The sequence below is a fragment of the Staurois parvus genome, unplaced genomic scaffold (assembly GCF_062004578.1).
Source record: "Staurois parvus isolate SC_StPar_1 unplaced genomic scaffold, SC_StPar_1.0 ptg000548l, whole genome shotgun sequence".
NCBI lineage: Eukaryota > Metazoa > Chordata > Amphibia > Anura > Ranidae > Staurois > Staurois parvus.
In genome coordinates this window covers 5,889,280-5,961,368 of record NW_028318344.1, presented here as the reverse complement: position 1 = coordinate 5,961,368, position 72,089 = coordinate 5,889,280, and the positions used below count along the sequence as shown (strand labels likewise).

The window sequence follows — 72,089 nt, the reverse complement described above, 5'->3', positions numbered from 1 at the left end:
GTCAGGCGGAGACTCTTGGACACATTCAACATGTACAGGCTTAGTGTGCCCGCCAATATTCACTACAATTCCCTGTGGTTGATGGGAAATGTAGTTTCCTTTTACTGCAAAGAAAGTGGAGAGGATATGCTGTTAATCCCTGCTGTTACACCTCCTCCATGGCAGAGCAGATGCTGGTATCTTTTAAATTACAGAGATGAGGTTATGAAAATTCAATTAGACTTTTCTCCTAAATGGTAAAGATTTTCAAAAATGTATTAACTGGAAAGTGTTTTGTGTATTAATGGATGTTTTTTTTGTGCCTATCTTGAAATGCTTCCTTTAAGGGCAACATTAGAATTGCAACATTCCTTTAAATAACCTGTGGGCATGTGTAGAGCATCACATCTGCATGATTTATTCAACCTTCTACAGCAGAACAGAAATTTACAAAGAAAAAAATAGCCATTTAAATTGCTGATAAATGATCACTCTAGGCTGCCTTTAGCATACGGTTCCCCCTTAAAATGTATACCAGACCCTTGATGATCGTCTGGTATAAATGTCAGGGTGGACCCCACACAAGAAAAAACTTTATCTAAGCATGCAACCTCCCCCATCCTGTGAACAATACCAGGCCACCTGTCCTCAACATGGGGAGGGTACCTTGCCCCTTTGGTGGTGACCCGGGCCTCTTCCCCACAATTCTGCTGTTTGTGGGGGTCTAAATGGGTGGGGAGCTTATGGTAATATGGAAGCCCCCTATTGATCTGCTTTACAACTCTGTTCTATGTATTATTATTTATTGATCTATTTAATTGGGTTTCTTGAGTGAGACTGCTAACTCCTTTGAAACATCAGTGGTCACCTCTTATATTATTAATACCCTCCCTCCACATTGTCAGAAGAGTCTCCCACTGATGACATCATCCTATCCTGCCTTGTTGCTAGGACGTTGCTAAGACACTCCTAGCCAATAGTGAACTATCAAACCCCCGCACATGTGTGGTCCACTATTTCCTCTGTCACCGCATTGCTGAGCTCAGAGTTACTGTGACTGGGGATAGAGAATGTGTGCATGGTGGGGGTTTTAAATTACTGGGAGTGACCTAATGTTTTACCAACAAGGAAGAATGGGGGATGCCATCTCTGGGGGTTTTCAGCCAAGCTCCGGGAGGTACATAAATGGCCTACACCTTTAGCATTATAAGGCTGCACAGTGTTTTTTATCTATAGGTGCCCCTTATCTGCATAGGCAGGTTTTTAGTAAAGGTGAACTGACCCTTTAAAATAAAGAAACTGAATGTCTCAGTCCAGTCAAATCCCAGTCCTCCATTCAACTGAGAATCTATGGTATGACTTGAAATGTGCCATATACCAGCAACCCCAATTCAAACAGAACTAGGCAACATGTACCTAATTCCAGATTCTAACAAAAAAGAAAAACAGATGACTACTTATGCAAGTGACTGTATAAAATGCAAGCAATTTTAAACTCTGCTTAATATATCACCATTATTGCAGGATTCGCAACATACCAAGTAACGTGAGAAAAAGGCTGCACAAAACTTAAATATATTGCAGCACTACCCCCATAGGAGTCGCTGAGTTATTTTCAGACTCCCTGTCATTCTGGATTCCTCTCTGAAAGCCTCACCCCTGCTGACACCACAGGATTCCTTTGACCAGAGTAATATACCACCAGAAAGTAGACTCACTTCCTGTCCAGTCTCTTACCTTCTGTATATATCTGCCCCCACCCACACACCAGCTCTTCTGGGAAAAGTAGTCCTCTGATACACCACTCCCCAGCAAAGTCCTGCAGCTCAGCATAGAAGGTCCATGGGGCTGCTCTGCAGAGTGCGAGTGCCACTGAATTTCCAGGACACTGCCATCTCGTGTTGGTTTTAACATCCTGCAGCTGACATAACAGCAGGGTGTTACAATATCATAAGCTGATGCAGTCCCAAAAGACAACCTATGAAATATCTACTGTAATGGTAGCCATGGATTGTATATAGGATAAACTGTGGACTGATTGTGGCATAGTGGTAACTTTTTTGTGCAAAGGCATCAGCAAGTCTTGTTTAGTGGTCTAGCGTTACTCATTTAATTACCGGTAATTGTTGCTGCATGGAAGATCCACAGATTTTTATTGGTTTCAGGGCAAACCTGTTGTGCATTAGGCCAGTATACAGAAAAAGAGGATGGTATTTACTATATAAACAATGACTGTACTGTTACATCATGTTATTTCCTAAATTGTTGACCCTGTGTGAGATTATACAGTAGCGACCTCTGACTGTCTGCCTGATAATAAAAGTTTGGTAGACATAATCAACTAAACACAATTGCAACACTTCTGACAATCAAGCCATGCTGGTCTTAAAATATGTCTATACCCGTCTTTATCCTCCTCCGTCTTTTAATAACGATCTGATTGATTTTTATTTGGGTGTGGAGTAAAATCAATGTTTATGTTGGTAACACTGGAGCAGTTGTGCACCAATTTGTTTTTCCCTTTATTTTGTCTGCCTTTTTTCCTTTATTTTCACCTGGTAGTCCTGCCAGTAACACTTTCTGTTCTCACTGTCAGGGCTGTGGATAAGGGGGTACCACCAGTCCTCCTATACGGGGCCCAGGCCAGCAAGGGGGTCCAGGCAGCTGGGTGAATCGCATATGGGCAGGGAAGGTGATTGGCACAGCGGGGAGGGTTCAATTACTGGAACTGATCCCCTGTATGGCTCTTTCTGCAGCAGCTGAAAGCTGGTTTCTTCCCTCCCTCCCGCTGGCTTTCCGCTGTTGTAGAGAGATCAATATAGGGGGTGAGTTGCAGTAATTGACCCCCTGTCGCACTCATCACCCTCCCTGTGCACCATATGTTTCCTCCTACTGCTCAGGCCCTCCTGCGTGCCCCACACCCGAAGTGCTGCTAGCTTCCCTCTTCTCCTTCCCACTGGCAGCTGAAAGCACTCAATAGGATCCTTAAGGGGAAGGGTCCAGTAAATATGTCACATTTACTAGCCCCTTTCTTTCCTGATTGAATACAAAGAGTGATTGTGATTGGTACAGCTCACTCACTGTGTTCATTCATAACTAAAGCATAGTAAGCTATGTTTTTTTGGGGGGGGGGTGCTGTCATGTTCGTTGTAGGGGGCCCTGTGGTTTCTAACAGCAGCCCTGCTCACTGTACTGTATCATTGGCATAGTAGCAGTGAAGTCACTCACTCACTGAAGTGTATTGGGACTACAGAACACCTTCCCTTCTTCTTATCCCTATACCATAGGAGGTAGTGTTCTGTAGTTCACACAGATTATTTGAGAGGGCTATGAACAATGCTTGAGGTAACACTGGAGCCATGGCTGGATTTAGGTCCCTTTCACATTGCTCTGGTGCAGTTTCCCCGCAGCTCAGATACAGCGCAATGTACCCGCGGTTTTCATTTGGAATATCCACATTTCCCTTAGGCTTCTATAGATTGGCGATATCAGTGCATTAGTGCAGAAGTCCTGCATGCAGGGATTTTGGTGCACTTTCAGAAAACGCACCAACACTGCCTGATCTAATAGAAGTCTAACACAGTGAGACCTCTTGCTGCGATAAGCCATGCTAGTGGACACAGGAGATTATTGAGGTTGAAAACTAGGATTTCTACTGGGTGTTGCCTTTTATAATTATTGAACTTCCTAGACCACTAAATTCTTTCACTTGGATGGTCGTACACTGTAGGAAGATCTCCCTATATATTTATACATCAATATGGGACCTGTTTATGTAGAGAGATTCAACTCCTATAGCATCTTATTCGCATATATCCAGCTTTAACATCCACATGCATCATGTGACCTCAGTGATTCATGAGTGGCCTTGTTTGCGGCTTGGTGATGCCATGATTTTATGACTTTAAGTGCTAGCTGTTTATTTGTTGTTTCTTGCAGCATATTATTGATCCTACAATATATGCATCCCTGAGGAAGAAAAAAACACTACTTTGAAACTGCTTCTGTATCAACAAATCACAAGACAAAACAGAATTTTCAGTTATGTAATATTGGCAGGAGGGGGTAGGAGCTCCTTTATAGCTCATGCTAATAGTTCTTTATATGGGGTATATATACAATCAAAATCAATCTATAAACCGTATATTCACCTCGCAAATGAGATGTAAAAATATATGAAACAAGAAAAAAACATCTAACACCTGAAAAATATGCATAATAAACCAATCACCTAAATCAATAAGGGAGTGCATAGAATGTGTGGGCATGCAGCTGTCCTAATAGTGAATAATGCAATAATCAATTCATGGACCAATGATGAATAAAAGCAGCACAAAAACAGTTTTATATATATATATATATATATATATATATATATAACACTAGCAGAGTGAAAATATGACACAAAATATAACACTGTAAATATACACAAATATTTAAATCATTTCGCATAAGTCCACCAACTGAAAAATGAAGATTGTGATGAAGTGCAAAGTACTCATCAATCCACCGAAATCACCATGTGAGCAACATAATGATAATTGATTGAGTAAAGTGCACTCAGATATCACCATGTGCTCCAGAGGAAAACCTCCCCCAATTCAGTGGCACTCACCAGATATCGTGGTCCATCCAAACCTGATAGGCAATAGCGTTTATGGTGAGTGCCAGCGTAGTACAGATCATCAATCTCTAAGCCCTTCATCAATCAGAGACTGATATGATGGCGGGACATCCTCCAAACTACTTCATTCCGTAATCATGGAAAGTTGTAAAAGGAAACTAATAGCGTGAATTCTTTAAAAATCATTTATTGCAGGGCTTGAAAAAGCTGCTCGCCAAATGCGAGGAGAAATTCCTCTGTGGCGAGCGACGAGTGGCTGCAAGTGGTGAGCACAGATGAAGCATGGAGCGACTGCACCTGCGCTCCAAGCCTCATTGTGAAGCCGAGTTCCGGTTTACAACTTCTGGTTTCCGGATTCTGCGGCACCGCCGCCGATGGGACAGTTGCAGGAGAGGTCCGCTCTCCTCCGCTGAGAGGAGACACCCTCTCCACCGCCGCGGGGGACTCGGGGGGACAGTAAGTACTGTATACAACATGTCATATCACTATAATGGAGTACAGGGGAGCTGGGATATACATTACTGTGTACAGTTTTATATTTTGGAGTATTTATTCTAAAGAAAAATGTAATTTCATAAGCTTTAAGGGGGCGTGGTTGGGGCGGGGGTGGGGTTGGGGGCGGACCTGGGCAAGGTTGGGTGGGGCTAGTAGGTCTGGACTCAAAATTTTAACCCCTGATTTATTGGATAGAAAGTATTACACTCACATGAAATAAATCAAAGCATGCCAAAATATCCACAATAACCGTTAAGGGTATCTGTATATCACATGAAGCAAACGTCTCACCAGATCCTCCTTGCTGCACACGAGCAATACATCACTTTCAGCAATGGATGTAAGGTGGATGCCTCATTACAGAATACGTTGTGCGGCCCGACCCTGATACATGTTTCATCACCTGACTTTATCAGAGCGTTGAACCCTGACACTCACCATAAGCGCTATTGACTATCAGGTTTGGATGGGCCACGATATCTGGTGAGTGCTACTGAATTGGGAGAGGTTTTCCTCTGGAGCACGTGGTGATATCTGAGTGCAGGTTACCCAATCAATTATCGTTATGTTGCTCACATGGTGATTTTCGGTGGATCAATAAGGACTTTGCACTTCATCACAATTTTCATTTTTCAGTTGATGTACTTATGTTAAATGATTGAAATATTTGTGTATATTTACAGTGTTTAGTGTCATATTTTCACTCTGCTAGTTTTATATACAGTATATATATAATTGCTTTGCACTGCTTTTATTCATCATTGGTATATATACAATAACAGCCTATATTCAATGCTTTTTAATATATATATATATATATATAAATATATATATATATGTAACATATATATAGTAACATAGTTACTGGTCCTTCTGACCATCAGCTCTTTCGGGCACACAGCTTAGAGCCGCACACGACTCCTCTGGCCAAGTCCTCAGGCCATTAACAGTCTCTTGCAGACTTTCATACTCCGGCTGCCACCTGTAGCCTCTCTGACTCCTGTAGGAGACCTTCTGTCTCTTGGGTGGAGCCCTGAGGTATTCCCAAACCTCTATTATAAGGGCTGTGTGCACCTGGGCACAAAACCCCGACACTGAGTTGGAGATTCCATCCCGCCCAAGGCACTATGGAATCTCCAAACTAGGGAACCCCATCCAGGATTACCAAAACCTGGAGAAAGCTGCAAATGCAGTTTTCTCCATTCAGAACATATGCTCCCTAGTCCTGCATTCAGAGTCTCGTCCTGTCACTATATATATATATATATATATATATATATATATATATAGATATACAGTGAGGAACAGAAGTATTTGAACACCCTGCGATTTTGCAAGTTCTCCCACATAGAAATCATGGAGGGGTCTGAAATTCACATTGTAGGTGCATTCCCACTCTGAGAGACAGACTTTAAGAAAAAATTCAGGAAATCACATTGTATGATTTTTAAAGAATTTATTTGTCTTGCACTGATGAACATAAGTATTTGAACACCTATGAAACAGCAAGAATTCTGGCTCTCAAAGACCTGTTACTGTGCCTTTAAAAAGTCCACCTCCTACTCCACTCATTAATCTAACTTAGTAGCACCTGTCTGAGCTCTTTAAAGACACCTGTCCACCCTACAGTCAGTCAGACGCCAACTACTACCATGGGCAAGACCAAAGAGCTGTCAAAAGACACCAGAGACAAAATTGTGGACATCCACAAGGCTGGAAAGGGCTACGGGGCAATTGCCAAGCAGCTTGGTGAAAAAAGATCAACTGTTGGAGCAATTGTTAGACAATGGAAGAGGCTAAAGACGACTGTCAGTCTTTCTCGGACTGGGACTCCATGCAAGATCTCACCTCGTGGAGTATCACTGATGATAAGAAAGGTGAGGAATCAGCCCAGAACTACAAGGGAGGAGCTGGTCAATGACATGAAGAGAGCTGGGACCACAGTTTCAAAGGTCAGTCGGTAGAACACTACGCCGTCATGGTTTCAAATTATTCATTGCACAGAAGGTTCCCCTGCTGAAGTCATCACATGCCCAGGCCCGTCTGAATTTTGCCAATGACCATCTGGATGATCCAGAGGAGGCATGGGAGAAAGTCATGTGGTCAGATGAGACCAAAGTAGAACTTTTTGAGGAAAAAGAAGGATGAGTTACATCCCAAGAACACCATCCCTACTGTAAAGTATGGGGGTGGTAACATCATGCTTTGGGGGTGCTTTTCTGCGAAGGGAACAGGACGACTGCACTGTATTAGGGGAGGATGAATGGGGCCATTTAATGTGAGATTTTGAGCAACAACCTCCTTCCCTCAGTCAGAGCATTGAAGATGGGTCGTGGCTGGGCCTTCCAACATGACAACGACCCAAAGCACACAGCCAGGATAACCAAGGAGTGGCTCCATAAGAAGAATATCAAGGTTCTGGAGTGGCCTAGCCAGTCTCCAGACCTAAATCCAACAGAACATCTTTGGAGGGAACTGAAATTCTGTGTTGCTCAGCGACAGCCCCAAACCTGACAGATCTAGAGGAGATCTGTGTGGAAGAGTGGGCCAAAATCCCTGTTGCAGTGTGTGCAAACCTGGTCAAGAACTACAGGAAATGTTTGGCCTCTGTAATTGCAAACAAAGGCTTCTGTACCAAATATTAACACTGATTTTCTCAGGTGTTAAAATACTTATGTTCAGCAGTGCAAGACAAATAAATTCTTTAAAAATCATACAATGTGATTTCCTGATTAGTTTTTTTAAATTCTGTCTGGGAATGCACCTACAATGTGAATTTCAGACCCCTCCATGATTTCTAAGTGGGAGAACTTGCAAAATCGCAGGGTGTTCAAATTCTTCTGTTCCTCACTATATATGGACCTAACTGTACAATGTATTGATACAATGTATCTTCTGTCATGTGTCCCAGAAGACACCGGACCATTCACAAAGCGCAGCGCTTCTCGCGCATGCGCAGTGGGCACCCGGCTGTCACAGAAGCTGACGCGGGAAGAAGAAGGAAGGACAACTCCGCGGAAGTGGGAGCGGGTACCTGTCAAATTCAGGTACCTGTTCCCCCTCCCTCCCCAAAGGTCCGCAGTCTGTGGTAATCTTCTTTACTGTTTGCAGTCTCTGGTAATCTCCTTTACTGTCTGCAGTCTCTGGTCATCCCCTGTACTGTCTGCAGTCTCTGGTCATCCCCTGTACTGTCTGCAGTCTCTGGTCATCTGTACTATGTCCGCAGTCTCTGGTCATCTCCTGTACTGTGCCCGCAGTCTCTGGTCATCTGTACTATGTCCGCAGTCTCTGGTCATCTCCTGTATTGTGTCCGCAGTCTCTGGTCATCTGTACTATGTGCGCAGTCTCTGGTCATTCCCTGTACTATGTGCGCAGTCTCTGGTCATTCCCTGTACTATGTGCGCAGTCTCTGGTCATTCCCTGTACTATGTGCGCAGTCTCTGGTCATTCCCTGTACTATGTGCGCAGTCTCTGGTCATTCCCTGTACTATGTGCGCAGTCTCTGGTCATTCCCTGTACTATGTGCGCAGTCTCTGGTCATTCCCTGTACTATGTGCGCAGTCTGTGGTCATTCCCTGTTCTATGTGCGCAGTCTCTGGTCATTCCCTGTACTATGTCCGCAGTCTCTGGTCATCTCCTGTACTATGTCTGCAGTCTCTGGTTATCTCCTGTACTGTCTGCAGTCTCTGGTCATCTCCTGTACTGTGTCCACAGTCTCTGGTTATCTCCTGTCTTATTTCCGCAGTCTCTGGTCATCCCCTGTACTGTGTCTGCAGTCTCTGGTCATCCCCTGTACTATGTCTGCAGTCTCTGGTCATCTCCTGTACTGTCTGCAGTCTCTGGTCATCTCCTGTACTGTGTCCGCAGTCTCTGGTAATCTCCTGTCTTATGTCCGCAGTCTCTGGTCATCCCCTGTACTGTGTCCGCAGTCTCTGGTCATCCCCTGTACTGTGTCCGCAGTCTCTGGTCATCCCCTGTACTGCGTCTGCAGTCCATTGGTTCAGAATATTTTTTTTCTTGTTTTTCTCCTCTAAAACCTAAGCGCGTCTTATGGTCAGGTGCGTCTTATGGAGTGAAAAATACGGTAACTTTCCGGGCTCAGGGAACCCCTGCTAAAAATTACTGCATCTACAACTCATAATACATTAGTGTGAAGGTCAGTAGGAAAATGCTCCTTACACTTGTGGTTACTGGGATGAATTACCTCCTTGCAGATAGCTAAAAAGATCAATGGTGTCAGCGGGAACTTATCTGAGATGCAGAAATTGCTCAAGGAACCCCTAGCAACCTCGGGAGGAACCCTGGCTGAGAAACCCTGTTCTAGAGGTTGTCTCTTTTTCCTGAGTATTAGTCCTGTATAGTAACTTATTACATGATCTAGCCTTAGCCTTGTGACTGTATGACTTCTTGACTGTAAAAAATCCCTTATTGCCTGAACAATTGTGACTCCGTCTTAAAAACTGGCCATATGGGATGTATCTAACAGCATCCACACAATAAAAAAAGGATGTTGTTTAATATGTAATCACAGACCACACCTTTATGTTCTGCTATTCCTTGCCACATATTTGGGTGTTGTAAGCAGAAAAGTTTACATGGTTCTTCTTTATGATGTTACATATACTTATGTTCTTCTGCATTGGCTTTTGCCATTGCTATGGACTATGTAAGATGTAGTTTTTAGGCCTTTGTCCTTTTTAATTTAATAAAAATTTGTTATATTATTTATAAAGCATTATTTTTTTTCTCGTTCCCTGTAAAATCACTTCCACCTATTAGACCTTTTCTTATTTATTTATTTATTTATTTATGTATGTATGTATGTATGTATTTATTATTGTTTGAACTAGATGGACTTTGGTGTCTTTTTTTCAACCTGACTAACTATATACCTATGTACCATTTCATGGTGATAGAATGAAAGTGTTACTAAACCCAGGACCCTGAATTCACTATATCTGGTCTCCCACAGTACACAGAACATGGAAATGCAATTTTCTTTTAGTAAATATAAACTGCTAAATATCTTTTCTCATTGGCAGTTAGAGCAGTCTTGTGACTTCTATCCAGCAAAGCACTGGTTAAAGCTTGAAGGAGGAATTTTCATTCTGATTGTCCTATGAGGCTGCATGACCCCTGACCCTCTGTCTGGACAGTGCTTATTGGCCCTGTGCTGAACACATGCAATCTCCCAAGAAAAAAAAAAACTCTCTAGCAATGCACACCAAACTGAGAATGTGCAGCTTGCTCCCAAGTCTCTGTTCTATCAGCAGATGGATTGGGGACAGTGTAAAATGGGGAGGATCAGAGAAGATGGGATCAAACAGCCTTTTTACATGGAATGGAATGGATGGAATTAACCCATTAGGTTCCACAGTGAGTATAACAAGCATGCTTTACTGCATATACAGACTGATTTTACTGTTGTGGGTTTAGTAACACTTTAACCACTTCCTGTCCGGACACTTTCACCCCCTTCCTGTCCAGGCCAATTTTCAGCTTTCAGCATTATCACACTTTGAATGACAATTGCGCGGTCATGCAACACTTTACCCATATGAATTTTTTTAGCATTTGTTTGAGACAGATAAAGCTTTATTTTAGTGGTATTTTTTCACCCCTGGGATTTTTATTTTTTTTGCTATTTAAGTGAAAAAGTCCAAACATTTTGAAAAAAAGTGTTTTTCTCATAAAATTTTGCAACTAAATAATATGTCATCATAAATCTTGGCCAAAATGTATTCCGTTATCTTTTTAGTAAAAAAAAAAACAAAAAAACACAAATTGGTTTATAACCAAAAATTATAATTTAAAAAAAATTTTTTTTAATTTTTTTATATTATTTTTTTTTTTTTTACATACTGTCACCCTAGCAGTACAGTGTCACCATGGTGACACTGTACTACTTGTGGGGTGTGATGAAGATTTTTTTTTTTTTTTTTTACACTGATTGCTTTTACACCCATAAAGGCTGTAAAAGCAATCATTTCTCCTTCTCTCTAGCTGCATTCTTACAGCCATTGAGAACTACTGAGTGAGCTGTGATTGGTCACAGCTTGTCACATGGTACAAGGCTGTTGTGAATAGCCTTGTACCATGTAACATCTGTGATCATCCACAGATTTCACACGTAGTAAGCAATGATGTCACAAGTGACATCTTGCTTACTACTCTGCATATGATCACTGATTGGCCAATCAGTGATCACATGATTGGGACTTCACACAGAGGTCCCGTCCGACGATCGGTGTTCCACTATGTCCGGAGGACACAGCGGGCACCGGATTGCGGTGCTGCGCGCTCCAAGGGAGTGCGCACAACTAGAAAATGTGGGTGCCATTTATGAACGGCAACCCGCCCCTAGAGTGACACCGTCCTGCCATTTAAAAACAGTAGGCGGATGACAAGTGGTTAAGGTGTCTGTGCTACCTGTGTGGATATAAATGCTGGAATATCTTCCTGACTTTCATTAGAACTGAATTAGAATAAGGGCAGCACAGTGACTTAATAGTTTGCACTTCTGCTTTGCAGCACTAGGGTCCTTGGTTTAAGTCTCAACCATGCCACTTTCTGCATGGATTTTACATATAGGGACCTTAGATTGTGAGCTCCTTGAGGGCAGGGTCTGATGTGAATGTATAAATTGCTATTGTCTCTGAAATAATATATTCTAATTATTATTTTGGTATAATATATGCCTTGTCTCTTGCTTTTTATGTTACGGCCTTACCAAGCTGCTTACATACTGTCCAGCCACTGTATAATGTATGTGGCTATTGTCTCTGAGCTAATACAATCTATTGTTTATTTCAACATAAAAGTTTGGGTTGTGAAGTTGGGATCAGAGTGGCATCACTCAGAGTGGCCCTGTATTTTTAATAGTCGTTTCTCATTTTTATCCCACACCTGTCAAAATACCAGTGCTGGGACTCTTAAATAAATTCCACTTGGCTGCTCAATGAAGATAACTAGTACCATTGTTTACTCAGCTGCAAACCTGGATTCTGCTTGATCGAGAAATAGACAGCAGCAAGTATTTTTTTTTTTTTTACATTTATTCCTGTGCAGCACTACCAGATACTTTTGTAACTATTGCAGTGCTTACTGTGTCTTAACATCCCCCACCAGTAGGGGTGGATTTATTTATTATACTTTTTGGATGGTTAGTGACTTTTAATCAAATCTGTACAAGTGCTGACTGAATTTTATTTATTCAAAATAAAACCTGGCTAGTCTCTCTATTTTACATTGTAGCTTGAAAAATCCTTAAAGTGGTGCTATACTTGGCTCCAGTGATGCGGTGTAGAGATTCTAGCCTGGCTGAATTCATTGTTCGGGTAGGAATGACATCACTCCCACGCATGCATGGGAGTTCAGTCAGATTCGACATTGCCAGATTTGAACAGTGAGCTATTGTGTCTCAGATAATAAATACACTCTAATTTTTATTACAAGATAAAGCTACACAGGTAGCACAGACACCTTAAAGTGTTACTAAACCCACAACAGTAAAATCAGTCTGTATATGCAGTAAAGCATGCTTGTTATACTCACTGTGGAACCTAAGGGGTTAATTCCACCCATTCCATTGCATGTAAAAAGGCTGTTTGATCCCGCCTTCTCTGATCCTCCCCTTATTTCACTGTCCCCAATCCATCTGCTGATAGAACAGAGTTTTAGGCCTAAAAGTAGGATCAATGCCCCCAAGAAAAAATGTCCTAGTATCAATATAAGGTCCCCATAAATCCTCATTTGCATATTAGTGATGTGCGCATGCAAGCGTACCCATTACTCTTGTTGATCTATTTCAAATGTGTAAATGTTATTGAGAAATATGAGATAATAATATGAACGTTTTACTTGTACATTGTTTTATATGTTGTATATTCACAAGTAGCACCTGAAAAGTTCTATTGTTTTTTTCTGTGTTGGTATTGACGTTTTGTTAAACTTTCAAGACAATGCAGTGCGATACTGTGAAAACAGAAGCCTGCAAACTATACTATCAAACTGTTTTTCCACTGATCAGTTTGTACAACGTTGAGGGCTTTAGCTTTATTTCTTTAAGTAAACTTTCCTATATCTTTTAGATTTGTTGTGGCTGCTGCGGTACTTCCACCAGTCAATTATGGTTAGTTACTGCTGAAATAAAAAATCAGGTTTGGGGGATAAAACTACCTTAAAGAAACCTTTTAACCATGCTGTAATAAATCAGATTTCAGTGCTGTGCAGCTGTATTTAATCTAAGCAATAATGTAAAGTGGAAAAAATCTATTTTACAAGCAAAACTCAAATTGATTCTAAAGGATTTATTTTTAACCACTTGCTTCCCGCCCTATAGCAGTAATACTGCTACAGGGCGGCAAAGCTGCACAAAGTCAAGTATATATGTGATTTGCAGTTCCAGGTAGGGGGGTGCGTGCCACCATTGGCAGCTACGAATGTCAATCACCGGGTCCCGGCCAGAGATTCTCCACCCACACTTGGCGATCGCCGAGTAACACTGACTGGGGAGAGACCTGTGTGTAAACAACACAGGTTTCTCTCCTGCCAGCAATAACATGCTCCTGTGTATTTCTCTGCACAGCAGAGAAATACACAGCAGCATGTTTCCCTGGCAAAACACACACCGTACATCATGTAAAAGAGTACACAGCACACAATTAACCCTTTGATCGCCCCAGATGTAACCCCTACCTGCCCAGTGTCATTAGTACAGTGTCAGTGCCAGGGGCGGACTGACAACTCATAGGGCCCCCGGGCAATATGGGATCATGGGGCCCCTGTTTCCTTGCCCAAACTCAAAAAAGCCTATGAAAAGGTACCAGGGGCATCTCATGGGGCCCCCTCCTGACCCCGGGCCCTCGGGCAGTGCCCGAGTTTCCAAATGGTCAGTCCGCCCCTGGTCAGTGCTTTATTAGCACTGATCACTGTATTAGTGTTATTCGGATGTCAGTGGAAGTGGAAGTGTCAGAATGCCTGCCGCAGTCCCGCTATAAGTCACTGATCGCTGCCATTACTAGTATAAAAAAATTAAAAATTCCAGTGTATATATACCACCATTTGTAGACGCTATAACTTTCACGAAAACCAATTAATTTACACGTATTGGGATTTTTTTTTTAGCAAAGGCATGTAGAAGAATACATTTGGTCTAAATTTATGAAGAAATTAGATTTTTACATTTTTTTTTACTGGATATGTTTTAAGTAAAAAATGTGGGTTTTTACTCAAAATTGTAGGTTTTTTTTTTGTTTATAGCACAAAAAATAAAAACCGCAAAGGTGATCAAAATACCACAGAAAGAAAGCTCAATTTGTGGGAAAAAGGACCGAGGAGTTGTTAGTTAAAGTAGTGCAGCGCCGTATTGCAAAAAATGGCCTGGTCAGGAAGGGGGGTAAATCCTCTAGAGGGCAAGTGGTAATAATAACCATGTCATATTTACCTGCTCTGTGCAATGATTTTGCACAGAGCAGCCCTCTTCTGGGGTCCTCTGTAGGCCTATTGATTTCTCCCCCCTTCTGAGTGCCCCCATAGGCAGTGACTTGCTATGGGGTCACTCTTGCAGGCTCGCTTCTGAGCCACACTCTGTGTGTCTATTGACACACAGATAGCGGCTGGGCTCTGCTCCCCACTCCCCCTTCTCTCTTTATTGGCTGTGAATGACAGCAACAGCAGCAAATGGCTCTGGCTGCTTTCTCGATCTCCAGTGAGGGGAGAGAGAGCCGAGAGAAATGCTGCTCTCGGACACAGTGCTGGATCAAGATCTGGTATTTAGGGGGGCTGAGGGGGAGCTGTACACAGAAGGTTTTTTTATGTTAATGCAGAGAATGCATTGAGGTAAAACATCTTCTACCTTTAGAAACACTTTAAAGGCACTGCCCAAGCAATACAGTATATGTCAAAGGATTAGGCAGGCCATACATGGTTCCAATTTCCGAACAAATTTTCTTTAGAAAATCAAAAATTTTGTAATCCAATGGTGCCACCAATGATTTCGAAATTTGAACAACCAAGCCTTCAATTTCCCCTCGTGTTTCTACAGAAAAGAAATTTTCGTAGCCAAGAATTTTCATTTTTTTCCAGGTCACAGCTCACTCTCATTTCTTTTTCGATTCCATTTCTCACACGATTCTCCTGTCATTGATTATTAATTCCTTCGTTGTTCAAAACATTTCCAACATGCTCAAATTCGATGGTCGCTCAACAATCGGTTGTTGCTGCGGCCCACTAATGATGCGAAATTCGAACGAAATATCTTAGAAAAGATATTTGAAAAAAAATTATTTCAGAATTCGACCTGTGTATGTCCAGCTTTATTGTTTTTCCCATGTTGCCCTCGATGTCACATTAAAATTACCCTCTCCTCACTCTATGGAATTTAAAAAAAAAGTTTTTTGCATTGTTACATGTCTCCCATGGTAATGCCCAGTTACCCATGCCCTTTGCCCGACACCCCCATGCCTATCAACTTTGAATACTCAGGCAGATTCGCTTATCCATAAATTTCACCTATTGATCTGCTGTTAACACAATTCCTATCCTAAGGTGACATTGCTTACTATCTGTACTGTATCAATGGAGGAGAAGATTTTAAATCCTAGGAAAGGAAGTGTGTTTTGGCTACAGGACACATCATCCTCTTTTCCATAACAAGGCGGGGATGTTCTATAATCTACATAGGCTCTTATCAAACAGATCTAACAAAAAGCTTTCAATGGTACATTGACAGAAGAAGAAGCATAAAATAAGAGAAGTTCACAGAGTTATGTCTTTTAATCTTACAGTAATCACCAGCCTATAATAAGTAATATCCTGTGCTGTAATCTTACTCAACTAACTTTTACATACAAAATACTAAACAAAACAGCTAAAATAAGGTGTATGCATTAATTCCAGCTGTGAAACTTATCTTAGTAAATTGAAAAAAATTTGTTTGAATTGTAAAAACTAAACAAAAAACACTTGTAAATAAAAATACCTGCATGCATTATTCTTTTCTGAGCTGAGCCATTTCTGTCATAAATAAGTGATTTTTGGGGGGCAATTTACATCTGTGTTGTAGGAACACATGTATAAACACACGTTACATACGTTGACACATTGTGGTACCATTGATTTTGAATAGCAACCCAACGCACATGTGCTGCAATGCATGGCAAAACACTAGAGTGGGTTGCGGTGCGTTGTGACAAACGATTTGTGACGCCTGATTTTTGGGATTTTTTGGTGCGTCGAAAGCCCATTGATTCAGCAGGCTGTCTTAATGCAACACATATTAACATGTGTTAACGCACAAATTTAAATTCTCTTTAACTACTTGCTGACTGTTTTACTGCAGCAGGGCAGCAGCTACAGGCACCTCGGCATACTGGTACGTCGTTGCTTGCTGTCTGGTTCGCGGGGCGTGTGCACACCACTGTCCGCCTATTCCCCTGTGATTTGACACAGTGGGAGTTCATCAACAGATCCCAGCCAATGAGTCATGATCAGGATCTGCTGATCAGCTTTGTCAAATCACAGCCTAGAGCTCTGTGTTGGTAAACAACACAGAGCTCTATCCATGTGCAATGGCAAAGCGGCCTCCCCGTGCTGGATCATGTACTTAGTATGTGATCTGCACACTGTGCAGCCGGGGTGTGCTGTGATTTGTTACAGTACATGCTGATCACTGGGTCCCAGCCAATGATTGATTACTGGGACCTGCTATTCATCTCAGTCTTTCACCAAACACAGATTGCCCACTGCACTATATCAGTCCCTGTATAAGTCACTGACCACCGCCATTAATAGTATAAACATAAATAAATATTCCAGTATATATCCCATAGCTTATATATACTATAGCTTTCACCCAAACCAACCAATATACACGTACTGGGATTTTTTTTTAACCAAAAAAATTATTTATTGGATATGTTTTATAACAGAAAGTAAAAAAATATATATTTTTTACAAAATTGCTTATATCACAAAAAATAAAAAAAACCCAGTGGTGACCAAATACCACCAAAAGTAAGCTCTATCTGTGTGAAATAAATTACCGTATATAAATTTAATTTGGGTACTGCATTGCATGACAGTACATGACATTAGTACAGTGAGGAACAGCAAAAAACAGCCTGGTCGGGAAGGGGGTAAATCCTTCCGGAGGGCAACTGGTTAACCACTTAAGCTCCAAAAGACCAGGCCATTTTTTGCTATTTACCACTGTGCTACTTTAACTGGCAATTGTGCGGTCATGCATTTTTCCCCACAAATAGATTTCTCTTTTGGTGCTATTGACCACCACTGTTTTTTTTTCATTTCTTAATATAATTTCCATAAATGAAAAAAGACTGTCAATTTTGAAAAAAAATACAATATTTTTTACTTTCTGCTATAAAACATATTCAATAAAAGACAATTAAAAAACAATGTTCTTTACAAAAGTAGACCAAAATGTATTCTGCTATATATGTAATAAGTGTTTATTATTTGGTTTGCATGAAAGTTATAGCGTCTACAATCTATGGGATATATACTGGAATTTTTTTTTTTATGTTAGTGAGGGTGGCAATCAGAGACTTTTAGTGGGACTGTGACTCTACGGCGGGCAATCTGACACTATGTAGGAACTGACTAACTGACACTGTTTTGTTAGGGTTTGGGGGTTGTATATGATAGGTGCAAAGAAAGATCACACAAATACTTATAAGTAAACCATTTATTACAAGTAATGACAGATACAGATAAAGAAAAAGAAAATATAACAAGAATACTTAACTAAAGATGCTGTTTCCGCCATGGGTCCCTCCATTATATGGCGTGGCCAATGATCAGAATAGACACATGCTCAACACATGCTCTAGGTCCAGACAAATATTTCCAGTTTAGCTGTGTGTTATATACTGGACTTGTGTGTAAGCAATTGACAACCCACCCCCCATGCAAAAGGAGAGCAGTGGTCTGGCTTGTCCAAATAGTCACATTCCTTTGGTGTGAGTCATCTAAAGTGACCATCCTTGTCTCCTTATTAGATATTGTGAGCCAACAATAATAAGGAAATATAAAATATACAATTTCCCCATCAGACACTGACATGTCCAGTGACACTAATATAGTGATCAAGGCTAAAAGTATACACTGTCACTGAACTAATGACACTGGCTAGGAAGGGGTTAACATCTAGGGGCAATCAAGGGGTTAATTGTGTGCCTAGCAAGTGTTAATGTGTTTACTGTGTGCTACTTTGTGCAACAGAACAATTTATTTATTTTCCCTGTTAACAAAGCCATGGATCCCTCTTTAAAAGAGAAGTGCAGGAATGTAAAACTACAAACATATATGCTCTCACCTAGATTGCTACAGCTTTGATCAGGTGCTGCAGCTGTCCCCTGCCGGCTCTAAGCCCAATAACTGAGCAATCAAAGACCGCTGATCGTTGAATTTTCAGGTCCACACTGAGCAGAGAGCAGTGCCTGACAGCCACTGCTCTCTTCTCTACAACTCCATTGCTCACTGGAGCACCAGGCTGTGGAGGGGGCGGGAGTGGCTGGTCTAACGGAACTGACCCAGACTGCGCTTGAGTACCTCCATTAGAATACCGCTTCCCCGTCCGAACACCGACAACAGACACCACAGCCGACCATACAAGACTAGATGACACCAGTCTGTCTGAACATGGAACTCTTTATTTTAAACTCAAATGGGATTTTTATACAGTACACACTGAGATTGATCACATGATCATATGCAAACGCAGCTATATACAGAAATAGACTTAACACTCTAAACAGTAAGTTAATTAGGTTAGCTAGCTGGGTGATTGAAACAAAAGGTGAATGGGAATTCACACCTAGACAATGGTTTGATGAATTAGGATCTCACTACAGAACAGATGGTCTGGCTCCTTCAATTCACATGTCTAGTTCAGAATCAACAACCAGGAATAGTCTTCATATGGCTGGTAAATATTACTGTCCCATCTGAAGTAATTCCAACCGCATTCTCAGTGTCCATAAGTCACCCTGTGCCCCTAAGAGATACAGGGTGACTTGCACATAAGAGGGATATGGGGAGCAAAGACAGGGGTCTCCCAACCTCTGCAAAGTAAGCTGGGTTCCATAAGCCCCCCACCCAAAGTGACTCCCATCACAGCTGGCTCAGGCTGTCTGTGGAACACTGAGGTGCTGAGCCAGCTGCTGATCAGGCATCTGGGTGGATTCCAACATTATTGTAGGGAACTCTGCAGAGCCTGCACTGGCTCTGTGATGTCAGCCAACAATGGGCTTTAGCCTGCTGTAGGCTGAATCTGGGTAACTGGAGTGCAGAATGCAGAAGCTTTGTCCATTCTTCTCCTTTAAGCTCTTCCCTACTGCACTATGGTGTCCTTTTATGAAACAGAGATCATCGGAGATCCTGGGGATCGTTGCTGATCTCAGATCATTAGTGGTTTAGGAAACAGACCAGCAGAGAACATGTTTTCCGCTGATCATCTCAGCACACAGATGGTCAGTGTATGACGGAGCGATAGACCAAACACGAATTCTTCTGCGCTCTAGGACCCAGGCAGGTGGCAAATAGATGGAACCAGAACTGGAAAAACAGCGACCACCAGTGCTTCAAAGGTTGTGCAGCTCCAAACAAGGCTGGGGAAGCCCGACCAACACTGCAAAGCGAAATAAAAACGAGAAGCGCATAAACCTTGCGCATTACCTCAGTAAACAGAAGTTTATTAAAAAGAAAGGTACTCACAAACAGCGAATAAAATCAGGCATGTAAGTCCTCACAGGGACTTCAGAGATAGAGGGCCAGCGCGAGTCCCATCGTGGGGGTAAGCACTCAGTTCATCTGACGCGTTTCGAAGGCCAGACCTTCTTCATCAGAGCTGCATGCCTGATTTTATTCGCTGTTTGTGAGTACCTTTCTTTTTAATAAACTTCTGTTTACTGAGGTAATGCGCAAGGTTTGTGCGCTTCTCGTTTTTATTTCGCTTTGCTATGAAGGAGCGATGTCAGCCCTTCACTGGCTATCTGTGTTCTCCCTCCAGATTCTCCAGCCCAGAGCTAGAGAATCGTGGGGAACCGCAAACGAAGCAGCGGTAATTTACTGCTGCTTAGTAAATGTGTTTGACTGATCTCTTACTGTAATCTCGCCAGATTATAGTAAAAGCTGCCGTTTTCCTGCGTTCAAAGCGTTTGTAGATCGCTTCTCCGAATGAAGGGGAAGCGATCTACACCGCTTCATAAAAAGGCATTCAAAGGAAAACTCTCTCCTCTGAGAATGCCGGAGAACTGAGCAGCGGTCATTTGCCACTGCATGATAAAAGGACACCCAAAGCCGAAAGTCGGCTACAGCACAGTTGTCTAGTTCTGGGACAATGCCCATAGACGTCATTCCAGAACACGCCCCCTGCGTGCCCCCTGCGCAACCCCAGTGGTGCGCTGCTGGTCATGTGATATGGTAAACGGACAATCACAGCCTTTTACCATGTGATAAGGGGCAGACTGACCATTCAGGCACTCGGGCACTGCCCTAGGGCCCGGGGTCAGCCGGGGGCCCCATGAGATGCCCCTGGTACCTTTCATTGGCTTTTTTTGGGTGTGGTTTGAGTGTGGGCGAGGACACAGGGGCCCCATGATCCCCTATTGCCCGGGGACCGCATGAGTTATCAGTCCGCCCCTACACGTGCTCAGCCGTGTCCAATGACACAGATCACCGTGTAAATACAGTTGCCGGTTATCGGCTGCACTTTCCTCACGCTATCACAGCATGACTTGGCAGATATCTGTGCAACGCCATGCAGAGAATTCTATGCAAGCTGCACCTGAAATCGCAAAAAAATAGCGCAGGAACCTTTTTTTTCAAATAGGTATGGCACAGCGAAATCGGAGTCACGCTTGAACAGTTCCTTTGCCAACAAAAAAGTGCGACTGTCAAATCGCATGACAAGTTGCATGGGTGTGAACCAGGGCTTAGTGCTCTTTATTGAGACAAGTAAACACTGTACAGGGATATGCTTTGTTCATATATCATGTCTGAGGTTTACAACCGCTTCAAATGCCATTTGCCTATCATAAAGTATTGATCACACATTTTATCATTTTTAGGAGAATATCATCATGAGATACAATAATCCATCTTTGTGAATGGTCCTTATAGAGCAGATAACTGAACATTGCTTCTGAAGGGACCGTGTGCATTTATACTTCTCTTCACGAGGCTCTTTGTACCGAAGTTTCCAGTACAAGTCTTCTATTTAGCTGGAGGCTGATACTTTCCTCCCAGTCCCTTGACTCTGTGTATGTGTCTTACAACCGCACCCACCCAGCAATAGTTCTCATTCACTTCTCCCCCTGGCCGAGCACACATCTTTGTCTAGGGGACAGAGAGGTAAGTACTGACACCTACACTGACCAATCTTTACACAATATCACTGCAGACACATCTGTACAGGATTGCATTCACCCACATTATGATTGTGAGCTCACAGAGTCTTGGATCTTATATTTTATAAATGTTGTGACTTGCAAAACATGTGCAAAACTCAGTGATGTTGTAGCATTACTTTTTCTTATTATTATTCTTTTTATATTTGTTATGAAGATAGGGGCTGTGGTTGAATGCAGTTCGGGACAAGGATGTGTCCAGATGTTGATTACAAGTAGTACACTTTGGATACATGCTGCACTTAATGTACTATGATACTACAGTATGTAGATCAGTGTTTGTAAACTTTGGATGCAAGCTGGAAAAAAATGTACAATACTATGCAGATCCTTGTTGTATAGTTTGGATACAAGTTACAAAAAATATATGTACAATGATAGGATAGATCAGTGTTGTACACGTTTGATACACGCTGTAGTAAATATGTCCAATGGTACTATATTATGTAGATCAGTGTTGTACACTATGGATACAAGCTGTAGTACATATATACACAAATATATTTTACAGATCATTGTTTGTAAACTTTGGGAACAAGTGGCTGTGAATATACTGTATGTATACTATGTAGATCAGCGCTGTACACATTGAATACAAGCTGTAGTAAGCATATGTGCATTGACACATATGCTTACTACAGCTTGTATTCAATGTGTACAGCGCTGATCTATATTGTATACATACAGTATATTCACTGTGCAACTGCGCATAGTAACCAATCAGCTTCTAGATTTTTTTTTTTTTGTCAGATCAGTGTTGTACACTATGGATACAAGCTGTAGTAAGATTATGTACAATGATATACTATGTTGTTCAGTGTTGTACACTATGGATACAACCTGCAGTAAGTTTATGTACAATGATATACTACAGTGGTCTCCAAACTGTGGCCTGAGGGCCAGATGCGGCCCTTTGCTTGCTTTTTATTTGGTCCGTGGGGCACTGCTTTATCCACTGATCCCACCAATAGGGCATAATGCCCTCCACTACCACCAATGGGGCATAATGCCCTCCACTACCACCAATGGGGCATAATTCTCTCCACTGACACCGATGGAGGAGCACAAATCCTCACAATGACATCAATTATAGGGCACAATTCCTCACAATGACACCAACAATCAGGCCCAATGACACCAATGATTGAGCACGATTCCTCCCAATGACACCAACAATGGGGTGCCATTTCTCCCACTAAAACCAAAGAAGTGGCGTGGTTTATTCCTGCTGACGTCAGGACCTTTTCTACTACCAATGTCCACAGTCTGGCCTCCCTAAAGTCTGAAGGACAGCAGACTGGCCCTTTGTTTAGAAAGTTTGGAGACCCCTGATATGCTATGTAGATCAGTGTTGTACACTATGGATACAAGCTGTAGTATGTTTATGTACAACTAGAAAATATGTAGATCAGTGTTTGTAAAGCTGCAGATCAAAGTTTAGACTGCTGGTGTTTGCTGTATTAGCTTGCCTATAGAATAGTTTTATCAACATTTCCGATTTATGGTTTACTCAAAGAAACTGAAAGCTACAAAATTTGCGAGGCAGTGTTTATGGTGCAGGTTGGTTATTAAATTCAGTAAATAACTTTGAGGACATTTAAATGGTGTATTTTAGCACAAAGACACCGATGATTCTAAAGTGTAGTTATTGCATTTGCTGGAATAATAAAACCTGATTGGTTGCTGAAGGTTGCAACTCCACTTTTGGACCAGAGTTCATAAATGAGCTACTGTTTAGGATACCAGGGACTACAGTGGGTGTGTACCAGTGTTTTATGTGGAAAATATTGAATGCTTTGCCTATGCACAGAGGGGGATCTGCATATACAATGAATGATTTTGATGAATTTGATCTTGTGTGCGTAATCCCAGGTTCACACTAATGCGGTATGCAAAAGTATGATAGGAAGTGGCATGGCCAGTGATGGGCAATAATATGATAGGAAGGGGCAGGGCTAGTAATGGGGCATTAGCATGGTAGGAAGGGGTATGGTTAGTGATGGAGCAATAGTATGGTAGCATGGGGCAGGGCCACTGATGGCGCAACAGTACAGTAGGAAGGGGCAGAGCCAGTGAGGGAGCAATAGTATGGTAAAAAAGGGCAGGGCCACTGATGGGGCAATAGTATGGTAGGAAGGGGCAGGAGCAGGTAGCTGTTAAGTACTGGCACCCAGGTTTTTTGGCTGTGGAGGGGTGCTGTATTTGGTATGAGGTGCACCATGCATGCACTAGGATGTGCTTGCCAATCAAAAATCCAGGTTTAATGAAAAATTATTACCACGGATTTACTTTCAGCTCTGAGTTAGCGCTGGTCCTAGTTACAGCATTGGCTAGCAGGTCACTCTGCTGCTTGGCAAACTCATTCGTTTCATCAAGCTCATACAGTAGGGAAACCCACTTTGTTGCCTGCATATGGCTCATACAGTAGGGAAACCCACTTTGTTGCCTGCATATGGCTCATACAGTAGGGAAACCCACTTTGTTGCCTGCATATGGCTCATGCAGCAGGGAAACCCACTTTGTTGCCTGCATACCGCCACTTACAATGTGTTTTTCAGCCTGAGATTATTTCAAAACGTTGGGATCCTGTATTTAATACTGGCTTTCCACACACCACACTCACATCAGCTTTAGTAAAGGGAAGGGATTATGACCATAAGTGGACAAGTAATGCAATAGCTGGCACCAGGCCATTGTACAATCTGCTCTGCTGTGTGTCTGGCAAGGCGAGCATAATTCTTGTTTTTCTTTAAACTTGCATTTCATTTTCTATACAAACGTGTGTGTGTAAAATAAATATATATTTAAATGTATATTTAAAATGGCCTAGTGCAGTTTCAGGGAAAAAATCTAGAGTCATTTCCTTAAGAACAAAAACACTGTTAGGAGTATTTAGTAAATATGCAGTGCTATGTGTGATATAACCCAAACAGTGAAAAGTGCAGAATTGAATGTGAAAGTATTTTGTACAACAAAGATACAACACTAAAAAATTAAAGGATGAAATGTGAATAAAGTTCAAAGTGTGTGAACACCGTTGTGATGTTCAATTCCAAAAGGAGTCACCATAATGTTTATAGAGTGTTAAGAATGACAATCCATGACTAATAAACTTGTTCAGTGATCTACCACCTCTGAACACCATACACGCTTACCAGAGCAAGGGGCCCCACATACAGTAAGTATGGCGTCAAACCAGCATATGGGATTCCAAAGCTGCCGATCAACAGGTTGAACCCATCTAGTTGGACTCCCACCACTCTCTGTTCACAAGATCAGACACTCCCACAGAATTTATATGGGCATTGATGGCAATCATAAACCAGCATCAGATAGCAAGGACATGTGTGAAAACTCTATCCACACAGCTCCGAACCACCCACTGACACCAGGACTGCCCCGCACACTTCTTCCAGCACTTCCAATCACCTACACTGCCATGTCTCTTTTTGTGGTGACACTAATACCAGTATGCCTAATTTGTGCCTTTTTGTTTATTTACTCTTCAAATCATCAAACCTGAGCACTTTGGAACCCTGAAGGTATTGATTATATTTACTTTTTGAACCCTATTGTGCCGTTTACTTTCAGATAACCTGCCTAGCCCCCCTTAGTGTAACATATCCTGCCCCAGCCTAGATGCAGGCTTGCCTAAATCTTAAAGCTGCAGAATTTCCATCTGGCAGCCAGATTACTCCCTGCTGCTGGCCACGCCTGCACAATGGGTCCTCGTAAATCTCTATGGGTTGTCTCCTGAGTGTCTCTAACCTTGACTTCACAGGCATTGCATGAAAGATTAGGCTACACTGGATGAAATGGGCTGCGGATGTCAAAATCAAATATTTGTGTAGAATGGGAGAGGGTTAGATACTTTAGACTGGGGAGCTAGGTAGGCTGAATTGGAGCAATTATCCTTTAAATTTAAAGTGGACTTTCCATGTCTACTTTTTTGCAAGCTCCCTGCCACTCCCTCAATGCAAATTTATATAAAAAGCTATTTGTAAACCCAGATTGTCTGAGAAAATAAATTTTGCCCAGGCCTCTGACATTTCCAGGAGGCACAGGTGAACTTATCATGCCTTCCTGAAGGACTGAGAGCTTAAAATCCAGCGATAATGCACCCAAGCTCACTGCAAGAGTGCATTATTGTGGGATTTCTAGGGCCTAGCTATCCAAGGAGGCAGCAGTGAGGCGCAGTGTTGTCCTCCCAGAAATATAGAAAGCCAGGACCAAGGTAAGAATTTTTTTCCCCCAGTTGATCTATTTAAAGCCATGTGTATTGGGATGGCAGGGGGCTTGCAAAAAACAGATCTTCTATTTTAGCTTTATAGGAGAAGTAGAGCCAAAGCTCTTTTGTGGGTTACAGGAGAGCACTTAGTTTACTCCTGTGACTTATATTCAGCTAGCAGCAGGTTAAAATCAGCTGTTGGCTGAGGTAACTCAGAATGAGCCACTGAGAGCCTAAACCACTCCCAACCCTCCACAGCCTGGCATTCCAGTGAGCACTGGAGGGCAGAGTAGAGAATCGGTTGTCAGTGACAGCTCTCTACCCACTGAAGAATGAGAACTGAGGTGTTTTTTTTTTTTTTTGATCACTCAGTTCTTGGTGTAGAGGCAGCGAGTCGATGCTGCATTGACCTAGGTGAGTATGTATTTTTGTTTTATTTAAAGGATAAGTTCACCTTTTTTTACCAAAAATATTAAATACACATTTATTATTTTTGGTTGCAGGAGACTGTAAACCATTGCATCAGCTATCAGCAGATCACTGGTGCCATGCAGATCTCTTGCAGGTCTGTCAGTATATCTGCTTGCCCATACGAGATGTATATACTGACAGGAAGAATCAAAGAACTACCACGGCACTCCACAGGGCTGTGGTAATTCATTGAGAACTACAAGCCGGCAGCCGCTGTCGTTAAGGCTCCATGTACACGGGACGTTTGGAAAACACTTCTGAACGATGGAAACTGACTGCTGGAAAACGTACGTTAAAAAACGGGGTTTAGAAGTGTTTTTTAAAGATAACAGGAGACCTTCCAACTACTTCAGACATTTTGAGAGAAAGAGAGAACAGAAGCAGAGAGAGCAGTATGGGTTGAGATGACCTGTCTTTTCTGGTTGTATTCACTATGGATCCCATCATGAGCATAATGCAGCACATTCTACCATTTTTTCCTTCACGAAGAACCTGGAACTGACTGCGCTGGTGTAATAGGTCCATTTGAATACATGGAAAATGCTTTGCATGCATTTCTGATGATGAAAAAAGGCTCTGGACAGCATTTGGATATGGAAAAGTTAAAAAATGCTTCTAAACGCAAATGCTTATAAACGCGGTTAGCCGCGTTTACACGCATTTGGCGTTTGAACCGCTGAAAATCTACTCCTGAACGCAAGTTTGGTGTGTTCAAAAAAACAACTGTAAACTAAACTGCCTGTAAACGACTGTGAACATGGACACATAGGAAAACATTAGGGTGAGTTCAGGGGCTGCTGAAAAAAACGCAGAAAAGCTCCTGAACGTCAGTTTATCAGCTGCAGTGTACATGAACCCTAAGCTGCTGACACTTTTATGATTTGCTTCGGATTTGTTTTCTTTATGTTGGACTTCTGCTTTTTTAAAACAAAGGGTCTCTTTTAGTGTATTTTTTATTTTTTTTGCAGTGGAAAGCACTCTATGAATGGAGCAGATACATCTCTCTATTCCTTTCAACCACTCACCCTCTATTGATGGAGTACTTTTACATTGATGGTTTTTTTGATGATTGCTATAGTACAGCTTCTGTGATAGAAGATGGGGTGGAAGGAATGGGCATAGCTGGCACTCTTGACATGTGTTTGAGGCTAACCCCTCCAGCACCGGATGAATATGGCTTCAGGGGTATGGAGGAGGGGAAACAAAGGATGGAAGATTTCAATTAAGAGTAGCCACCAGCACAAAGGACACTTCTTATTCAATAGAAGTGTGCTGATTTTTAGAGAGAAAAAAAAACTAGTCCCTGACATGCCCTGAGCATGGGAATGTGGATATGTGGATCTAAAGATACCCATACCATCCATTTCTGACTCTGATCACTATGGGGATCCAGGTGTGTGAAAGTGTTGCGTGCTCCAGCATATCTGAGAGTACCATGCAGCCATCGCTGGACTACGTGCTGGAAGTGGCTGCAGGAGATCAGCAGTGCTGAAATGTAAACAAGAAATAAAAAATGAATAAAACAAGTGTTTTTTTTTTTTTTTCTCTCCATCTGCGGTTAGGGTTTCTATCTACGGTATTTATTAATACTTGTATTAATATTTAAGCTTAGGTATTTTATAAAGTATAATAATTCAGTATTTTTTTTAGGTTTCTTCTTCTTATTATAATACAGGATTTATATAGCGCCAACATTTTGCGCAGCGCTTTACTAAATTAAGGTAGACAGTTACAATACAATTTGGTACAAGAGAAAACAGATTGCCCTGCTCGTTAGAGCTTACAATCTAGGAATATTGGTTTTAACATTGTTATTATATTATTTTACAGGATTTATATAGCACCAACAGTTTGCACAGCGCTTTACAAAATGGAGGGAGATGGTACACTTAGAGTACAATTCAATACAAGAGGGATCAGGGGGGCCTGCTTTTTAGAGCTTGCAATGTAAAATCTACTTTACATTCCATATTTAGTCATTGCTATCTATACTGTTTTGCTCTGTATATACTTAGACGGGGTTGCATGGCTGTTCTGTATGTAATCCCCTGTAAAATAATAACCTAGTGTACTGCAGCTGTCATTTCAACAATGGTTTCTAAAAACAACAATAATAAGTTTACTGAACAAAACACGATTCTTATACCGCTACACGTGAAGATATTTAAAAAATATAAATATAAAAATGAAAGTCATTAGAGCAAACACAATGTTTTTTTTCTAACAATATGCAGTAAGAAATGTAACTGGATGATCTACATTTGAAATGTAAACTTCTGAAGGTATTCAAATGGTTTCCTGTTTGGGGTTTGGTGGGGGATGCCTGCTGAGCTAAAACACTCCTATGTTTATCTATCACAGCTTGTCTAGTGGCAGAGGTTTGCTGGTGATTAGTGCATTCTTTGGATGGTTTACAGTTAGGCCTATTTTATAACAATTTAAAAACTATTTACTGGTAGACCGTATCAGTGAAATTGGTCAGTAGTTGTGTGAGTATCTCCTGATTCACTGAGTTCTCAAAAACAACTTCCAGACAGAACACGAGTCTGTGCTGAGCTGCATGTTGACACAAGCTGGTTCAGTACAGATTGGGAAAGCTATATTATATAACTATAGTAGGAAAATCGGAATGTGGAAAACGATCTGAAAATTCATAATAGTCAGAAGATTAATCTGCAAAGTGAAATAAACTGATTGGAACAAAAGAAAATATAACTCCAGAAAAAGTAAACAAATGTCTATTTAGGGCAGGGGCACTCATCCTGTGGCCCGTGGGCCGGCGCTTATCCTGTGGCCGCGGGCCGGTGCTCAACCTGTGGCCCATGACTTCAAATCAGGGGAGTGCATGCCTGAGGTTGGCAACTTATTGATCGTGATCTGAGCTTCCCAACCCGCCATCTGGGACCATGAAGGGAGTAGGAGACATGTAAGCTGATTCTTCCTCTGTAGCGCCAGCTCCTGTCCCAGGCGGAGTGATACCTAGTGCACACCGTCTCCAAACCTAGTGCACTCCGTCTCTAATCCTTTAGCAGCCTTGAGAGTGATGCCAGCAACAGATGCAAGAGGAAAAGGACCGTGTATTCAACAACTCATACACTGGACATAATAGCTTTTGCAGTGGACATATTAGCACCTATAAAAGGGTTAACACCTTTTTAGGCTGTTTTCACATTGTTCTGTGGGTGCAACGCAGGGCACCTGTGGCTTTCCTCCAGGCTAGCTGCACGGAGCCATAGACTTCTACTATATTCTGTGGGTTTGGTGTGCTTTCAGAAAGTGCACCACACCTGCAAGATGTAATAGAAGTATATGGCAAAGCGCAGCTAACCCACAGAAAAGCTGCAGGTGCACTGTGTTGCATTGTGGGTAAATCAGAGCATCAGTATGAAGGCAGCCTTATAGGGGGCCCAAGACAGTAAGGGCTCATTTAAATATACAGTGTGAAGGGCAGTAAAGCCTGTAAAGTTCATTGTGGCCCATGACCAGTTACCAAATCACTTACGTGGCCCTCACTCTTCACCCCTGGTTTAGGGACTCATTCATAACAGGGAGCCATGCTGAAGACACGGTTACTGATGTGCACCATGAGACACAGTGCAGATGTGCCAATCCTAGCACATTGTGCTTTTTACTTTTTCCACAGAACAAATGTGACATTTCAGTCTGGTTCTGTTCACCACAACATAGTTGCAATGCAGTGTTTCACATTGCGACCTGCTGTGCTGAAAAAAAAGTATGGCATGCACCATTGCTGTGGTGTGAACTTAGACCTTTTCACATGAGGCATTTGATCTTGTCTATGTCATTCAGGGATCGGTGAAAGACTGATCCAACAACGTATATGAGCAGGTTCTATCTGATTTGGGCTTCTCTTCAGCTTTTAGCTAACACATGCTGTACATACGTGTGGGGGGTCAGCTTCCAATAAAAGACCGCTAAAACCCCTTATGAACATAGTGTTTTTGTTTTTTAAACCTTGATGCAGCGTGATTAAGATCAGGCCCTGACACCATTAGCTAGTTGCACAAATCAGGTCTGTTCTTCTTGAGATAAGGGGGAAGGGTGTGGATGCCTTTGGTGGGCTCCCTTCTGATGCTTGGAGTTTCATATGGCTTGATACTTTGTCCCGGAATTCTGAGTTATAATTACTATGTAGAATTCTATACATGTAGGAGAGATGTTTTTTTTAACCACTTCCAGTCTGGACACTTTTACCCCCTTCCTGTCTATGCCAATTTTCAGCTTTCAGCGCTATCACACTTTGACAATTGTGCGGTCATGCAACACTGTACCCATATGAATTTTTTAGCATTTTTTTGAGACAGATAAAGCTTTATTTTGGTGTTATTTATTCACCACTGGGATATTTATTTTTTTTGCTATATAAATAAAAGTTCAAACATTTTGAAAAGTGTTTCTCTAATAAACTTTTGCAAATAAATAATATTTCATCATAAATCTTGACCAAAATTTATTCAGTTATCTTTTTTTTTGGGCTTGCTGGATGCTGACGTTTGTGGAGAAAATTAAGTCACGAGCGCTGTAGTGAGTGTACGGGGAACAGGAGACTGTTATACCATTTGCTGTTTTATGCTGTTATACTGGTGTCGGTGAAGACACCCTTTTTGTGAGTGTAAATCTTTATTAAATTGTTGGATACTTTTATAAAAAAACTGGCTGCACCATGATTTTCTCTTTCATTCCCAAACATGACCTCGGTGGAGAGATATAAAAAGAGAGAGTGATATAATGCTCCTGGAACCATTATATTGAGTGGTGGATACCTACCTTATGGATGAATGTGTAGCTATTGATCACCACACCTGAGAAGTTGATTCATTGCGTCTGCTCCCAGAGCAAAAAGTGTTTTTTGCTGATCTAGAGATTGATCAGAATGGAGCTCTGGTGAGTTACCCAACTTTACTTTTGGTGGTAGATTTTGGCACAATTTCTTTGAGAGCACCTGAATTTGAAAAGGATTTGTTTGGACATTTGAAGAAATTCAGAATTGGACATTTTTTTTTATATTCACAAATTTAATTATTTAAATTACTTATGCACTAAAAAATAGTTTTGCACATAATTTTGATATTTTTTTATATTAATTGATAATAGATATATATATCTTTTGCACTAATGTTTCTACACTAAATTAGGAATAGTTTGTTAAAGCATTCCTTTATTTAAGTTATCTCTTTTTAGTAAAAAAAAAAATCCCAAATTAGTTTAGAACCAAAAATTTATAATTTAAAGTTTTTTTTTAATTTTTATGTTTGTTTTTTTTTTCTACATACATGGTGACACTGTACTTTTTGTGGGGGGTGATGAAGATTTTTTGTTTTTTACACTGATTGCTTTTACGCCCATAAAGGCTGTAAAAGCAATCCTTTTTCCTTCTCTCTGGCTGCATTCTTGCAGCCATTGAGAACTACTGTGTGAGCTGTGATTGGTCACAGCTTGTCACATGGTACAAGGCTGTTGTGAATAGCCTTGTACCATGTGACCTCTGTGATCATTCACAGATTTCACACGTAGTAAGCAATGATGTCAGAAGTGACATCTTGCTTACTACTCTGCATGTGATCACTGATTGACCAATCAGTAATCACATGATCGGGACCTCGCACAGAGGTCCCGTACGACGATCAGTGTTCCACTGTGTCCGGAAGACACAGTGGGCACCGGATCGCGGTGCTGCGCGCTCCCAGGGAGCATGCACAGTCCATAATGGCGGGTGCCATTTATGAACAGCAACCCGCCCCTGGACTGCCACCATCTGGCTGTTTTATATACAGCGGCCGGACGGCAAGTGGTTAAAGATAATCGATATCAGACTTAAAATGGCTGAGACTTGTTATCACGTACCTGGTGATGGAGGCCAATGGAGAGAGGGCTTCACTTGCGGCTAAGTTCCAGACTCCCTGAGAGTGGGACAGCGGGAGTCAGGCCCAAAGGTGCACAGGTCGCCTGTAGGAGTGCTGGATTGTGGTCCACTCAGAAGCACAGCTGGTGCACGGAGATAGGTCTGCAGACAGGAGGCGCTTGTGCGCGGTTTGCAAGCCCTTCCGGGATTTAGATGTTTACTGGGTAGTCAGTTCAAGCCAAGGCCAGGTACCGGGTGGGTATAAGAGCAGACGTAGTCAGATACGATAGCCGAGGTCATACACAGAGGAAAGAGAGAGAGAGTATCCGTGAGCCCAGCTGAGGTCAGATCAGGGTTAAAGCAGCGTAGACCGGTCCAGGAGCAAGCCGAGTCAGTAACAGAAAATCACAGATCACAGGAACAGGGCAAGGGGAGCTAGAGATCATCCAGCAACTTGAGAAAGTGACAAGCCACCTTATAAAGGCTGTCTGGCACCAAACCAAGGCTGATGTGTGCTTCTGCGGCCATGCGTACTGGCAGAAATGCCAGATCTTCCAGAACTTCTGCCGTGGACAGGACCCTGACACTTGTACAAAATGGTGGATAGCTAGGTTGTTCAGCAAGGATCATTAGATTTCTCTATCCCTAATGCATCTGGTGGAAACAAGCCCTACGAGCCCTAAAGTGTGTGTGTGTGTGTGTGTGTGTGTGTGTGTGTGTGTATATGTATGTATATAATCTCTATCCAAAATTGTTTTTTCATTTTGGATAGACCTTTGCCCAGTTATTTTTTGCTAAGCATAAAACCTGCTTTGCGCTTTCTGGGTTATCAGCAGAGAACTGGGAACCCATTTGTCAGACAAAGTCAGCTCATTGAATAGATCTGTTTTTTCCAACCAATAAGTATTGAAATCCCAGTGATATTTTTGGAGTTTATTTTTTGCTGTCTGTGTACTATTGGGAAAATTTTCCTTCACTTCCTGTCTCAAAGGTACAACAGGAAATTAGTGAAAATCTCCCAACATGAACAAAATTCCTCTCTTAGACAATTGTCCCCCATGAAAGATTTCACCTCATCTCTTGTTCAGGGAACAGCTCTTCAATTTTGGATTTTCCCTCACTTTTATTCTTGGTGACAATGGTCGCTAGTAAATATAAAAAGGTGAATCTTTCCCTATGCGAAAATGATGGCTATGCTAAACTGACAGAATGGGGTTTATTTACTAAAGCTGGAGAGTCCAAAATCAGACTCCCTTCTGCATAGAAACCAATCAGCTTCTAGCCTCAGCTTGTTCAATGAAGCTTTGGCAATGAAACCTGGAAGATGATTGGTTTCTATGCAGAAGGGAGTCTGATTTTGGACTCTCCAGCTTTAGTAAATAAACCCCCCTGTGTACGCCTTTCCTTGCTCTATCACTTTAACATGTTGACAGATTCATTGAAAAATGACGACTCTGTTTTGGGTTGACTGCAGTGTGATCATCACCATTGCATATGACATACCTTCTTTTAGCCAACCTGCCTTTAGTACCTGTTTACATCTGCATGTGTTCCGTGCACGTTACCCCCTCCGTGTTATAAATGCTCTGGGTGTGCGCTCTGCTATGGGTGTAAATAGATTCCTAATGACACCCCAAATTCAGATTGCAATCCAATTGCAGTGCATTTTTAAAGTAGTGCATGTACTGCTTTTGGTGCAGTCCTAGTTGAGCCTAAAGTGGAAGTATGGTCTAAACCTCACTAAGCTTAAGCGCCTTCCTTCACTAAACTCCCACCCCTCTTCTAACTCCTATAGTAACTACCCTGTAGAAGGAGGATGTTTATGCTCCAGTCTGGTTATGTGATTGGCTCCAATGTAGAGGCCAGAAAGCCAACAACTGATGCTCCATAGTAAGCCCATGTGTGACGTCATCACCCAGGCATTGCAGCCATTGTTGGTGATCTCTCCTCTCCCTTGAAGATGGCCACTGGGGGGATCACGTAACTGGACTGGAGAACCCTTAGATTAGGTAATTATGCACATCTTTCCTTTACAGAATTGTTAGGATAGGGCTTAGAATAGGGGTGGGAGCAAGTTTAAAATGAGTTACGTTTAGAATGGACTTCTACTTTAATTTGGCAACATCAGTGGTTCATATATAACTTCAACAATCAGGGGGATTTCAATAAAAATTGAACCTACTGTCCAGATGTGGACTGTCTGGGACACTCTCTGCAAGGAGGTTGAGGAACACCCAGTGATCCCAGAAAAAATATCTTTGTGGATTGTGGGAAAGTAAGTATTAGGCCCCTTGCACAAGGGCCCATGTAGGAGCAGAGCATATCTCCTGGCATTTTACTGGGTCCAGGATGGACAGGTGCAGCTCAAGGGTAGACCTACATTTAAAGGATAACTATAAAAAAAGACCTTTTATGTACTTGTAAACATGACATATTACACATATTCTGTGGTGTAACATTAACCCACATGGTTCCTATGGGGCCCGTTTCAATAGCTACATAAAAAATAAACCACCTGCGCTTTTCCAATAAAATCCATCACCAATAGTGTGTGTATGAAGATTGCTGCTGTTCAAAAGAATGCCCTTAGGCTCCTTTTAAACCAATACATCACCCACAGTGCTCTCTTCCTATCAGTGAACTGCTCCTCTCACTATACTAATAAACACTATATCTCATATGTCACATGTACATAACAAATTTGCATTAATATTGCAAATTCTTGTCATATGTACAATGTTAACACATAAGACATCAATACAATCATGCGTATCGCATGTTATATATAACCACTTTATATTCGTATTAAACGTCCAAATCTTTTTTGTGCTTCATATTAAGGCCCCATGTACATGGAACACATTTCTGAACAATGGAAACTGACTGCTGGAAAACGTAGGTTAAAAAACATCTGTTTAGCCATGTTTGCATACCGCGTTTATGAGCGTTTGCGTTTAGAAGCGTTTTTTAAAGATCACCTCAGGAGACCTTAGAAAATGCCAAGAATGCACTGAAAAACAATAAACAATTAGGGCTCATGTACACTGCAGCTGATAAACTCACATTTAGGAGCTGTTCAGCGTTTTTTCAGCAGCCCCTGAACTCACCCTAATGTTTTCCTATGTGTCCATGTACACATCTTCATTTACAGTCGTTTACAGGCAGTTGAGTTTACAGTTGTGTTTTTTTAACTCATATTCAGGGTGTAACATGTTACAAATGGATACTGTGGAGCGCCATGGTAGTTCATTGAGTCTTCCTGTCAGTAAATATCTGCTTACCCATATGAGATGTAGGGGAGCACAGATATACTGACAGACCTGCATGGCGCCAGCAATCTGCTGTTATGTATGCTTTTTGCCAGCCAACAGTGAGGGCTTAAGCCCCCATTTTACACCTGAGCATTTTGTCATGTGTTTTTGGTCATTTCTCTACATTCAACAATGCTCAACATCAAAAATTGCCGTTTTTTTCCTCTTGTGGCTGTTCACATGTCTATGCTCATTCACTTGAAAAGTACATTTTTTTTTTTTTTGGAGCGGTGTTGCAAGAATTCAATAAATTTCAATGAAAGCAATGTAAACGCTTGACACAAGCATGTTTACAACTGAACAAATGGGGTTAGATTTACTAAAACTAGACACACATGTGGTGCAGCTGTACAGAGTAACAAATCAGGCCCTAATTTCAGCTTGTTCAATTAAACTTTGACAATAAGTCCTCATGCACACTGGACATTTTTACAAGTGCTGTTTTTGCTTTTGGCGTTTTTTTTTTTTCTTTTCTACAACCAATAAAGCCATGCACTGTAATCAGTGTTTTTGGCTGGGAAAAAACCCTAGAACTAGTGGGTTTCTAGAGGAGTTTTTTAGCTGTAAAAACGCTCTAACACTAAAACGCAGCAAACCGACGTTTTGGACATTTTTTAGCATCAAAAAGCTTAAAACCGCAAGCGCGACAATACGCTAATGCAAAAATGCTAAAAAACCCAAGTTTTTAACGTGACTTTACACAACAAATGTTACCAGCGTTATGCCCAGTGTGCATGGAGCCTAAAACCTGAAAGCTGACTGGTTATTATGTACCGCTACACCATATTCCGTGGACTCCAGTTTTAGTAAATCTCCCCCATGTTCTCTGCTCTCCGGCACTCGTCCCACCCAGGAGCTTGCTTGCAGGTGCAAAAACGCTTGCAGAAATCCATCAAACACTTTAGCCAGAGAAAGCCTCTAAGGAGATAACTTCAGATTCATTCTCTTTATAACAAAACCATAGTTCTCTCAGAGTCCTTTGCCAAAAAAGTTAAAATGACCCCAAAAACCATTAAAGTTACACTTTAAAGTAACAGGGTTTTAGTTATGTAAAGGCAAACTATAATGATTTTGGTCAGTTTTATTTTACTATTGTAACATTTACAAAATGCATAAACTAAATAAACTCTTTCAATTAGTTGCATAGAATATTTATTTGCAGTTACCTTTTTGTTCCCACAATTACAGACACAGATCACCCAAAATATTTTTGACATTGCTATAGTAACCTTTCCTTTATCTGTAGTTGTTAGAAATTGTGGTTTAACACCAGTAACTTTATATTTTGCTATACTCTGTTTCCGTTTTGTGTGTCAGTTTGCTGGTAATAGCAAACCACAGTATGGTTATTACAGTGGTACAATTTTTTCATTCTACAGGGCTGGTGCTTAAAGCAGAACTAAACCTCCATTGATTTTACAGATTAAAAAATAGTTACATTCCCGGCATGCTGGGAATGCTAACTATCACATTTGCTTGTGCTCTCAACCAAACTGTATTACTGACCATCAAATGGCTAGTGTCATCACTGATCAGCATACAATACCTGATACATACAGAAACTGATACAGCATCATGGCAATCACAGATCAAACAGAGGCTAAGATAGCATCTTCCTTGGCTGAAAAGGACAGGAGGGTTTAGTTCCACTCTCAATGCAGTAAACAATAGCAATCTGTTAAAATCCCCCCTGCTAATGTCTGACCTCCATAAAATGGATTCTGGTTACTATTGGATACTGAATAGAGTCTTCTATCTGATGGCAGGAGCAGCATTGGATTATTGGAAAGTGAGTAGAACTGCTTTTAGAAATCGTCACTTTGCCCTAAATGGGGAAATTGACAGCATCTCTGTAAAGCCCAACTTCTGGCACCAAAAAAAAAAAAACACCTTTGCAGTGCCCCCTCCCCACCCATCCTGCACAGCAAGGGTTACATGCTTGTTAGGGAGCTGCAGAGACTGTATTATATACCCAACTCTCTACCCTGAAGCTGAAGTCTGTTGGTGGAGCCTTAGCTCCATCACATACAATGCGGGCTATTAAGTCTGCATTGTACTTGATGGGGGTAAGTCTGTAATCAGGGCCAGCAGCACTTAGAGGAGGCTTTTTTTTATTGTTATACAGGGATAAGTGTGGAAAAACATTTTGTTTTTGATAAGTAGGGTGGCGTTCCTTTTTAATGAACATTTAACCCGTGCAGTAGGGGGGCTTTACTAAAAGGATATTTTTAATTTTTTGTGCTTGGAGTTTGGATTTAAAGTACATTTTTAAAATCAAGTTCCCTGGTGATCCTGCCATGAAGGTCCTTGTTCAGGCACTTCTTGCTATAGGCTGACCATACTCTCTCGCAACATTTCTCTACTTTTAACGAGGTCGCATGGCTTCTGATGGAGAAGTAAGTGTCCATTTAGGCTCGCATTATGCAGCCATGACCCACTGTTGTCACCATCAGAAAACCTATCCAGAAAAATGCCACGCCACAGTGCATGCAGACAGGAAGTGGTTGCAAAGCAGCTGCAGGATATCTGCAGCACTGAATTGCAACAAAGAATGAAAAAAAGGGAAAATGTGTTTATATTAAGAATCAGTAAATATCTATGATGAATAGTGCTTTAGCATACTAAAGCTGGTCATAAAAAAAAAAAAACATGGTAGGCCCTAAAACTGTAAAAGTTTTATCGCTGCTTAATTAGAGCACGAAAAATGAATCTGAAACCATAATGGTATATACTTTAAATGTATGTGTTTTGAATTCTTTGCACAATTCTGCGTCTTCAGTATTCCCTGATTTTGTGTGGGTAGGTGTTTACACCAGTCTTTCTCAACCAAGGTGCCTTGAGGTTTCTTCAGGGGTGCCTTTGGAAAATGTCTAAAAATTGCCCAAAACTTAAATAAAAGCCAGCAGGTGGAAAAGCCTGCCTTTTAGTTACACAAAGCCACAGGTTTTCATTGTGAAACATTATGACCTTCTAGCCGCTGGTGTCGTGACAACCAGTGACATCATCAGTTGATAAGGAGGATGTCAGCTGCCTGCAGAGCATCCAAGTTTGACCCTCCCCTGTCCCTCTCCACCAGTGCTGGGGTCACATTAGCTCAGTGATGGAGAAAAACTGAGGGAGAAGAGAAACACTGGAATACTAGTCGGTACCAGGATGCAAAAGTATATTTGCTTTGGAAGAATAAATCACCTCTAATGTTGGGTGTCCTACATATATGGATGTTGCTGTGTTACATAAAAATATTAGAATAGTTTTCACGTTTTAGAATGCGGTGCTCTTTTAAAATTATGGACACTCTTTGGAATGGGGTGCCTTGGAACTGTCCATAATTTTAAAGGGTGCCTTGACTGAAAAAAGGTTGAGAAACACTGGTTTACACCATCTTCTATGAGGCTGTGGTGAAGTCCACTATACTGTACATAACTGGGAAACCCCCACTGGCTATAAGAATTGTAGCAGCCACTCACTTTCTGTATACGTAATGGCCTCCTTGTGTATTGATCATTGCCCTTGGCATTCAGTAGTAGATATATGCAATTTGTTTCAGGCCGAATCTAGATTCAACCGAATGTTTGGTTATTTAGATATTCGTATATATCCTAATTTTCGAATAACAATAGTAACGAATTTCGTTAAAATTAGTTTCATTTGTTCGTTTTCTAACAAATTCCAAATTTCAGAACAATTTGAATTGGTCGCAATTCTGTGTGAAAAATAGCTGGTTGTTAAGGAGAGGGCTAAGAAGCCGGCTGCTGCGTCCTTAACAACTGATGACTCATCAGTTGTTGGTGGGTTTTTTTTTTTTTTTTTTTTTTTTTAGAAATTTGAAGTCCACCAAACGTGAAACTGCTAAATTTCTTTTTAATTTGCAAAAACAAATGCCATAAGATGCCACCAGCACCAATATGAAAGACAAAATCATTGTCACAGACAGACCGTTTTTGTGGCAGGATGATAGTTGCAGTGAGTGGAGGATGATGGATCCACACTCTAATAGATCCGGGGGGAGATAAAATGCTGTGAAAGCAGACAGGTCAGCCCATGTAGAGAGAACACCTGAACTGAGGGATCCCACACAGTGACAGATCTGACACAACACACCACCACCACCACCACCACCACCACAAACACTGACACAGATCAGCAGGCACTAGAAGCGCAGGCTGTGGGATCATGATGATGTTGTCACTCACTGATGCATTGCACATGTGATGAATGGCCAGCTGCCCATCTGGCCAAGTCACACACTCGCAGACATGAGACATCAGAGTCAAACATTGCATTCCTCCTCAGGCGCAGCTCCGCCTCTACTGATGAATGGGAAGAGAAGGGCTGGAATTTCACAGTGATCAGTAGCCACCAGCCGGCTTGCAGTAAGGGACTGAGTCAAAGAGAAACACTGGAAGGCACGGTAGCTCAGCTGCTACACTGGCCCCAGAAACCCGGCATCTTCCTCTGTCCTTTCTTCCTCTGTCCTTTCTTCCTCCCCTCTGCCCCCCCCCTTCTTTCAGCTGAAGGATCATTCATGACATGGCGGCGTCCCACACAGAGGGAGTGCTGGACTGTGCTGCACCCAGGCACCCCTAGGTGGCAGTGCACCCCAGGTGGCTGCCTAGTTTTGCCTAGTTTAAGCACTGACCCTGTGTATAGTGATCCTTTAAGTTAGCAGAGATAACCTATAGGGAAGTCTTTCTCATCCAGGGTTCTTTCAGAGGTTTCTAGGGGTTTCTTGAGCTGTGGCTGATAGACCACCTATTTTATCGTGCCTTTATAATTCCAAGGCCCATACCACTTGGCAAAGCTGGCAGCATGACAGCAAACATCATTTTTTTTTTTTTCTGTCTGTAAGGATAGCATTCTGACCACCACTGTAGGGCTGCATTCTTTCTACTGACCTCCGATTTACTGGTTTTAGTAAGGGTTCCTTGAGTCGGTAACTTTTTTTAGGGGTTCCTCTAGGGCAGAGGTCTCCAAACTATGGCCCTCTAGCTATTGAAGTGCTACAAGTCGCATCATGCCTCTGCCCCTGGGAGTCTTGCTTGTACCTGCCCGAGTCTTGCAAGGCTTCATGGGACTTGCAGTTCCAACACCTGAAGGGCCATAGTTTGGGAAAATTATTATTTTTGGTAAAAAAGGTGAACTTATCCTTTAACCACTTTCCTGCCAGGCACTTATACTCCCTTCCTGCCCAGGCCAGATTTCAGCTTTCAGCGCTGTCGCACTTTGAGTGACAATTGCGAGGTCATGGTTAAAAAAAGTTGAGAATGGCTGCTATAGTAATTTGCATTGGACAATGTAGATGTCTCAGACTTGCTGTGGTTTGTACCCCGGGCAGATATAAAAGACACAATTTCATGCAGCTCTGTATTCATAAATCATTTTAATATTTTTGTATACAACTAGTGTAAATACCTGAATGTAACTTGATATCAGCCTCTTACAGAAGACTGCGTGAGGGACAGGAAGCATTAGGAGCCAATCAAGTGCCAATGTGTTGATGGGGAATAAGCTGATAGGAGGAGATAGCAGGAGGACAACCTCACCTGTCTTCTGCTGCTGCTCTTTGACTGTCCAATCAGCAGGCAGGGAAACAGTGGTGTTGTCCTCTTGTGTGTGCAGTGTGACATGGCTTTGTACATCTCCAGATGGGATTGATAGAAATATAAATGCTCTGGCAGGTCCTGCACAGTATATGTACAGAGTCTGCAGTTTTAGGCGAGGCTGGCATCTTCTGCCTTGTTAGTGTGCTCAGCAGGCAGTTTATATTAGTGATGATTATCTCAGGAAATGAACTGTTTACCAATCTTGTTGCTGAGTAATAGTTTGTGTCTTCTGCCAAGCTAGTGTAAGGAGATTGTGGTTCAGTGCTCGCCTCATAATGAGTTCATTTGGCCAAAATGGTCAGAACATAGGTTGTGGTACATGTATGTGGCCTGAGATTATACTTTCACCAACATGTGTACGTGCAGAACTGTTGTCTGATTCAAATCATGTCATCTTTGATGTTCCAATACCTAAAGAAAAATGGCCAGCGTTGTGGGAACATTTAGAAGGTAACAGGTCACATTTGGAGGGCAGAGCCACCGTTCGAGTGAATGGGACCACACTGTGACCTCACTACAACTGTGTGTACTGCATCTGGTTGCTGCGTGGTGTTGCAGGCTTTCAGTGCTTAGAATTGGTGTTCAGGAGGCAACCTGTCATCTCTAAGCTGCCTGTCAAATGTCTCTGGAAAGTGATCCATGGCCACAAATATAAATTAATGTGTTCAGACTCTTCTATTGCAGTCGGGGGGGGGGGGGGGGGGGTGGCAAAAGGAGAGCCTAGCCACCTGCTTTTACCAACTCCTTGCCATCTATGCAAAAGAAGCCAAAAAGTAAGTCATTAACCAATTCAATACCAGGCAATTTTACACCTTCCTGCCCAGGCCAGTTTTCAGGTTTCAGCACTCTCACACTTTGAAAGACAATTGCGCGGTCATACAACATTGTACCCAAACTAAAATTTTATCATTTTCTTCACACAACTAGAGCTTTCTTTTGGTGGTATTTAATCACCGCTGGGATTTTTATTTTTTCCAAATTAACAAAGTCCAAAAACTTTTTAAAAAAACACACGTTTTTCTTTGTTTCTGTTATAAAAGTTTGCAAATAAATAATTGTTCTTCATAAATTTAGGCCAAGATGTATTCTGCTACATGTCTTTGGTGAAAATAACCCATATTAGGATGTATTTTTTAGTTTGTAGGAAAGTTATAGAGTTCACAAACTATGGTATAGATCTGAATATTGATCAATCCTGAAGTACTGACAGCCAATCTAATTTCTTGAGGTCCAAGAATGTCAGAATAGTACAGATATCCCCCAAATGACCCCTTTTTGCAAAGTAGAAAGTCCGACGTACTTCATAAGAGGCATGGTAAGTTTTTTGAAGTTGTATTTCTTTTGTCATAATTTTTCGGAAAATGAAAAAATGAAAAAAATTAGTTTCACTTTTTTTTTTTACATATTGTCACCAGTGCAGTACAGCGTCATCATATAACTGGCATGGCGGTGATGAGGGACACTGACTGGTGACAGTATGAAAAAAAAAATATATATATAAATATTTTTTTTATTTTTTTTATTTTTTATGAAATTTTTTCTTTTTTTTAAGATTTTTCTTTCATATTTCACTATGACCAAAGTAGTACAATGTTACCATAGTAACATTGTACTACTTTGGGGAAGTGATCAGTATTTTTTTTTTTTTACACAATTTGCTTATAGCAAAGAATTACTTTGCTATAAGCAAGCATTTACCTGAATGACCGATTCATTCAGGGTTTTTTTTTTGTGCTTATGACATGTGCATGTGATTAGCTGTGACCATTCACAGCTAGACACTAGTATATAATGAATGGCTGAATGAAGCCATCCATTGTATATAACTGTCATGTGAGCTAGTGGGCTATTTGTTCGGCCGTTTTTCGGTATTTTGGCAGATTTTTTTTATCGGTAAAGTTGGAAAAAAATCGACCGATTTTGCCGATCGGCCGATTTTCGCGGCAATGATGGGCAAATCGGCCGATTTTTTACCGATTAAAAAATCTGCGCATGAGCAGTGACCTGCAAGAGGAAGACAAAAAGAAGAGGAAGAAGAAGAAGAGGAGGATGATGAAGAAGAAGAGGATGATGAAGAAGAAGAGGATGATGAAGAAGAAGAAGAGGATGATGAAGAAGAAGAGGAGGATGATGAAGAAGAAGAGGAGGATGATGAAGAAGAAGAGGAGGATGATGAAGAAGAAGAGGAGGATGATGAAGAAGAAGAGGAGGATGATGAAGAAGAAGAGGAGGATGATGAAGAAGAAGAGGAGGATGATGAAGAAGAAGAAGAAGAGGAGGATGATGATGAAGAAGAAGAGGAGGATGATGAAGAAGAAGAGGAGGATGAGGATGAAGAGGATGAGGATGAAGAAGAAGATGAGGATGATGATGATGAAGAGGAGGAGGAGGATGATGATGAAGATGATGATGATGAAGATGATGATGAAGAGGAGGATGATGAAGAGGAGGATGATGAAGAAGAAGAGGAGGATGATGAAGAAGAAGAGGAGGATGATGAAGAAGAAGAGGAGGATGATGAAGAAGAAGAGGAGGATGATGAAGAAGAAGAAGAGGAGGATGATGAAGAAGAAGAAGAGGAGGATGATGAAGAAGAAGAAGAGGAGGATGATGATGAAGAAGAAGAGGATGATGATGAAGAAGAAGAGGATGATGATGAAGAAGAAGAGGATGATGATGATGAAGAAGAAGAGGATGATGATGAAGAAGAGGATGAAGAAGAAGAAGAGGAGGAGGATGAAGAAGAGGATGATGACGATGAAGAAGTAGAAGAAGAAGAGGATGATGAAGAAGAGGATGATGATGATGAAGAAGAGGATGATGATGAAGAAGAAGAGGATGATGATGAAGAAGAAGAGGATGATGATGAAGAAGAAGAGGATGAGGATGATGAAGAAGAAGATGATGAAGAAGAAGATGATGAAGAAGAAGAAGAGGAGGAGGATGATGATGATGATGAAGAAGAGGATGATGATGAAGAAGAAGAGGATGAAGAAGAAGAGGATGAAGAAGAAGAGGATGAAGAAGAAGAGGATGAAGAAGAAGAGGATGAAGAAGAAGAGGATGATGAAGAAGAGGATGATGAAGAAGAGGATGATGAAGAAGAGGATGATGAAGAAGAAGAGGATGATGATGAAGAAGAAGAGGATGATGATGAAGAAGAGGATGAGGATGATGATGAAGAAGAGCAGGATGATGATGATGATGATGAAGAAGAGCAGGATGATGATGATGATGAAGAAGAGCAGGATGATGATGATGATGAAGAAGAGCAGGATGATGATGAAGAAGAGCAGGATGATGAAGAAGAGGATGATGATGATGATGATGAAGAGGAGGATGATGATGATGATGATGAAGAGGAGGATGATGATGATGATGAAGAGGAGGATGATGATGATGATGAAGAAGAGGAGGATGATGAAGAAGAAGAAGAGGAGGAGGATGAAGAAGGAGGATGAAAAATAAGAGGAATTCCAGTACGGCAAAAGTGTCCCTGCAGAGAGCTCCGCTATTTCTTTGACAGTTCATTGACATTTACAGCGGTTGCAACATTGTATCTATTTGTTTCCGAATAAAAACATCTGTATCCGAAATGGATACAAATAGATACTTTGTTGCAACCGCTGTAAATGTCAATGAACTGTCAAAGAACTGTCAAAGAAATAGCAGAGCTCTCTGCAGGGACACTTTTTGCCAGCTGTAGATGGGATGAAAATCGGCCGATTTTTTTTTTTTTTTTTTTTTTTTTTTTTTTTTTTACCATTGCTGGTAACGTCGGCCGCTTGAACGACCGATTTTTCGTTTTTTAAAAGAAAAATCGGCCGTTTTTCTCCCCGTCTATGGCCTGCATTACTATCTGTCAAATTTGAAAACCGCTCCGCCCACACATCTGCATCATTCATTCATTCTCGGAGTTCCGTGAATGAATGAACTGCAAGTCCCGTTGGCTTGTAGTTTTCAATGCACTACCACCGTGCTGTGGTAGTTCATTGAAGCTTCCTGTCAGAATATCTGCTTGTTCATATATCCCGGCAAGCAGATATTCTGACAGGTCTGCAGGAGACCTGCATGGCATCAGCAATCTGATCGCTGGTGCAATGCTTTCCAGGCTCCTGTAGACAAAAATAATAAATGCACATTTTTTTTATCTGCAAAAAAATGTGCATTTATTATTTTTGTCTAAAAGGTGAAGTTATCCTTTTTAAAATCAATAAAATTGTATTGTTGAACTCCAAGCAAGCTTTTAAATGCCCAATTGCACTAAAGAAATGTCATTTGTTTAAAGGCTCATGCACACTGCAGCTGATAAACTGACGTTCAGAAGCTTTTCTGCGTTTTTTTTTCTTAATTTTTTTATTTAGCCCTGAACTCTCCCTAATGTTTTCCTAATGTGTCCATGCGTTTACAGTCATTTACAGGCAGTTGAGTTTACAGTCGTTTTTTTTTTAACACACCAAACTTGCATTCAGGAGTAGATTTTATTAGCGTTTCAAACGCCAAATGCTTGTAAACGCGTTTATCAGCGCTTGCGTTTAGAAGCGTTTTTTAACTGTTCCATATCCAGATGCTGTCCAGAGCCTTTTTAAATCATCAGAAATGAATGCAAAGTGTTTTCCATGTATTCAAATGGACCCGGTACACCAGCGCAGTCAGTTCCAGGTTTCGCGTGAAGGAAAAAATGGTAGACCATGCTGCATTATGCTCATGCTGGGATCCATAGTGAATACAACCAGAAAAGACAGGTCATCTCATACTGCTCTTCCTGCTTCTGCTCTCTCTATTTCTTTCAAAATGTCTGAAATAGTTAATTTTTTTACTATTTTTCAGTTCATTCTGGGCATTTTGGAAGGTCTCTTGAGGTTAAAAAAAAATGCTTCTAAACGCAAATGCTCATAAACGCGGTATGCAAACGTGGCTAAACAGACATTTTTTTAACCTACGTTTTCCAGCACTCATTTTCCATCGTTCAGAAGAGTTTTCCAAATGTCCCGTGTACATAAGTCTTACAGGGATTAGTGACTCTATGTAACCAGTCTTTGGATCCAGGCATGCTTACCAGACAGCACATGACTGAGCAAGGGTCACTGAGTAGTCCAGAAACTTAGCTTTTCCATATGACATACAAACATAAAGGATACAAATGGAGAAACAGAAAAAGGGCGCACCGACCTAGTGCATTATCGTTTTATTTATTAAAGAAACAAAAATAGGTATCATACTCACAATGGGCATAATAACACAGGCATGTCAAACCGAACAAGATGTATGATCCAAACAACATCTGAGTCCATACGATGGAACCCTGGATGACCAACTGGCTAACGCGTTTCGAGGACACAACCTCTTCCTCAGAGCCAACACTACTACTAGTGTTGGCTGTGAGGAAGAGGTTGTGTCCTCGAAACGCGTTAGCCAGTTGGTCATCCAGGGTTCCATCGTATGGACTCAGATGTTGTTTGGATCATACATCTTGTTCGGTTTGACATGCCTGTGTTATTATGTCCATTGTGAGTATGATACCTATTTTTGTTTCTTTAATAAATTATTTTAAACGATAATGCACTAGTTCGGTGCGCCCTTTTTCTGTTTCTCCATTTGTATCCAGTGTATTCGGACCACCCCGGTCTGTTGAGGGCAGCAAGCAGTGCATATTCCAGAACATTCCTATTGGGTCTACTGAGTCTTTTCCTAGCGCAGGAGTAAAGTGTTTGTTGTGTTGGATACAAACATAAAGAGCTTTGCATTTTCAGACGAGCTTGTCACTGTGCAGGTGACATATTTCACCCATATTGTACACCGTGACCAGTCGGGAATCATTGTAGCACCCTTTTGATCACATGATTGTTTCCAGTATGGTATGGGAGAGGAGTAAACCATATTCCAGAATGTTTGGCCACCCACAGCCACACACACATGCAATGCATGTAAAAATGTGGATTTTAACACATACTACCAAGTGTGCATAGATGTGAATCTATCTAGTCTTATAAATGTCATCCAGTTTAAAACTTTAGTAAATTTGGATTAATGAGTATGGGGCATACCATTTGTCTGGAAGCTGCATTCAGCCAGTGCATTCCCAGCTCTCTTCTTTACAATGAGTCATACATGGAAGAATGTATTGGGAAACTGTAGAATGACCTCATAGCCCTGGTAATGGGGTTAAGCAAACGGACTAGTATCACATTTCTAGCTGTCTAGGGCTATACACTGCATACATCTCACAGATTAGCCGCCGCCTTTTTCTCCAGACCCTCTGCACTCTGCAGATTGTGCAGCATTTTTTTTTTGCATCAGGTTATCTTATATATTTCAGGTGCTTGTATAGCGCCATCAATTTACGCAGCGCTTTACATGTAATACGTTCACATCATTCCCTAACCCTCAAGGGGCGTACACTCTAAGGTCCCTAACTTACATTCATACATACACATACAGGCGTACCTTGGTTTACGAACACCTCGGTTAAAGTAATTTTCAGTTTACGAATGAAAATCCATTGAAAATAATGCCTCTGTTAACAAATCTTGTTTGCAATACGAAGTAAGTTTCCCCAAGATGCATTACACCTGGGAGGTTTATAGCGCCGGCCCCGTGCCTTTAAAGTGCACTTTATAAAGAGTTTTGAACAGATAAGGGCTCATGTACACTGCAGCTGATAAACTCACGTTTACGAGCTCAGCTGTTCAGCGTTTTTTTCAGCAGCCCCTGAACTCGCCCTAATGTTTTCATTTACAGGCATTTGAGTTTACAGTAGTTCTTTTGAACGCAGATAACTTATGTTCAGTAGTCGATTTCATCAGTGTTTCAAACACAAAACACTTGTAAACACGGCAAATCGCGTTTATAAGCGTTTGCGTTTGAAATTTTTTTTTCCAACTCTTCAGTTTCTGATGCTGTCCAGAGCCTTTTTTCATCATGAAAAATGCATGCAAAGCGTTTTCAAGGTACTCAAATGTACAAAACACAGGATGTACCCACCCCCGCCCCCTAGTAAAACACTCCCCTCACGCAATTTACCCTATCACTGAATAATACAGTTAACCCCTTCCTCCCCAGTGCCATTAGTACAGTGTCAGTGTTTTTTTTTTTTTGCACTGATCACTGTATTGGTATCACTGGGGATGTCAGTGACCCCAAGTCAGTTCCCCCCCAGTGCCAGAATGTCCGCCGCAGTCCCGCCATAAGTCGCTGATCGCCGCCATAAGTCGCCTATCGCCGCCATTATTAGTATAAAAAAAATAAAAAATCCCAGTATCTTTCCCGCCATTTGTAAATGCCATAACTTTCATGTAAGCCAATTAATTTACAAGTATTGGGGTTTTTTTTTTACTGGACATGTTTTATAGCAAAAAGTCCAAAATATTGTTTTTTTTCCTCAAAATTGTCAGACTTTTTATAGCGCAAAAAATAAAAAACGCACAGGCGATCAAATACCACTGAAAGAAAGCTCAATTTGTGGGAAAAAAAAGATGTAAATTTCATTTATGTACTGTATTGCATGACCGTGCAATTGTCCGTTAAACTAGCGCAGCGCTGTATAGCAAAAAAATGGCGTAAATTGCAGTATCTATACCATAGTTTGTAGACGCTATAACTTTCACACAAAGCAATCAATATACACTTATTGGGATTTTTTTTACCAAAGACATGTAGCAGAATACATTTTGGCCTAAATTTATAACTAACTTTGAGTTTACTATATATTTTTTATAGCTGAAAGTAAAAAATTTTGTTTTTCTTCAAAATTTTTGGTCTTTTTAGTTTATAGCATGAAAAATAAAAAAAAGCAAACCGATGATCAAATACCACCGAAAGAAAGCTTTATTTGTGTGAAAAAAAGGACGTAAATTTTGTTTGGGTGCAGCATTGCATGACCGCGCAATTATCAGTTGAATTAGTGCAGCGCCAAGTAGCAAAAAGAGGCGTGGTCATTAAGGGGGGTAAATCCTCAGGAGGTCAAGTGGTTAAACAGATTTTACACACTGCACAGGACTAACCCCTTAGGTTCCACAGTGAATATAACAAGTATGCTTTACTACATACAGTCATGGCCGAAATTGTTGGCACCCTTGATATTTCTCCAGGAAATCATGTATTTCTCACGAAACGTATTGCATTAACACATGTTTTGCTATACACATGTTTATTCCCTTTGTGTGTATTGGGACAAAACAAAAAAAGGGAAGAAAGAAAGCAAATTCGACATAATGTCACACAAACCTCCAAAAATGGGCTGGACAAAAGTATTGGCACCCTTTCACAACTGCGGATAAATAAGAATGTTACAAGCATGTGATGCTCCTGTAAACTCACCTGGGGCAAGTAACAGGTGTGGGCAATATAGAAATCACACCTGAAAGCAGATAAAAAGGAGAGACGTTCACTTAACCTTTGCATTGTGTGTCTGTCTGTGCCACACTAAGCATGGACAACAGAAAGAGGAGACGAGAACTGTCTGAGGACCTGAGAACCAAAATTGTGGCAAAATATCAACAATCTCAAGGTTACAAGTCCATCTCCAGAGAACTAGATTTGCCTTTGTCCACAGTGCGCAACATTATCAAGAAGTTTGCAACCCATGGCACTGTAGCTAATCTCCCTGGTCGTGGACGGATGAGGAAAATTGATGAAAGATTGCAACGCAGAATAGTCCGGATGGTGGATAAGCAGCCCCAAACATGTTCCAAAGACATTCAAGCTGTCCTGCAGGCTCAGGGAGCATCAGTGTCAGCGCGAACTATCCGTCGACATTTAAATGAAATGAAACGCTATGGCAGGAGACCCAGGAGGACCCCACTGCTGACACAGAGACATAAAAAAGCAAGACTACAGTTTGCCAAAATGTACTTGAGTAAGCCAAAAGCCTTCTGGGAAAACGTCTTGTGGACAGATGAGACCAAGATAGAGCTTTTCGGTAAAGCACATCATTCTACTGTTTACCGAAAACGGAATGAGGCCTACAAAGAACAAAACACAGTACCTACGGTAAAATATGGTGGAGGTTCAATGATGTTTTGGGGTTGTTTTGCTGCCTCTGGCACTGGGTGCCTTGACTGTGTGCAAGGCATCATGAAATCTGAGGATTACCAAAGGATTTTGGGTCGCACTGTAGGGCCCAGTGTCAGAAAGCTGGGTTTGCGTCCAAGATCCTGGGTCTTCCAGCAGGACAATGACCCCAAACATACGTCAAAAAGCACTCAGAAATGGATGGCAAAGAAGCGCTGGAGAGTTCTGAAGTGGCCAGCAATGAGCCCAGATCTAAATCCCATTGAACACCTGTGGAGAGATCTTAAAATTGCTGTTGGGAAAAGGTGTCCTTCCAATAAGAGAGACCTGGAGCTGTTTGCAAAGGAAGAGTGGTCCAAAATTCCGGGTGAGAGGTGTCAGAAGCTTATTGATGGTTATAGGAAGCGACTGATTTCAGTTATGTTTTCCAAAGGGTGTGCAACCAAATATTAAGTTAAGGGTGCCAATACTTTTGTCCAGCCCATTTTTGGGGTTTTGTGTGACATTATGTCATATTTGCTTTTCTGCCTCTGTTTTATATTTGTTCCAATACATACAAAGGGAATAAACATGTGTATAGCAAAACATGTGTTAATGCAATACCTTTTTTGTGTGAAATACTTGATTTTCAGGAAAAATATCAAGGGTGCCAACAATTTCGGCCATGACTGTATACAGACTGATTTTACTGTTGTGGGTTTAGTAACACTTTAATGATACACAGAGCTGCGTTAATTTTTGTCTTACAGTATATCAGGAGTTCTGCTTTTTATTTGTCTAATTTTTTGCAACACAGAATTATTTTTTAAGTTTGGTGCCTTGTGTATATTACTTGCATAGGGAGAGAGGTCTACATCTGTTGAGCAGGAATAGCTTCCAAGTAATTGGCAGTAAGAAGAAAGGGAAAGCGAACATGTTTAGTCGTAAAATGTGTGATAGAATGCCAAGAAATATGTTGTTTCAGCCCATGCCGCTAGTGCCTGTTCCAGTAGGGTGCTTTCAGTATGTGTCTGAAAGGTTGATCCTGGCTCTTGTAAGATCTGGCATAGACAAAATGAATGAACTCCATCTTCAGAAAGATTTATTTCTCCCTTTTTACTTGCAAGGCAGACTTACTGTGCTATTACATCAAAAAACAAACCGTATTACAATCCTTAGATGTGGTGCTTGCATTTAGTTTCCCTTAAACTTTTTTTTTATTTTCACCTGTGGATCCTGCCAGTAACACACCTCCTTTCTTAAGCCGGCCATGGAATGATTTTCTTTCCTGTGATTGCTCAATTCCCCCATCAGCACAGTCAGTGTTTGTTGGAGGAATCCCTCCCGTGAAGCCATTTTGTTCTCCCAGCAGGGAAGGGGGGGGGGTGACAGGGAGCCATCCCCACTGGGAGAACACTGATTACTGCTATAATAGCTGCTAACCATAATCAAATGTAAAATCCAAGAGGTTGGTTGTGCCCAAGTTGATTGATCAACTTGGGCACGATCAGCCTGTCCATACATGGTTAGAATCTCGGCTGGGCCCTGCTGAACCGGCCCATATTAGAACGGTCTATGGCTGGTTGTAGGGTGTGCAGTGGAGACACCTTTTGGACCGCAGTATTGTCATTCGGGGGGGGGGGGGGGGGTAGTGTTGGATGCACTGCCAGATTTAGGTAGACTTGACTAATGAATTAAAATCAAACTTCAGTTAACACTTTTTAAGCAGTTACAAGAACCGTTTTTATTCCTTTTTGGTATAAAGGTTTTGCATAAATGAATAAATGCTGACCATTGTAAGCACCCTTATCAGTGTTAAATGGTATATCTCAACTCTCTAACTGCCACTTTTGCTGGACAGCCTGGTCTGTTAAAGGATGCTGAAAATGACAGACTTAGGCTCCATGTACACAGGACACTTCTGAATGAAGGGAACTGACTGTTGGAAAACGTAGGTTAAAAAACGTCTGTTTAGCCGCGTTTGCATATCGCAATTATGCATATTTGAGTGTTTGCGTTTAGAAGCGTTTTTTAAAGATAACTTCAGGAGACCTTCCAAAATGCCCAGAATGCACTGAAAAACAGTAAAAAATTAACTATTTCAGACATTTTGATAGAGAGTAGAAGCAGAGAGAGCAGTATTTGTTGAGATTAGCTGTGTTTTTTTTGTGGTGTTTGGATGTGTTCCAGCTCATGTCTGTGCAGAAATTATTGCAGCAGTTTCTAACATATTTTCTTTAATGTAAAACCTCAAAGTATGTTGTACCGGGAAAACGCTTTGCATGCATTTTTCATGATGAAAAAAGGCTCTGGACAGCATCTGGAAATGGAAGAGTTAAAAAAAATTTCCAAACGCTTATAAACATGATTAGTCACATTTACACGCGTTTACAAGCTGAAAAAAATACTCCTGAACACAAGTTTGGTGCTTTAAAAAAACGACTGTAAACTCAACTGCCTGTAAACGACTGTAAACAACATAGTGTACATGGACACATTAGGGTGAGTTCAGGGGCTGCAGAAAAGCTTCTAAACGTGGGTTTATCAGCTGCAGTGTACATGGAACCTTACTGGCTGTGTCACTATTTGAGTATAACAAAAAAAAACTCCTAATAAAAAATTATAATTCAGCCACCACATCTAAAAATTGGTTAGCTGCAATATGACATTTGTTTTGGGGTTTATTACTAATTATTCTAATTTTTTTCGAGGGGTCAGAATCACCTTTTGGGATTTTTTTGCTACCTTTGTGCCCGTTCCACGGAGATTCATTCTGTCTCTATCTTTGTCAAAATTTTGAGTTGCCACCAAAAACTGAATAGAGGGAAATCTTCCAATGAGGACACTTGTTCCTGTGTCAACTGTCTAAGAGATTTCTTTCATACACATCCTCTTCCTGCTGAGTCTGCAGGACAGGAAATCAAGGGAGATTGCCCTAATGCGTCACAGACAACAAAAAAAAAGAGAGCAATTTTAATTCTCCCCTACTCTATCTAAAATGATCCACATTATATCGAATTCAGGGCTATGGGCTCTGTATTGTACTTGATCACGTCAGAAGACCTGTGACCACACCAGAGCATAGTAGAGGAAGGTACCGGAGCATAGTAGAGGCGGAAGGTACCGGAGCATAGTAGAGGCGGAAGGTACCGGAGCATAGTAGAGGCGGAAGGTACCGGAGCATAGTAGAGGCAGGAGGTACCGGAGCATAGTAGAGGCGGAAGGTACCGGAAGATAGTAGAGGCGGAAGGTACCGGAAGATAGTAGAGGCGGAAGGTACCAGAAGATAGTAGAGGCGGAAGCTACCGGAGCATAGTAGAGGCTGAAGGTACCAGTACAGCGGTGCGGAGAAAGCATGCAGGAGAGGACGTTCGGGTAAGTAAAAGTGCTTTTTCTGGAACCCTAGATGTATGTGAGTATTTAACCCTTGAAGTGGGCAGTCTCCGTGCACGGGATTATTTTTTACTTTTCTTGCCTTTCTGCTCCCTTCCTGTCCCTGCAACACGTTTCCAAGAAATGCAGGGTGTGGCTGTCAATGAGACAGGAAGGCATGTGCAGCAATGAAAGTATTGTCAGAAGTTCAGACCTTCTCTTGCTGCTGTACAAGGTATGACATAGATCTGATATTATCATAAACTTATGTACATAACATGTTGCATTTAAAGTGAAACTTTATGGCCCCAGGAGCTCTTTCCATGATGTGTAGGCATACACAACATATTTGGACATATATGGCATATTTGCCTCTAAAAGGGTCTTCCCCAGAAAGCACCCTCCCACATTAATACGATGTTCATGATCCCCCTAGTTCCTCTGTTGCAGAAGCTGATGTATCTCCTGGTCTTCTTCCAGGTCCAGAGGCTCCTTTTCTTCTCTATTGGCCAGCCCAGGTGTAATTCCGCACACAAGCACTGTAGTTACTTTGTCTCGGCATTCTGTAATGTTCTTTGCCGTCAGTGTACTACAAGGGCTGGTTTACATCTGTTTGATGCATTTTAAATGCATTTTATGTGTCTTCATGTTGATTTCTATAAAACATGTGTTTTCATGAAAGTGCATCAAGCAGGATTTTTTTTCCATAAATGTTTTTATTGAAAACACATGGTAATAAGTACAGTTCCATTGCATTATCAATCAGAACATAGATAAGAAATGGGCATGGAACCAAACAGGTCACATCATAAATCCACATCATAAGACAGGTCATAAAAATGGTACACCAGTATACAGAATTTGCATTGCTAGACCCACTTTTTATGTCGGAGAACCTCTCCATCTCTAAGTAAAGCCTGAAAACTATATACCATTTGGGAGGTATCTAACCTGCTATGTAGTTTGGTTCACAGAATGTGGGTATATTTTTATGGTTCACAGAACGTGGGTATATTTTTATAGCTCTAAAAGTGAGCAGGATTTTTTTTTTTTAATTGCACTGCACCTAAAACACACAGGTATGAATGGGGTCTAAGAAAAACATTTCTAGCAGGCATGGGAAGAGATTTTATGGCAAAATAGGAATACAGAATTTTTTCACCTTTAAAAACCTACCTGCTAGAAATGTTTGTAAAAAGAAAAAAAAATGAAGTATCACTTTTTAATACATTATAATGATTTCTTTTATTTAAAATAATTGTATAAATTTTTTTTTATTTTTTTACATCTGTCTAGAGCAAAATGCCCAAAATTGTCAATAAGCCAGCAAGTGGAGGAAGCCTATCTTTTGTTACACAAACCATAGGTTTTTATTGGGTACCATTACGACCCTAGGCAAGGTTTACACCTGTGTGGGTGGTTGCCTCTGCAGGACCTGCACCCATTCCTGCAGCCGCAAGCACCCGTACAGTGAAACGCAGGAGATGTGAGCGAGTGCCATTTAATCCTAGATTGCACTTGGAACTGCACTGTACCTGCTGCTCACGTGCAGGCTGCGATTAAAAAAAAAATGGTGAAGGGACCTTTTCATTGCATTTCACGAGGCATGGCAGCCCATTTAAATTAATCGTCTGCCATGCCTGCGCAAACTGCGGCCCGCACAGCCGCATGTATGTGAACCTAGGCTTAGGCACTGTGAGGACCAGCCTCTGGCGTCCTAACAGATGATGTAATTGGTGACAAGGAGGTCATCTGGCACCTGCACCTTGTATAGATAGCCCTCTCCATCAGCATTGGGGTCACTTTAGCTGAAATAAATATTTGTATGGACTTTTATCTGCACACTTTTATATTATTATTTGATGATATCTTATATCACTTAGTATGTTAGTGATTTTTTTTTTGGGTTATATGTCACATTTTAGATTATTGAATGCAGATCTGTGATTGCTTTAGCACTGGAGCTATATACTATATTTTGTGTTTTACCTCATGTATATATTGTGTTTTTTTTGTTTGTACTGTGGTTTTGGTTACACATCATATCTGATTTGTACATTTATTGCTTAGAGGCAGCGCTACTATTTAAACATCTGTTTTTTTGATTAGTGCTGCAAACACTGTACAGTGTTGGCGGCAGCCTCACATTTTGTTACATATATTTTTTCATACATACGATTCAGATCTTTTTCATTCACTTTTTAGAATTTTTGGCTGTATATTATGCAAAACTATTTGTTTAGTTCTTTACATTTTAATATGGGTGCCTCGAGTGTTCAGAATTTTAAAGCTTGCCTTGACTGAAAAAAAATTGAAAGACACTGATTTAGAGTTCAGCAGTAATGGTCTTTACTAAGGCTGAAGGTGTTTTGTGGCTTCTTTATGATGCTTACCGTGAGATTGAGGATATATAGCAGCAGAAAAAATGACTGCGGAGGAAACCTGTGCACTAAAGAAAAATATAGCAGCAAAAGCTAATTTTGCTTTTTAATGGGCTATTTATTTATTCTTATTTTTGGCTGGAGTTCTGCTTTATTCATTCCTCCACAGACGTGTCTGTAAATTAGAAGCCTGGAAATGCCCCACCTAAGTCTAGCTGCATAAATCATCGTACTGCATCTGCACATCTACTTCTCTTGCTGGTTACCTCACTCTATACAGGAAATATCTGTGACTCATATCCTTCACTTGCAAGAGAATATATACACTTATTGTCACTTTTTAAGAGAAGGAATGTAGCTGAAGTGTTCGTTTTTCTTCTGAAAGAACAAGTCTTGCCTATGATACCAGCATATTTAATACACTCGTCTGAATTCGGTGTGTTACATAGAGATCTCACAAACCATATAGAGCAAAACAAACTGTTCTAGAGCAGGAAAGAGTGTTAAAGCTTCCTCCATGCAAATCTGAGACGCTGAGTTTTATATCCCCCAACCATGGGAGCTCTGCACCTGGATAACCTGGGCTGCCTGCCACAACCATGACATTGGAGTGGATCCCCCACCTGCTGGTTGAATCTATGGTTGCAGCTCCAGATATCCCATCTGGGAATACAGGCGTACCTTGGTTTATGAATTTAATTCATTTTGTGGGACTTTTCATATTGCGAAAAATTTGTAAACCGAAATGCAGTTTCCCATAGAAATGCACTGAAAACCAATTAATCCATTCCGGAGGTCAGAAAAAAGTAAAAAAAAAAAAAGTCTTATCTGTTCAAAACTCTTTTATAAAGTGCACTTTAAAGGCATAAATACTGTACAGGGACATGATTAAAAATTAATTCGTAAATGCACTGAAAACCAATTAATCCGTTCCGGAGGTCAGAAAAAAGTAAAAAAAAAAAGTTTATCTGTTCAAAACTCTTTATGAAGTGCACTTTAAAGGCATAGTACTGTACAGGGACATGATTAAAAAAAAATTATAAATGCATTGAAAACCAATTTTTTCATATTGCGAAACAAATTTGTAAACTGAGCCATTATTTTCAATGTATTTTCATTCATAAACTGAAAATTACGTTAACCAAGCCGTTGGTAAACCGAGGTACGCCTGTAGTTGTATTTACTTTGTTCATTCTTGAGGCTGAGTTCACACTTCTGCGGTGCAGTATATCGCATGTGATTCGCACAGGAACCTCACTACATTCCTGTGCAAATTACATACAAAATGTGTGTGGTGCAAATCACACTGCATCTGCATCAAAAAGGTGCAGGGCCCTTTTTTTGGTCTGCACTAGAATGGGATCGCATGGCTAGTCACACCCATGCGATCTGATTCTGCACATTGCACCATGTTTTGTGAACTGATTTTCAGGGCGTTGTTAACTTAACATACATACACCGGCAGCGGTTCGCATAAACAGGGTGCGATTTGTGATGCGGTACAGAATTCGCACAAAAAATGCTGCAAATTCCATACCGCATCAGTGTGAACCCTGGCTTAGTCCCGAAAACCTTTCAATAAACACCACCAAGGGAGTCCTGTCATTTTTGAAAGGGGATTATGGTGGGAAGGGACTTTTTGTCGATTTTCACTGTCCTTGAAACTCGCAAAAAAAAAAAGGCTTAATTGTCAAAATTCTAGTAATGCCTTTAGATGATCCAGAGTACGATAGTCATTATTGTGGACTTAGAAGACCACAAACCACTGTAAATGTTTACTTAGTTGAAGGGCATTTTCCTTTTTTTTTGTTTAAAAACTTTTATTAAGTAGATATTGGTGGTACAAAAAAAGCACATTTGTACAAATATACGAAATTTGGGTATTTCGAAAAACACTGTACATCTAACTACAAATAAAAAGACTAAAGAAGGCATAAAAAATAAAACCATAATATGGGTTGAGTATAGAATGCCAATGTCTATAATAAGAGATTTTGATAGTGAGCAGTGAGTGACTGATCACTTTGAAAAGAAATAACAGTGGGCTATCTAATGTTCAATAAGTTAAAGGAAGACATTAGAATGGTCAAACCAAGGATCCCATTTGGTGTTCTAAAAAGCCAGAGTTATATAGGGTGTGAAATATTTTTTCCCATACGACAAATGGAGTCTACTCTCATTTGTAATTGTGGAATGGGAACTGAGGAGGATTTCCAATGTCTAGCTATAAGCCAGTGTATAGAAACACAAATGGTATAGATTGGTCTCATCTGAGTGGTAAAAAGCCTTGGGATAGGATTGAAAAGTAAATAATTGACTGTAATGATATCGGTAGGATTGCCAGATATGTCGTAGAAAAAAGTTCCAATTTATGCCAAATGGGGGATATTTTCTCACACATTGAACGTTTCCAAACTATTTTTCAAAAGATATAGGCCTGAAAGGGAGTATATACTTTATAAACAAAATTGCATAGCTGTTCATCCATGGAAAATGCATGTAAATTTATTCTGTGTGAATAGGGTAAAATCAATTGTTTGCAAGCTATATTCTCTGCAGATTAAAGTGGTTCTAAAGGCCAACTTTTTTTTTTAACCTTTAATGGATTTTCTGCATTAAGATAAAAAACCTTCCACTATCTGTTCCCTCACCCCCTTCCTCAAATACTTGCCTGTATTGATCCAGTGCTGTGCCCATCTGCAGCAAAACTTGTCTTCTCTCCCTCTCTCTTAGGCACAGGGGCAGCTGATGTCAATCAAATCCTGCTGCTGTCCATCAAATCCTATGAGGAGGGAGCAGGGGCGGGGTTGAGCCATGTGTGTGTTTGTCTGTGGATACACACAGCCCGGCTCGGGAGTAAGTCCACGCGTGTGCCCCCATAGCAAGTAGCTTGCTATGGAGGCACACAGAGAAGAGGAGGATCAGAGAGCACCAGCAGGGGACACTAGAGGAAGAGGTTTAGGGCTGCTATGTGCAATATTCTTGCATGGAGCAGGAAAAAAAAAAGTTGGAGACTTTAGTATCACTTTTAATATACAAATGCAAAAAAAAAAAAATACTGAATTACAGCCATTAGATGAGTTGAAGAGCATATTTATTATTACCAACGCCATCCTTGGCCATGGCCATTGACTTTCTCAATCTGCAGTATATCCCTGCTATTGTTGCATATTCATCCATGTTTTATCTCCCTTTCAAGTATAGAAAATGCCTGTTAATATGCCAAAATTGCATCTATCTCCTCCTCTAGGTTGACAACACAAAGCATTTTGTAGACTGAAAATTACAGGGAATGGTATTGGTCCTGTCCAGTTAATGTTTTCTGATATGCGGAAGATTCCCCCCCCCCCCTTATCTCCACCACATAGAGAAGAGATGTGACCTCAGACCTTCCTCCTAGTACAGAGGCTTGGACAGAACTGAGGGGGACCATACCTGCCTCTTTCTCATTCCTATAATGATCTATTGCTGGCTGATTGCAGAAAAACTGACCACCATTTTATTTTTGAAATTTTTCTTAGTTTTATTTATATATATATATTTTTTTTAAATGAGAGCTGCACATCATGATGATATTGAAAATTGTCTTCAGGAGCTTGTCAGTTTAAAATCTAATATGCAGTGATGTGCTCCATGGAATCATCATCTACTGTCCTTTAAAAAAAAATGGTCACAAATGGAATACTGCTTCCAAATGGAATTCTGCTTCCATATAAGGTCACTCCCAGGAAGACTTGGCCTCTTTCCACAGTGTTCAATAAGTCTGCTGCTGGCCCAGAGATCCATGAGCTGTTAAAGATGTTTACATGTCGCCAATGTGCTGTAGATCTCCGCAATGGGAGACTTGGCAATCGGATTGTGCTTTGTTTATGCCATTAATTACAAACATTGTAGATCTGGATTAGTAAATTGTACATTGGCAGTACTGTGATATGCCATTGTTCATTATTTAATTTATTGTAAATAGAATTTATGATGTTTGCAGTAATTGAATAGTGCCTGACATATTGTTTAAAAGCTAAGTCCATTGGAAAAGAAAACTGCACCCACATTTGCAGAAAAAAATGGAATAATTTTTTAGAAATGAGCCTGCAAAGCATTGCAACCGTAATCGGTGAATGCTGAGTGCATTGCCAGGCTCGTGCAGAATTGGTAGGACTTTAGGTTATTGAGGTTATTGAGCTGGAGGAGCGGCTATGCAGGTGGTGCCACACACAGCAGTGCAAAATTTTAAAAGTAACAGATTCCATTGGGGAGAAGAAGCCCACGAACCCCTTGGGGGTGATGGGATGGGGGATGCTAGCACCATGTTAAACATTACACCCTATATATAGGTGTAATGTGATATAAAACAGGCTTTCTCAATTACGCCCTTACAGATAGCTAAAAAGGTTATTGGTGTCAGTGGGAACTTATCTGAGGGCAGAAATTATTCCTTGCTCAAGGAACCCCTAGCAACTTCTGGAGGAACCTGAGATTCAGAAACCCTGGTATAAATGGTGGACTTGGCCTTTGCAGTGCAAAACGTAACTTGGCAAATAGCAACTACCAAGAGAGAAAACAAATTGAAGCCCAGGCAGGATGGGTTAGAGGGAGGTGGGGGCAAAATTATTATGGGAGATGGCTTTAAAGTATAACGGGCAAAACGTGTTTTTTCTTTTTTTGGGGGGACTGGGTGGAGAGGGATTAGAACCCATGTCAGGTTTTAATAGCTGTCTGTGCCCCCATTAGGGAAATTCATCCTCTCTGTTTGTCCTGTTTATTGTTATTCCTAAGACTGAAAGTAAATTTAATTTTATGGTGAGAACCAAAAATTTGGATAGCAAAGAAATCTTTCAATGGGAACATTAGTACTGATGACCCTTGTGACAGCCAGGGATCCCCTCACTTTGGGATATTTCCTTTTACTTCCTGTTTTGGCTTTAGGACAGGAAGGGAGGGGACATCTCCAGAATGGGACAAATATGAGAAAAATAAAGCTGACAGGTGGTATATCCCTCCTTTGTTCTATAAAAATGAAAAATATTGCCTTTAGTTCTACTTTTATATCTAATTGGAAAGGGTTTTCTAAAAATAAAAGGGTACCTACAAAAGAAGACTGTTCTTACTTTTCTCTTTGAAGGGCTCAGAGATTGTAGCTTTCTTTGCTAAAGAGCTACAGCCATCTTTACATCAGCCACATCTAGGAGTGTTAGATGTCTGTGTTCACACTTTTAGAGCTGTTATTCCTCTTGTCAGCCACTTATTTGTCAGAAAATCAAGCACCTAGGCTTTCAGACTGCTTCTACAAACATTTGTGAAAGAATGGGTCACTCTCAGGAGCTCAATGAATTCAAGCGTGATAACGTGATAGGTTGCCACCTGTGCAATAAGTCCATCCGTGAAATTTCCTTGCTACTAAATACGATCAATTGTTGGTGGTAATATAACATATATAAGTAGAAGCATCTGGGAACAACAATTTCTCAGCCGCGAAGTGGTAGGCCACGTAAAATGACAGAGTGAGGTCAGCGCATGCTGAAGCGCACAATGCACAGAAGTTGCCAATTGTCTGCAGAGTAAATAGCTAAAGACTTCAAAACGTCTTGTGGCCTTCAGATTAGCACAACAACAGTGCATAGAGAGCATAATGGAATGGGTTTCCATGGCCAAGCAGCTGCATCCAAGCTTTACATCATCAAGTGCAATGCAAAGTGCCGGAGTGGTGTAAAGCATGCCGCCACTGGACTCTAGAGCAGTGGATACGTGTTCTCTGGAGTGACGAATCACACTTCTCTGTCTGGCAGACATGTCTGGATTTGGTGGTTGTCAGGAGAACGGTATTTGTCTGGCTGCATTGTGCCAAGTGTAAAGTTTGGTGTAGGGGGATTATGGTATGGAGTTGTTTTTCAGGGGTTGGGCTTGGTCCCTTACTTCCAGTGAAGGGAACTCTTAAGGCGTGAGCATACCAAGACTTTTAGTCAATTTCATGCTCCCAACTTTGTGGGAACAGTTTGGGGATGGCCCCTTCCAGTTCCAACATGACTGCCCACCAGTGCACAAAGCAAGGTCCATACAGACATGGATGAGCTAGTTTGGGGTGGAGGAACCTGACTGGCCTGCACAGAGTCCTGACCTCAACCCGATAGAACACCTTTGGGATGAATTAGAGCGGAGACTGCGAGCCAGGCCTTCTTGCCGACATCAGTGTCTGACCTCACAAATGCGCTTCTGGAAGAATGGTCAAACTTTCCCATAGACACACTCCTCGTGGACAACCTTCCCAGAAAAGTTGAAGCTGTTATAGGTTGGGCAAGCTCAATATTGAGCCCTACAGACTAAGACTGGGATGCTATTAGGGTTCATGTGCATATAAAGGCACACGTCTCAATACTTTTTGCAATATAGTGTACATTGCATGCATAGGGATGCACCGATATATCGTCAGCCAGAAATGGGGTTATCTGCATTTTGCCGATTAGGAAAAAAAAAGTGCAGATAATGGCATGCTGCGTCCCATAGACTTGAAAGCAAAACTGCCCCTTGGACTTTAATGCAAAGTCGCGTCCCTTGGACTTTAATGCAAAGTCGCGTCCCTTGGACTTTAATGCAAAGTCGCGTCCCTTGGACTTTAATGCAAAGTCGTGTCCCTTGGACTTTAATGCAAAGTCACGTCCCTTGGACTTTAATGCAAAACGCCAGCCACATTTATTTCATTTTTTTTAATTGTAAAAAACTATTCGGTTTTCGTTTTTTTGCTAAGTGCATCCTGAATTTTTGTTTTCAGCATCGGAATTTTCATTTCGGTGCACCACTAGTATTGCAGTTTCTTTCCTTTCTCTGATCAGAACTAAGGTGCTTTACCATGTGCTTTCTTTAAAGCTGACAAACATGAATGGATTTGTAATTGGTCTACAAAAGAGTGATTCATCATCCAGAAACAATCTATTAGCAAGGATACTTTTAGTTGATCTGCATTACAACCCATTGTTTAACACACAGGCAGATGTTTATTTGAAGAATCAGAAACAATCAATATAATTCCTATCAAGCTTGATCAACCTTCCAGTGTAAACAATGACTGAAAGCTCATAAATTGATCGAATGGAGGACCATGGTTTACAATTCATGTTCAGTTTGATTATTTTATTGCATTGGATGATTGAGTGAATTTGTCATATCTGTATGTGTGTGCAGTCTTTAAAATTAGCAATTTATGATGTAATCCTCTAATAGTGACAAAACCGACCAGTATTTTTAGAATTTTTATTTACTAACACTTGTTATTTTCATTACCCCTGGTGCCCAATCTGTGACCCTTTTCTTAGTTATTGCGTGGCCCTCAGGGCCCTTGCAGACAGTAGTCTGTGTTTTCCTTACCTAGGTGCTTATTCAGGCCAATAAAGGAAAATATATTCCATAGGCCGGCTTATAGTATTGAAACGGTTTGGTTTAATTCTTTTAACATTATATTTTTTTCTCTGATGTACAGACGTTTCATAATTTTTTTTTGTTTTTTTCTTATATTTTATAATGGATTCTACTGAGGAAAGCATCAAATGTACACAAGTACATTTTAAGGGGCCTTTATGGATCTTAAGTGAATGTAAAGGTTTGTTTATTTATAAATAATAAACATGCTATACTTCTCTCTGTGGAATAGTATCGTACAGAGCGCCCCAAATCTCCTCTTCTCGGTTTCCCGGCCGGCAGTTCTTTCTCCTTCTCTGTGTGCCCCCCATAAAAAGCCACTTACTAAGAGGGGGCTCCACCTACGGGCTTGCTCCCTAGCCATGCTGCCTGCATCTATCAACACAGACATCCCTGCCCCCCCCTTCTGCTTAAAAAAATTGATTGATAGCCACGGGAGCCAATGGTTCTTGGTGCTGCCTCTTTGAGCAGAGAGAGAGAGGAGAGAGCTGCTCAGATGGGCTCAGCACTGGATTAAGAAAGGACTCCGGTAAGTATAAGGGGGGTGAGGGGGCAGTATAAATAGAGGGACGTTTTTAACCTTAATGCAGGAAATGCATGAAGGTTAAAAATGTCCAGACTTTATGACCACTTTTGTGATTGATTCCAATTTTTATAAAACAAAAATAAAATTTTTGTTCTATATAATGGTGTGCCCAGCTTTTGTGGTAAGATATTGATTGTGTAATTGTGAAAATAAAACTGACTACAGGGCTTACCTGGAGCTGGTCTTTCAGTTCTAAACAGATGTCTGAAAAAAAACAGTGTGATATTTCTGCGGGCATTCAAAACGTATATGTCACCAGTTTGCCTCATTGCAAGAAAGTAAAAATCACATTTTGTGCCATTTTCACTGCATATTGAAATGGTAAATAATTACTGTATATCTTTTTTTTTTTTCACGTGGAGTGTTACATGATTAGAATCAAAAGACCGCCATAGCTGTACTTTATTATGTAAGGAATGCGAAAAGAAGAAATGTTTCCTATTTGAATACATTTTAGTTTTCCAATATAAAGACTAAACTATTAATTTTTTTCCTTTTAAAAGATAAACCTTCAACCATGTCGGTCCAACGCAGGAAAATCATAGATGGCAACACCCATGTCTTGAAGTCTCCTGTTGGGATAGTACGGATTCTAGCAGCCATCTTCGCCTGTATTACATTCAGCTTGGTGGTCCACAGAGGAGGCTGGAGCGGCCGAGCTGGCGACTTGTGCATGTTCTCCTGGTGCTTCTGCTTTGTTGTCACCATCATCATCCTTGTTGTTGAGTTTGTAGGGATACAGAGCCGGATGCCAGTGTCCTGGAAGAATTTTCCCATCACGTTTGCAATGTTTGCTGTCCTAATGTGCCTTTCGGCTTCTGTTCTATATCCATTATACTTCCTTCAAGATAGGAGCTACGGCAATGAAACACACACTTACCAAGTTGTGGCAACTGTGTTCTCCTGCCTCACCACCTTGGCATACATCTTTGAAGTGTCGTTAACCAGGGCTCGACCGGGAGAAGTTACTGGCTACATGGCTACTGTGCCTGGAATACTGAAAGTCATTGAAAGCTACATAGCTTGTGTCATTTTCGTCTTCATTTCAGAACCCCCCCTGTATAATAATCATGATGCACTGAAATGGTGCCTGGCTGTGTACTGCATCTGTTTCATCCTATCTGTTGTGGTCATTATTCTCTGTGTTGGGGAGTGTACAGGCTGGCTGCCTTGTACTTTTGAAAAGTTCCTCAATGCTTATGCTCTCCTAGCTGTCTTGCTGTATGCCTCTGCCGTGATCATATGGCCCATTTTCCAGTTCGATTCAAAGTATGGGGGCACAACACGAAGGCCAAATAGCTGCAGCAATCACCCTCGTATGCTATGTACGTGGGATAAATTGGTAGCTGTTGCGGTTTTGTCATCTGCCAATCTTATAGTCTACATCATAGATCTTGTGTATTCTGCAAGACTTATCTTTATCACTGTTTAAATCTGAAAATGATGTGGATTTCACTTGTCTCCATATTAATCAATAGAATTAATTTTAGTGATATAAATTGACCATTTCAAACTTGATAAGTAAATTATTTACATGAATTATTCCTTGTCAGTGTTGTAGCTAAAATTAGCAAGCCAATTTAATAAAGCATTTCAATGGCTGATGCCTATAGAGTAGCAGCTGCTGGAGACCAATAGCCAATAACTTCATTACTGACCTCTGTAAACTGACTGTAGTCGAGGTGGGTTTTAGGGCTTGCTAATTACATCAGCATCTACCAATGCACAAGACTTGGAATTCAATTCAAACTGCCTTTTGATCCACCCAAACTTGTATCCAGTTTTGCAGGGTTGAATATTTGCAATTCATTACTTTTCCCTGTCCTACTCATCCACAGGACACAAATTGATAAATCCCTCACTCATGTGACCGCCTCTGTTGGGCAACTCATTTACCTGCCAAAGTGGTTTGTATTTCTGGACATCCAGTTCTGAGATTAACATAGCCCTGCTAGAAAGCACAGTCAAGAGAATATCACCAAATTTCTCTGTTACAGTTAGGAAAAAGTTTTGCCTGGACATACCCTTCAAATTCTAACATCTTGATTTACTTTGGTCACTTGTTTACAAATGTCACCTTTAGTGAAGCTGCAATATTAAACCTAGGTGGCTTGCTTTTTCACTAGATGCGGTGAGCAAAGATGATGCTATATGTTAAGATAAGGGAATTCTCCTGACCAGATAATTGACCCAGATTGGTTAGATTTATGGGTACACAAATATTTGTCACGTTTGCCAGATCTACCGGGCAATACATTTAACCCTCCCCACTCAGATGTGAACTAGTAAGAGGACCTTTAGGAACCCCTAACTAGTTTACACCAATACTTCTAAGACTGGAAAGCAGGTCCCTAACTACTTCCTCTAGTTCACCTGTTGTCAACATGTAAGGAACTTTTTCTGATTGATGTAAAGAATGAAAGCACGTGAACGCCCACACCTACCCTTCATTTATAATGTCATATATCCAATAGGGATGTAGTATACTTGCATACTAGGTCTAGCATATAAGGCAGTATACAGAATGTAATGTACTTCTTTACCATTCAACTTGCATAATTTACCAAATAAAACCGTATACTAGTCACTAGTTCGTTAATGAGTGAATTAAAGCTGAACTCAAGGCAGATCTAATGGTTATTGATTCGTAAATGTGGAACTTTACCCATAACAACTAGATAAAAAATAATGTTCTTTAGCAAGGAACATACATTCCACATTAATGGCCCATGCACACTGTGGCCTTCAGTAGTATTTAGAAGCAAAATATTAGGTGGCTGCATTTAGGAGTGTATAGTGTTTTTTTCTGCCAGGAAAATGCTCTCAAAAACGTGAACCAGAAGGGTTTTTATTCTGCATCTAAACACTGAGCTTAATAAACACCTCTAGACTACCTAATACACATGGGCACATAGGATCGCATTAGCTGCTTCTAGAGGCATACAATGAAAGCTAAACACCTCTAGGAACAGAATTTTTTTTTTTTGTTTTGTTTTCCATGGACCCTAATAAATTATGCTACCAAAATTAGTGTGTGCTGTTAATTGCCTCCAGTATTGCTCCTGTTTCTCCTTGCTGGAGGCTGCCATTTTGCTGAATCCCAGAGCCCCTAAGCAGCAGTAAATCTTTAGACTGTCAGCATATTCGCCTCTTGTGGCTCTGATTTTAAGCACGGTATAGTATAGTATTTTTTTTAATTTTTTTTTACAGTATAGACACTTATTTTTAATGTTTTACATAGCTATACCTGCAAAAGGGGGCCAGCATGAAGTCCTCTATCAAGACCTAATTTTCTGACTAAAGTTCCACTTTAATAAACCTATACATGCGTTTAGGCAAACTGTAAATTCCTGAATCTGACTTGGCTGCGCCCAGACTGGGCAAAGGGACGGCAGTACTAGATGACAATCAGGTGTGCCAATAAAGGAGAGGATGGAGGAGCTCCTCAGTCTGCTGTTGCTCCTTCACTTTCCAATCACAGACTAGGGGTGGGAGATGACACCACGGTACACATGATTTAGATCAAATGGGGAAGAATAAGAACCTTTTAGTTTCAGTTTTTACTTCTGTCTGAGGCTGCACTAGAGACATTTTCTCTCATGGTAAAAAAAAGGTTTAACCATACCAGGATGTAAGGGAAAATCCACAACACACTCAGAAATAAGAGCATAAGAAGGCTGGAACTTGAACCCCTGTCAATTTTGTATTGCTCTATGTGTTACAGATTTTCCCTCACTTGCTGCGTGCTGAAATGGTTGTGATTAGGACAGTAAGTGAGGAAAGGGGAAAACCTCTGCAACAGTGCCCCAGACAGCAGTAAAAAATTGACAGGGGTTCTAACCCTACCTCACTGTACACCCTTTTGGCAGGACACACAGTTTGAGGGTCTCATTAATGCAAAACATAATATTTCTGTGGGTAGCCATATAAAAGCATAGTTTATTAATACAAAAAACTACTGAACTCTTCCACAGCATTTTTCTCATCTTGTTTGAAGTGTAGCTTCACCAAAGAACTGGCGAAAGTGGTCATTGGAGAAATATTGGCATTGCAGTCCTGATCTCCACCTAAAAATTCTTTTTACTTGACTGTCATACTGATGTATTGGCCTTAGTTCCTTCTGACTTGCTGTCTCATAACCAGTTTACTGATCAGGGACTTCCCTTCCCACATACTTGTTCCAGGTAAGGAATGGCTGTGTACAATATATCCCCTGACAGCTTTTTCTTTACGTACAGAGTAAGAATAAATAACTTCAGGGTTTTACGAGGACCTGTCCCTTGCGCTTTGGTTTGGTGTAACCCGAAACAGATACTTTGTGTGTATTTGAAAGGTTCATAATTTCTATTTTTTTTTTAAATATGTTTTCTCCACATAATCCTGCCAGGATACTCTTATTATTATCACATTCGTAAATGAACAATGTCAGCATATGCTACTATTGAGTCTAAGGCTAGATTTATATCTATGCGGCTCTGAAAGCCATTTTTGCGCAGGCATGGCAGCCTATTCGTTTGAATGGGTTGCTGTGCCTGTGTTTTCATGCAGGAAAAAGGTCCTTGCACATTTTGCACCATGCTATTTCCTGCAACCAAAATCTTTCTTCAGATGCAGGAGTGCCATTAAGAATGAATGGCAACCGCTCAAGTGCAAAAGAGCAGAGCGGTTTAGCTGCGGGTGCAGAAATGGGTGCAATTTACATGCTGTCCTGCACCCCCACAAGTGTGAACCTAGTGCCTCAGTGAAAAAATGTTTATTAAAATGTTTTTTGTTTTTTTTTGTATTTAGTTATATATTTTAGATGCAGAGGTTTATTGAAGTTTATGTTTTCACATGTTACTATTGTACAATGCAGTTTTTACACATAATTTTACTATCACATAATTCTAGAAAATCAGAGAGTGCAGAATAAGACTACTAATTCTGAAGCTAGGACTCCAAACCATATATTCGCTTCAGGTAGAGTGGGAAAAGGTCAGAACTTCTGTCGGGATTATATTCCAACACTTTCTTTAAAAATATTTGCCACCGGCTTTCCCTAAAGAATTACACTTCCAACCAAAGTATCTATATTGTGTTGAGTGGACCTTTTAAAGATTGAGGAAAAATAATAAGTTCTATAGACTCGGTCCAACCGAAAAATTCTGGCCTCACAATTTGATTGTACAATCTCTTTTTATATCTACCAACAGCAATGTAGTGCACGGGTTCAACTTATTGGATCTAAATTGAATGGGCTGTTTGAGTCCCTTGAATTACAAGGTAATTAAATCTAAAGGAGGTTTTATAATCAGATGGCAAAATACATGGCTGCCTTTAAAGTGTTATTAAACCCGCAACCGTAAAATCTGTCTGTTTATGCAGGAAAGCTTGCTTGTTATGCTCTCTGTGGAACCTAAGGGGTTAATCCTCTGCATTGTGTAAAAAGGCTGTTTGATCCTGACTTCTCTGCACCTCCTCTTGTTCAAATGTCCACGCTGATAGGACAGACCTGAACCCGGAGCCCTTCTGCATATGCTCAGTTTAGTGTGTATTTCTAGAGAGAGCTTTTTTTTTTTTTGCTTGGGAGAGTGCATGTGATCATCACAGGGCCAATCCGCACTGTCCAGGCAAAGGGTCAGGGGTTTTGCATCCTCCTAGAGCAGAAAGAAAACTCCTTGTACAAGCTTTAACCAGTGCTCTGCTGAACACTGATAGAAGTCACAAGACTGCTCAAACTGCTGTTGAGAAAAGGTATTTAGCAGTTTATATTTACTAAAATAATTGCATTTTTATGTTCTGTGTACTGTGGAAGACCAGATATAGTGGATGCACAGTCCTGGGTTTAGTAACACTTTAAGAGGGCCAGGGTGTACTATATTCCCTCTGAGGTGCATCTCAACAAAAAGTTCCTCGGTGGAATTTGGTGGAGCTCTTGTCAGTTTTCTGACTGACTGTTAAACCCGAGAAGCTATTGAAAAATCCATCACAAAACAGGAGTAATACAAGTAAATCTATGACATCTTGTACAAACATGTTAAGAGATTGCCTGAAGTAGAATTCTAGGTTTAATTTGACTTTTAATATTTTTTTGGACCAAACAAATGAATTACCTTTACATAACTTTGCAGTTGCTGTGTGCATTGTAATATATTATTATGATTATTCTACAGGATTTATATAGCACCAACAGTTTACTTAGCGCTTTACAATGTGAGGACAAACAGTAGTTACAATACAATTCAATATAGGAGCAAACTGAGAGCCCTCCTCATTAGATCTTACAATCTATATACTGTAGTATCAGAGTCAGGGTGAATGCTTCTCCGCTATTCTATTCAAGCCTTCTATTTTTTAGCAGTGTATCAAGGCTTTCTCTGATTGGCTGAGGTGGAGAGATGGGCGGATGACATCACGATTTCCACCTCTGCCAATTAGAAAAAGCCTTGTAATCATTAATAAGAACCTTTTTCTGAATGGTGGCGAGGCATTCATCCTAATTCTAATTATGGCAACAGATGGGAAGTTGCCTTCACTTTTGTGGAACAGAGCACCATTAACAGTGTCTGCTTCATTCTGTAATTATTATTATTATACAGTATTTATATAGCGCCAACGGTTTGCTGTACATTATAATGGGAAACCATACACAAGACAGTACAGTAACAAGGGGTTCGAGGGCCCTGCTCCTCGGAGCTTACAATCTAGGAGGGAGGGGAGAGTGGTACAGGAGGGAATAGCTGTGGGGGATGGAGTGGTGGGAAGAGCGGAGGAGATCAGCAATTAGGTGAGGGCGGGGTAGGCTTCCCTGAAGAGATGGGTTTTCAGGGTGCGCCTAAAGGTGAGGATAGAAGGTGACCGTCTGATGGATTGGGGTAGTGAGTTCCAGAGGATGGGGGAAGCCCTGGAGATGGGCATGGGAGGAGGAGACCAGGTAATTGAAATAGTTGGGCCATTTTGGTCAAAATGAACTATTTAAAGAGGAACTACACTGAATCTGTGCACCAGAGACCACTTTTTAATTCATTTGTAATATGCCCATCCATCCATGTCCCCATGCTTTATTTTGCTAAGAAATCCCCCTAGCATTTCTGGCCGTAGCTATCATGAGTAAGGGCAGATGATTCACGTAGCATTTATTTCCTAGAATCCATCTGTCCTTAACTCAGGCATGTAGGCAGGATGGTGTGCTTCGCTTACAAAACCCTCCTGAAGTCTCCTGGGATGTATGCCATCATTTACCTAGGCCTTGAAACTTGGATATGATATACTTTCCTATTTATTTGTTAAACCTTATATCTATCTAATTGTAGCAGCAATAAGAATTAAAAATAGTCAATGTTGATTGAAATAGTGAAACTCAACTTTAAAGTCAAAGTAAACATGGAATTCTACTTTAGGGGTTTGTGTTGATGGAGTTGGGTTTGTGTCGATGTCGTTAGTGTGAGACACTCTTGGATCAATCAGAATTCATTGACAGGTGCATGTGACCTACAGTGGACATCCTTCTGACCTACCATTGGCCACCTTCATAAAGGTTTTGCACTCCCATAGACCATTACAACCAAACATGGGCCCTACGTAGAAACCTAGAATAATTTTTTTTAAAAAATAATTTGCCTGATAAAGGAATTATTAGAGAACAGTAATGTGTATCAGTACAAAATATGTGTAATGTGCATTTTTAGGTCATGCTTTTTATATATATATACATATATGCAAACATTCACTGTATTTATTCAGTAAAGCAGTGCAAAGAGCAGCCTTTTCTGTTTAAAGTACAGTAGTTCATAGCAGTCAAGAATTGTATTTTTATTGGTTGTTCTGAGTTACTGTTCTTAGCACATTGCTATTGCCTTATTAAGCCTGATTGTGTCTGCCTTGTCTTGATATCCTCCATAAAAAAACCCATTTTTTCTGTATGTACTGTGCATTATATATACCGTGGCTTTCTTTGCACAACATATAACAGAATGCTTAGTATACCAAAGTGCCTTCTTTTGAACAGTATTGTAAAGTACTATGTATTGTACTTGTGTCCTTTTTTTTATATTTTTGTGTCAATCTTGTGCTTTTCTTATTTTTAAGAAATGAAAATAAATACTTTGATGTACACAACTGGTTTGGCTCACATCCTTGAAGGTGAATTAAGAATATATTGTTATGGTTTGGTTTTGTTGTAAGGATAACTTGTAAATAAATGGAATTTTTATGGGCTTTTTTTTTTTTTTGACCATGACACTCTGGCATTATGCTATCCTATTAAAAGCGCACACTCTGTGTGTAATATGATTTTATCATTTCAAAATTCTCTATTTAAAGCAAACTCCAGGCAAACAACTAAATAGATGGGTGAATTGCATTCA

The 72,089-nt window shown here is 40.8% G+C and overlaps 1 protein-coding gene across 1 annotated transcript; it reads left to right on the top strand.

Annotated features, from left to right (window-relative positions):
• The first annotated feature begins 21,392 nt into the window (after positions 1-21,392).
• Positions 21,393-71,841, top strand: MYADM (myeloid associated differentiation marker). Its single transcript, XM_089690979.1, has 2 exons — positions 21,393-21,472; positions 64,248-71,841. The coding sequence occupies exon 2, from the start codon at positions 64,262-64,264 to the stop codon at positions 65,174-65,176; it is 915 nt and encodes a 304-aa protein (XP_089547105.1). The 5' UTR covers positions 21,393-21,472; positions 64,248-64,261; the 3' UTR covers positions 65,177-71,841.
• The last annotated feature ends 248 nt before the right edge of the window (positions 71,842-72,089 follow it).

What these genes read in the sequence shown, in the direction of transcription:
- MYADM (XM_089690979.1), top strand. Translation starts at nt 64,262, where the DNA reads ATGTCGGTCCAACGCAGGAAAATCATAGATGGCAACACCCATGTCTTG.